At 48.5% G+C, this 68,835-nt stretch overlaps 7 long non-coding RNA genes across 23 annotated transcripts in view; 6 read left to right on the top strand and 1 right to left on the bottom strand.

Moving 5' to 3' along the window:
* Positions 1-6,701, bottom strand: part of LOC110354737 (uncharacterized) — a 9,710-nt gene extending 3,009 nt beyond the window's left edge. Inside the window, exons 1-2 of one of the 3 annotated variants that reach the window (XR_011807690.1) lie at positions 6,414-6,701; positions 1-5,605 (exon numbers count right to left, since the gene is read on the bottom strand). The exon at positions 1-5,605 is cut by the window's left edge and continues 2,254 nt beyond it. This is a non-coding gene — a long non-coding RNA (uncharacterized lncRNA). The other 2 variants (XR_011807689.1, XR_002406964.4) reach the window with 2 other exon arrangements.
* A 3,940-nt stretch (positions 6,702-10,641) lies between these two features.
* On the top strand, positions 10,642-15,801 carry LOC140001910 (uncharacterized). Of its 5 annotated transcripts, none has more exons than XR_011807687.1 (6): positions 10,642-11,815; positions 12,803-12,984; positions 13,777-14,052; positions 14,324-14,444; positions 15,175-15,379; positions 15,463-15,801. It is a non-coding gene; the product is annotated as an uncharacterized lncRNA (long non-coding RNA). The 5 variants fall into 5 exon arrangements; XR_011807686.1 differs by having other exon boundaries at positions 10,642-12,217; XR_011807684.1 differs by having other exon boundaries at positions 10,642-12,984.
* A 1,491-nt stretch (positions 15,802-17,292) lies between these two features.
* On the top strand, positions 17,293-24,350 carry LOC140001909 (uncharacterized). Of its 3 annotated transcripts, none has more exons than XR_011807683.1 (6): positions 17,293-19,766; positions 20,754-21,453; positions 21,880-22,155; positions 22,427-22,547; positions 23,278-23,482; positions 23,566-24,350. It is a non-coding gene; the product is annotated as an uncharacterized lncRNA (long non-coding RNA). The 3 variants fall into 3 exon arrangements; XR_011807682.1 differs by having other exon boundaries at positions 17,293-20,168; XR_011807681.1 differs by having other exon boundaries at positions 17,301-21,453; positions 23,566-24,341.
* A 3,330-nt stretch (positions 24,351-27,680) lies between these two features.
* On the top strand, positions 27,681-32,763 carry LOC113842571 (uncharacterized). 3 transcript variants are annotated; one of them, XR_011807679.1, is made up of 6 exons: positions 27,681-28,179; positions 29,167-29,866; positions 30,293-30,568; positions 30,840-30,960; positions 31,691-31,895; positions 31,979-32,763. It is a non-coding gene; the product is annotated as an uncharacterized lncRNA (long non-coding RNA). The 3 variants fall into 3 exon arrangements; XR_011807678.1 differs by having other exon boundaries at positions 27,681-28,581; XR_011807680.1 differs by having other exon boundaries at positions 27,681-28,581; positions 30,840-31,312.
* Positions 32,764-33,770: 1,007 nt separating this feature from the next.
* LOC119715992 (uncharacterized) lies at positions 33,771-40,833 on the top strand. 3 transcript variants are annotated; one of them, XR_011807677.1, is made up of 6 exons: positions 33,771-36,648; positions 37,235-37,934; positions 38,361-38,636; positions 38,908-39,380; positions 39,761-39,965; positions 40,049-40,833. It is a non-coding gene; the product is annotated as an uncharacterized lncRNA (long non-coding RNA). The 3 variants fall into 3 exon arrangements; XR_011807676.1 differs by having other exon boundaries at positions 35,333-36,246; positions 38,908-39,028; positions 40,049-40,832; XR_011807675.1 differs by having other exon boundaries at positions 35,333-36,648; positions 38,908-39,028; positions 40,049-40,832.
* Positions 40,834-45,890: 5,057 nt separating this feature from the next.
* Positions 45,891-48,844, top strand: LOC140001908 (uncharacterized). 2 transcript variants are annotated; one of them, XR_011807674.1, is made up of 5 exons: positions 45,891-45,950; positions 46,377-46,652; positions 46,924-47,396; positions 47,775-47,979; positions 48,063-48,844. It is a non-coding gene; the product is annotated as an uncharacterized lncRNA (long non-coding RNA). The 2 variants fall into 2 exon arrangements; XR_011807673.1 differs by having other exon boundaries at positions 46,924-47,044; positions 48,063-48,838.
* A 910-nt stretch (positions 48,845-49,754) lies between these two features.
* LOC113842792 (uncharacterized) lies at positions 49,755-56,368 on the top strand. 4 transcript variants are annotated; one of them, XR_003495534.2, is made up of 6 exons: positions 49,755-52,230; positions 53,218-53,387; positions 54,344-54,619; positions 54,891-55,011; positions 55,742-55,946; positions 56,030-56,368. It is a non-coding gene; the product is annotated as an uncharacterized lncRNA (long non-coding RNA). The 4 variants fall into 4 exon arrangements; XR_011807672.1 differs by having other exon boundaries at positions 49,755-53,387; positions 54,891-55,363; XR_011807671.1 differs by having other exon boundaries at positions 49,757-53,387.
* The last annotated feature ends 12,467 nt before the right edge of the window (positions 56,369-68,835 follow it).

Here is a 68,835-nt window from a genome sequence, read left to right as displayed (position 1 = left end):
CATGTTTCATTGCTGACCGTATGTATGCACAGCACATACACAAAGAATAGCAACTGCTACATATGGTGCCTACTGCTGTTAAGAGCCTGTCACACTGCACTTCTGAGTGTTTCAAACAGGGAAGGCTCATTTGAAAAGATTTTGCAAACCACTCAGACTCTCATTTTGGAGGGAATGGATAGGAGAGGGTTACGGAGCAGCCTTAATATTTTATGCACATGAAGATAAGTTCCTTTCCTTTCCCTGTCTCCCTTCCAGTTGACATCTCAGCAGCTACTTGAGAGCATAAATTGACCAGCAATCTGCATCTGCCAAATACTCTTCTTTTTAAACTGTACTCATCATCCATCCCTCCTCCTCTCCCTCTGCACTTCAGTAATTAATTCAGTATATCCCTTGGCATAAAACACACTTCTTTTCCTTAAGCTAAAGGTAAGCAAGCATCTTGAACCAGGAGAAGAAACTCCTCCTTCTACTACCAACAGCGTAGAACAAGTAGATCTAACACACAACATTTGATATGAACTCAGACATAGGTATTGTAATTACTGGAGCACTAGGTCAAAATTTTAAAGTGCAATCTCCATGTGCACATCTATCTCACTGCTCTATTCCAGCTCCTTAAAACCTAGCTTTTCAGTCTGTTTTGACCCTGTTTTTGCCACTGCCCAATTTTCCACCTGCTCTTTTCTGAGGCTGAACACAGCCCCAGAAAGTCTTCCACCAGTTCATGACCAGGCGGAGCGACTTGTGCTACAGCCAGTTCGACACATCACAAAACAGGCATCCCAACAGAGAGAGCTGGCAGCCCCCTAGCCCCTGCAAACCCCTCTGGACATAGCACCCACACTCTAGAGCAGGCATCAGGATTGGGCCCAAAGTGCTTCTCCTGCTCTTACTTCCACATTACACTCCAGCAGATTACCCACTCTCCATCTGTGCAGAAGGAAAATGACAAACAATTGAGGCAGAGGGTGAATAGAGCAAGTCTGCTTTATTTTTAAACAGGCGTAGCTATTGCCTTTTTGTTAAAATATATAAATATATGCAAGTGGTGTGAATTAGAAGCCTCTGCAGAGTCAGCACATATTATGCAGGGAAGCTAATCTCATCATAGCTAAGCAGAAAATATCCTGTCATTATAAGCCTGATCTTGTCTCCCTGTCACTGTTTAGCTTTGCAAAAGCCAAATCAGCCTCCTTGAATTTCCACTGGCCAGGTTTGATGGAAAATGTAATTTTCTTGGAAAGCTTGAAGGCAAATGGGACAAACCATCTGGAAGAGGTGAGCATTTGGCGGTGTGGGTTTTCTGGTCATCTTTAGATGCATTAGCATGCTATTCTCCCTTCTTGTTGGACACCTAGCACCTTTCCAAAGAACGGGCAAAGAATCTGGTGCTGTGTTCTGCACAGAGATTTTGACTTGGCCCAAACTTATCAGCTTCTGCCCAGGAAAGCACAGGCACAGCTTTGTTTCTGACTGTGTTGCAGACTTCACATGTGTAAAATGCACACCTGCTGTGTGTGTTATGGACACTTTGCCCCAGTACAAACTTTAGAAACATCCCACTGAAGCAGACAGGCATGTAGCAGGGAGCCAGTGACAAGGGATGTCACTGAAAGTCCACCTAGGAGGGTGAGTTTGATCAGATGGTCCATAACTGGTCAACACTTCCACCTGGTTAGCTATTGTGACCTACTCACACTGTGTATATGGGTGGTTTGGTTTAGGCTGAATTCAAGGTGATGATTTTGATGCAGAGACAGACATTTACAGAGATGTTGGTCATATCTGGGTCAGCAGCCTCTAAAACACTCTGCAACCCCAGTCCATGCAGAACTTCAGAGGATGAGGCTGATGTTGTTGGAACAGGAGAGGGAAAGCGACATGAAGGGACAAAGCAGACCCACGCAGTGATACAACTCAGTCTCCTTTCCTGAATGTACGAACCAGCACGATACCTTTATCTCCTTCGGATCTGGATACAGTTCAGGTTTCCTTTGCTGCAGTTCAGGCTCTCACTTTTTGCTTCTGCGTGCAATAAAACACAATGTTCTACTACTCTGTGAGCTTTTTAAATTACTTCACACATGGTTTTGAATGCCTGACATATTTTTATTAAATATAAATGTTTTATATGAAATAACTATATGTTGTTGTTTCTTTGTGAATCATTTGGCTATGAGCACAACTTAAACCCAAGGTTTGAATCATAGCTTCAATTTTGTGTAAGGATTCCTTCAAAGCCTCTGACAAAGTATTTCAGTTTACAGTCCACCAAAGGGTTAAGCTGAAGGACGAGAGAAGTAATATAATTTTAATTGTGCATATTTTTCCCAGTTATTCAAGGAGCTTCTGGCTCAAATTCTCATGACAATTGCATAATGCTGAATCCATCCACTGGGATTCCCAAAGGAAAGGCTTAACCCTTTTGCTTTCTTGAAGTTTAACAATTAATTCTATTTCTCCCAGTGAGAGGAGGCAGCTTACCCAAATGGCCAGTCCTGAAGCAAACACTGACGTAGGTACTGTACTGTACGTGCTCTGTGCTTTCAATTTCCTTGCCTGGGCCGCATAGGAATAGGCAAACTGGTTCAGGTAAAATTAGAATTGACCCAAACCTTGCCACTTAAATAGGTCTTTGAGACATTAGGGCCTCTTTGCCACTGCTTTGAAGGGCAAATTCAGGGGCTTGTATTTTAGTTACTCTCCCCATGAAGTTACTATGGGAAGGGTGGAATTAGACCCCAGGTTGTTTGTTTTCCCCAGCAGTGGCTGCCTGCTAATTGCAACTGTTGAATGCATGCATATTCATTACACCATGGAGCTTGGGAAGCTGCACAGTCTGCAGCTAATGTGCTGAATCAGATAGTAAATCAGACTGATTAAGATACAACGCTCAGGCTTAAAAGACACACTAATCACCCAGCCTTGTCTTTGGAGTTGACTTTCAAATCGCACCCACAGCAGGGATGCTGCAGAGGAGAGATGGGGCTGAAGGCTGCCTCCAGCAGCAGTGGGGCAGGCAGGGTTATCGATATTATGAGATTTGGGGAGCATTGGCACGCAAAGGTGTGCTGAGACCTGTTGCTGCTCCCCTCGCCCCTGTTCCGAGCAGCAGCAGAAGGCACGCATGAAGCCTCTCCGCTGTGTGCCAGCACGACACGGCTCCTTTTCATTTTAATAGGCTTTCCTGTGCCTGGCTCTCAGGTATGCCACGGGAATAAACAGTCTCAAGAGATGGCTGTGGAGCATACTCATTGTTTCATTGCAGAGCACCTCTGGAACAATACCTGCATTCGGGGTTAGCCATTTCATGCCTCTCCATCCTGTAGCAAAGGAGCCCTTCCTTACAAAAGTACTTCTGAATCTGCCTGGAAGCCAAGCGTGGGAGAAGAACGAGACCTCTGCAAATGTGTTCAGTGAGTTAAGTTGTTTGTTTTGTGATAAATAGCATGCTATGCTGATACCTTCAAGTGTTTGACATTCATGATTCACAATTTAAAGCCTAAAGCACGTAGTGGTGTTTATTTCATGATTTAACCTTCTGAAATGACTTTTGCTTGTGCTCCAGACTCGTTTAGTTTGACAGTTATGTGAATTCCAGCCATTGGGCTGAAATTGCCGTCCTGGTTTGCATGAGCAATACCTCCCCAACGCACAGCAACGACCTCTGAAAAAGGTGCACGCACATAGAAAATGCACACTCTTGTTTCAAAGGCTGCCAAACATTTGCAAATCCATTTCATTTCTGCCTGGGTCATTCTCAGTCTTCTCCATGCAGAAACGAGAGAGGTGGACTGAAATCTTCCAACCCTCTTCATCTCTCTGGCTTTATCACCATCACCGGTAACAAACACAATAGCAATGGACTCTGTAAAGTAGGATTAGAAGGAGTCAGAGGGACTTCCCCCTCCTGCCATAAGTTTCCTCCAACCTGACAGCTTTGCTTTACCTTCCTCTGGCTCCTCCCTCCACACAAATATCGAGCATGAGTGCACTTGCTGTGTTTGCACCAGGGACACACGCCAGCACAAATGCGGTGGCAGAGCCCAGTTCAAGGAGAGATCTTGAAAGCGCCATCACAAGCACTACCAATAATATTAATTAAACCCTAGATTAGAAGAATGTGCATTTTGAGAGGAACTCAGATCTCATTGTGTGTGTTAAGCTCTCTCTTCATCCTATTCCTGACACCAAACTGCAGTCTTAGCCATCCTAAAAACCCACAAGAATTCAGAGCTGTACCCTTGCATTTCAAGCCTGCGTCTAGAAAGTATGCTTCTGAAATACATCATCTTCCATCAAATAGTCACCACGTTCACTGCTCGTTTTCACTCAAATTACCCATAGTGTTGGGCTGGGAATACAGAGATGCATGTTTAAAAAAAAAATAAAAATAAAGCAAGTCAACTCAACACTCAGGCACATTTGCACTTATTTCACTCTGGTTCCTGAAGCAAAGGCAATGACAAATTTTTCGAACTTTTCAGACAGTGTCAGCTTAGCAATCATCTCCAAATGGAGGTTGGGCTGCACAGCAAGGAGTTCAGATACTACCCTCAAGAACGCACAGGAGGTCAAAACCTAAAGCAAGAGAAGCAGCAGACCAGGAGACTAAGGTTTCCGTCCTAGTCTTAACAACACAAATCAGAGGCAATTTTGCACCAAATCCATGATCTCTTTATCAGACACTTTTGAAGAAACTGTATTTAAAGCTGCTTTGTATGGCTTAATAGGACCATTGTGGACTGCTGTGGGTAAACACAAACACTGCTTCCACCAAAATTGGTAGCTGCATTGGCACATTGAAATAGACGAACAGATGCAATGTCAGCCATCCTAGCAGTAACATCCGAGGGGAGAAGAAATTAATTTGGTAACAGAAGTGGGGAAACATGTTTCAACTCAGATTTGTAAGCACCAGGCACAGGATGGTATGAGGCTGAGAGGAGCCAGACATCTCACCAGCAGCAGCCAAGCTGTTAGGCAGGTCAGCGAGATGCCCACAAGCAGAGTGAAACAGTGAAGCTAGCCTGGAGCAACCCGGAGAGAGCTTTGAAAAGGAGGAAACCAACTCAGAAGCAAAACACAGTATGAGTGGGCAGGCAGTGCTATTGTGGCGAATCCCAAATTAACAGCGAACTCCACATGGGGAAGGATGAGAATGCTATGAAATAATGCTGGTCCGACCATCAAAAAGGGCAAGCAGCAGCATTCAGCTTCAGAGCAGCCAGCAGGGATGGTCAGAGAGGGCAGCAAGTAATGCCCACACTATGGAGTGGCGGCGTTGACAACAGGAAGGCAATCTGCAGCTCTGGTTTTCTGTCACCTCCCTTGTGCTATCAAACAAGCAAAAACCGGTGACCAGGGGACAACAGTGTGTGAACACGAAGGCAATTTAGAGCTTCAGTTACCTCTTGACAGCTACGTTGCTACAAATACTCTGCAGCAGCAAGGACGTGCCACTGCTGATGCCCAAGCTGCTAGCTCCACCACCCACCCCAGAGGATCGCCCTCTCTATCCACCACAAGGCACCTTCCTGCTGCCACAGTTTCAGCAACCGTTTCTTCTTTAAAAGGCATTTCTGCTGATGTTGAAGTCCTGAAAAAAAAAAAAAAAAAAAAGAAAGAAATAATAATAATAAAAAAAACCACAACTCTCCTCCCCAGCACTGGAAGCTGGAACTGCAATCAGAGCAGCAAGGACAGAAAGCACCACGGGAGGAGCATTTGAGAGAGACATAGGCAGACTCCTTGACAAGAGCAGAGATTAACTAGCATGCAGATATACTTTACAAGGGCCCAAATGGACACTGAGCCACCAAGAGAGACTGCAGTTAAGTGGAAATAAGCTTTGCTGAATACATGAAATGCCAAAGGATCTGCAGAGGAACTCTTAGCAGAAAGGGCCATTAATCACCGTAGCCAGCTGCATCCCATATACAGTGCTCACCTTGTGAACCTGAAAAATATTACTGTAATAAGAAAAAAGACGCCCTTCAAAAGATTCTTCAGGTGCCCTACGCAGAGACTGCAGTAACTCTTTGGGACAGATTATTTTCTGGCTGTATTTCTCAGTAGGCGGATTCCTCAGCTCCAGTTCCAAGAGCAGCTGACATAACTAACACCACTTTCATCTGTCGCAGTCACCTTCCCCTATCTTTTCCCTACAGAAAGGCTCAGACAAGTGTGGGGATGGGAAGAGGGAGGCTGAGGGGGAGGGAAATGAATTGGCTGGTCTAGATGGAGACTTCATCACCTCCCCCTTGCCCGAGGTAGAGCTGAAATTCCCAAAGACCTTTTGTGAAGGGCAAAAAAATGTGCCTTCTTTTTTCTCCAGCGCCTTTGATGTAGCTGTGATCCTAATCAAACAATGAAAAATAAAACCCCATGCATGGAAACAAGATCACCTCTGGCTTCAATCTGGCTTACGTTTCCATCCCCTGGAGTTGAGTCAGCATCGGTCGCATCAGCTGCTTAAAGAAGAAAAAGGTGAGCTGCAAACATTAGTCACAGGCGGAGGCAGCAGCAGGCAGGGACGAGTGACTCAATTCCCAGTTGTCTCTGAGAGTTCCCGTCATCGTCTCTACATCAGCACATTTTTAAGCAGGCTCAACATGACCTTGTAAATTCCCCTTTACGTCACCATGGGGACTTTGAGGACCTCCTCCTTCTTTACAATTCTGCTTTCATCTCTCTCCTTTTCTCATGCATATTGCATTTTAAAAGATGCTTGCTCTATAAAAAGCAACAAAAAGTTGCCAGTGTATGTCAAGATGCCTATAAACAGGGGACTTTTCTAAGCAAGGCTTCTCTAGCTAGGACTATTCACATTACATAGGAGGCTAACTCCTGAGGATACCGGGATGGCTGCCTGGAACACGCACTTAATTTTCTCAAAATAAATTGTCATTATTGCAAGACTGACTGCCAGGTGAAACAAGCCTGGTTCACTGGCTCAGACAGACCACAAAGGAGAGGGCTCAGCTGCTTGTGTTATGGCCTTGGGACAGTCACGTCCACAGAGATGGTTCTTTAAAAATGCCAAGGGCATTAGAAAAAGCAAGAAGCTGGAATACCTCAGCTGCCTTGCATCCAGAAGAGCCAAAGCAGCTGTGGGTCAGGGTCGCCAGCATTCATTCCTTGCAGGAAGAGGTGGAAATTGCTGACAGGTTTTATTTTTCCCCTGTGAGGTGCCTCAGGTTACAGTGAGCTTGTCTTCTTTTCAAACGCAGATCCTCAGCTGTTGTAAATTGCTCGAGGTCCTCGAGCTTTCACAGAACAACTCCAGTTTACAGCAAGTGAAAACTGAGATCAGTTTCCATGTTTTTCACAAAAGGAAAAGGAAATTGAGATGAACAGCTTGCCAAGTGGCAGACGCTTAAAAAAATGATAAAGCTTAGGTTGTCTGACTGTAAACATATTTAGCTATCTTTTTTTTATGTCTTATGTCCTACCTCCCAAACAATACATCTAGTGCTGTCCACTGTCTAAGTCCTTGAAATGTCTTCTCCTTCCTGTCAAGTCTCTTAGAGAAATTTTGCTCTAAATGTGCTCTGCAGCTGTACCAGCTCTGTAATACAGAAGACCAGATGCCGTATTACTCACACAGGTATTGACAAAGTTGCTCATACTTTCAGAACTGTTATCATCTAGTGAATGTAGACATCTGGATCTTGTTTCCTTTACTGACAGGTTACCTGACAGTTCATTAATCAGTCACTAATTTACCTCCCTCCTAAATATTTATAGTGCCCATACTTAAGGACGTGTATTATATTGTGTTGTGAGGTTGTTGGCCCTCCCATGCACCTCTTTAAAGCAGGAGTAATGTATTGGAGAGATCTACCTGTGGCTGCTGAGCTTGTGGTGGTGACTTTGGTACTAGCACCTGAAGCAAGGTAACAAATGTTTTATACATGAGAATTATTTCACGCCCTACCAGTGATCAGTTGCAATCAGCTCTATGCCGTATGCTTCCCTGAGGTGAATTCTCCCCGGTGACTTAATAGCCAAGATGATTGCTTCAAGCAATTAAAATCTCCAGGATCCATTCCAAACTCATTTTGTTGCCAAGTTAACAATATGGTAGTGAAAGCAATTTAGAGGTAATGAATGTTCTCTTACCATTTTTCTGCAACTCTGGTTTTGTAGCAGTCTGAGGACACATCATCCCAGTCAGTAACCAAACTAGGCCCACTGACGAAAGTCATGGGTTCTGAAATGTTTTCCTACACCTTTGAAGTCAAGATGATGCACAAATAAAAAACACAGATTTCCTCACAGGAATTCAAAAGAAACTTTCAAAGTGGGGTGCAGTATGACTGTTTCAGTTGAAATCTGGAGATTTGAGAGGGGGCTCAACAAAAACTGGGGAAAGTTTCAGTCCTTCCATCTTGTTTTGAAATAAGACATTTTTGGGAAGAGTTTAAAAGCAAAATTTCAAGTAGGTCTACATTTAATCGCTTGAAAAAGTTGTTTTGTCAGGTATGGTAATACGGAGACCTTCAATCTGATTATGAAGGCAAGAATTAGAGGTATTCAGACTTGCAAATTTTCAGTTAAATTTCATATCACATGGACAAAAGGAGGACATTAATTCTCTACAAAAATATTATGCCACTTTCAACCAGCTGTGGAAGAGGCTGGATAATTCCCAAACTCTTACAAAAATGTTATAAAAATATCATATTTAATAAGGGAAAAGATTCACTATTCTGTAACTCTGAACTTCCAAAGCTTTGTTGAGAAAAACAGTGTGCCCTGAAAGGCCAAATACACAACTTTGTCAAATCAGTGAAATAAAAAATTCTCTGAAATAGGTCTGCCACATCTATAAGTTAATTACATCTTTAACACCACCATGGCCTCCAGCCCTCATCCTTTTCCATCCATCTCACCTTCATCAGGTTTTGAAGGTGGTAAACATCTAGCTGGTCTGATTTAAGCTCAGTACTGTGGCATAGTATTTCCAGAAAAATAATGACACAAGCAGGCAGCTATGCTCACTTTCGGAAAGCACAGTGCTATTTATTTCAGGGCAATAGTAATACAAAGCAGACATGGGACACATATAAATACAGACACAAGTTCACTTGCTTCTCCCTGTATTTAGCCTCCACTCTCAGTTCCATTTACTTTTTAAACTACTATGTTGCTTTGTTCTTCAGGCTGTTTGAACCAGAGAAAACAAGCACATATATCTTCCACCACTGGGACAAGATATTTGGACCATGTTACAGGAAGACAGGGAATATTGTATTAATTGCCCTCCTGGTCTCCCCTTATAGTCATTAAAAAAAAAAAACAAAAAAAACAAACAAAAAAAAAAAACACAAGCTATTACACTTGTATAATTGAGATGAGTCTTTACTGAATGTTTCATGCACTGATCTAGCACACCACAGTGTAATAGTCTTTGACATCATCTTGCTTCTGTGGCTTTATGAAGGCTAGATTCATACTAATTTGCAATTAAAGGAAGTCCAACTCGATGCCAAATGTACACTTTTGAATACCAGTCATGTCAGTTCTACAGCTGTTCCAATAAAGTTAAATATCCCTAATAATAGAAAAAGTGCTTTAAAAATATTCTAATGGCAAAATGTCTTCACTGTAGGTTTGGGACTAGTTAGACTATAAATGAGTTAATTAGTAAAAATCCTTGTAACAGAGAAGTGAAGCTGTGCAGTCAATCGCTTAGATAATGCATGTGAAACAAAACATAAAGAGTGTTGACACTGACAGGTCGTGTGCTCCTGGGTGGGAACCAGTGCTAAGGAAATACCTGCATTTTCACAAGCCCAGCCAGCCCTCCACTTTTCCAGAGAACAGGGAGAAAAACTTTGCAAAGGAGTGTCTATGACAGAGGAATAATTCACATCTGCTGAATGCATGAACAAATGCTGTGTCCAAAAGCAAATATAAATGCAAATGGATATTGTATTGAGTGGAAAAAGAGAGCCAAAGCCTTCTGCCAGTCAGCAACTATCCCTGCTTGTAGCAGGGTCTGGCAGCAGTCTAGTGCCACGCAACTTGCAGTATTGCACTCACAAAAACAAGCCCTGCAGCACTTCTGAAGCAGAGCCCAGCACGAGGCTAAAGGCATCGGGAGTCCTAAGCAGGCAGGGCACGCCTCTGGAGGAAGAGGTGGCATTGCTGTCACTGCTCTAACCTTCTAAAAATAAATCATTATTTTCTGCTATGCAATGTCCATCTGAGATACCCATATTTCATGGAGCCTGAAGCACTTAAAGATAGCTTTTCAGAGCAGAGATACTCAATAACTTTCTGCAGATGTCTGTGTTAATAATCATTACACAGTTTTGAATATCTCAGGCTAGACACGTATCTTTCAGACTAAAAAGTAAAGTGTTGAGAAATTTTTATGTATTATTATGATGCCATCCACCTTAAAGTCTTCAGCTGAAGGACCTGGATGAAGGGCACTGTTACCCTCAGTAAAACGGACAGAAACAAGCCTCTGAGTAATTCAGCCCCCTAGAGAGCTAAATGTCTTATGCCAGTGTTCCATAACGGTGTTACATAAACACCAGCCAAAATCTCACTTGGGACACCTTATATGTAAGAGGCCATGTTTATTGGGTTTACGTGGCAAGGGTTTGGTAGCAGGGGGGGCTGCAGGGGTGGACTCCGTGAGCAGAGCCCGGCAGCTGCCCCATGTCAGATCAGAGCCAGCTCCAGCCGGCTACAAAGGGATCTACTGCTGGCCAGAGCTGAGACAGGGAGCGACTATGTTGGGCCTCTGGGAGAGCAGATTGAAGAAAGGGAAAAAAACCCTGCTGCACTACAGCTGCTGGGGCAGCTGTGGAGGAGCCCCCGGTGGAGCAGCCCCCGGTGGAGCAGGCTGTCCCCCTGCAGCCCATGGGTCCCCCACGGAGCAGATCTCCACGCTGCAGCCCCCCCGTGGGTGGAGGAGCCCCCGGTGGAGCAGGTGGATGTGGCCTGGAGGAGGCTGCGGCCCACGGAGAGCCCCCGCAGGGCAGGAGCAGGCCCCGGGCCGCAGCTGCAGCCCCCCCGTGGAGAGGAGCCCCCCCAGGAGCAGGGGGTCTGGGGGGAGCTGCCGCCCAGCCGTGGGGGACCCGTGCTGGAGCAGTTTGCTCCTGGGGGATGGATGGATGGATGGATGGATGGATGGATGGAGCCCGTGGGACGGAGCCGTGTGGGAGCAGTGCTTGAGGAGCTGCTGCCTGTGGGCAGCCCGTGTGGGATCAGCTGGAGAAGGACGGCATCCCGTGGGAGGGACCCCACGGGGAGCAGGGGCAGGGAGGGAGCGAGCAGGAGCGGCGGGGACAAAGCATCAGGGACTGACCGCAGCCCTCAGTCCCCTGTTTCCCTGCGCTGCTCAGGAGGAGGAGGTGGAAGAGGGCAGATGGGGAGAAGACGCTTTGGGTTTCTTTCCTTTGTTTCTCACGTGTCTAGTTTGTTGGTAGTAGGCAATAACTCTTACTATCTCCCTATGCTGAGTCTGCTTTGCTCGTCACGACAATCATTGAGCGATCTCCCTGTCCTTATCTCAGCCCTTGAGCCCTTTGCATCGTATTTTCTCCCCCTTTCTTTTTCAGGAGGGGGAGTGAGAGAGCGGCCGTGGTGGAACTCGGCTGCCCACCCGATTCAGACCACCGCAGTTGCAAAGGACTGGAAAAGTTTTCCGAAGAAACAAGATGTTTAACAAGGAGATGCATAGTTTCCTTATTACGGCTTCCTGGATAATTGGGGTTCTTTCCTATTGCCAGCTCGGAGGAAGAGAATTGTTGATTTCCCCTTCTTTTTTCTTACATGGAAATCAAAGGTGAACTGCTCTCCAAGTACGGGCAACGTATCAGAATTAAGCTCTTTTTGTCTGTAATCCTTTCTCAAGGAACAGATTGATCACACACCTTCCACAGATGTAGGGGAGCAGAGAATAATTTGGGAACTACTCTAATTCAAGTCAGTTTGGGCATAGTGGTACTTCTCTAGCTGTTGCTGAGACAGACGCGTTAGCAACAGGGAGTGTTGTGCCGTCACTGGGAGGCGCCTGCGGTGATGACTTCAGAAACAGAAGGGAATTATGTCACCACAGCACTTTGGGAACAGCTGCCTCTGGGCACGTTTAGCTGGGAGGCACAGAGAAGGGTGCTGGGTGTGATGAAACCACGTGAGGATTTGTGCATGTCACCTTGAGGTGCACAGAGAGGGCCCATGCCCTTCTGTAAGTGTTTTGATGCTTGGCTGAAGAAACCAATGTGGTTTTGTTGTGAATGCTTCATTTTAGTATTCTGTAGTTTGTGTCAAGTCCTTACAGAAGCATCAAGTTTGGTACTTTGCTCAATGATGGAGCTGCACAGAGTGAGAACAGACCCAATGTACGGGTGAGGGCCTCTGCACGTTCTCTTCTTCCTACAGACGATCAACAAATAAGGGTAGACAGAGAAGAGTCTGCTGTGGTCCTCCCATAGACCGCAAGTACTAAAGCATAAACAAGAGGCTTAAGAGTCCCCCTGTCATGTTAAAATTCAGGACAGCAATGGACTTCATCACATGGGCTGGCCTGTCGTGTAGTGTCTCAGGCTGTGGTATATGAAGATGCACTCCATCTGCTTTCAGGGTAGCAATTGCAGTGGGCAAGCTGCCTGACCTTAACATTTTTCATTTCATTTTTCACCAGAGTTTTGCTGGTTTCCCATGATTCACTCTTGGTCTAGAAAAAAAAATAATAAAAAAAAAAAGGGGGGGGGGGATTCGGATCAAAATAAAAGGATTTCCTTTCTATTAATTACATGTTCTTACTTGACAGATTTGATTATCGACTTAGAAAGCAAATATCTGGCCAGACTTCAAGACTTATGCTCGCAGCGTGGGACAGCTCTCGTAAGGGTGATTCAGGGTAGCTTCTGGAGAACAAGACGTCAGATCTCCAAACCAGCTTTCTTTGTGCTAATGTAGGAAGGGCGAGTAAGAGTAAAGGAAAGAGTCCAGGTACCGTAAGAAGCGGAAAGTGTGAAGGAAACTTCTTTCTGGCTGACACAGCCAGAAAGACAGAAACTTTTTCAAACTAAAACCTAGGAGTTGGATGAACCAAGAAATGAATCCATTTTGATTATGCAGTTGTGTCCAGTGTTATCTTGGGAAACATGGTTTCCGCGTAAAATGTATGTGGGGCTTGAAGTTTTCCTAACGCCCTTCTCTGTGTATTCCCTACTGTTTGGTAAGCGCTGAGGTCACACTGCAGACAGTGTGACCTCTCCCCACCACTTCGCTGTCTGTTTGCACAACACGCCTAGCAACAGAATGGCTTGGACACAACTGCGCCTAGGAGCGAGTTCATTCAAGCTGGTGGACAAGGTAAAAGCTCTGGACAAGCGAAGGGCAGGGAGGGATGGATGGACATACAAGATGATCACTTTAATCTCATTTCTCTAAGAATCCTTCCTGAGAAAACAAAACAGCACAGAACAAATGAAACAAGCAGCTAGCTTGCTGGAGACATTGTCTGGGAGACAGTGAAAACACTTGCAGACAAAAACATACCGAAGGACTAACTCTTTGAGCTTAATTCTACTCAAACAGCATAACCTCAAAGTCCTGTTTCTGTTCATAACATGGCTGGTACAGTAACATGGCGCATTCGATGACTTTGCAGCATAGATGTCAGGAATGCAGCTTGGGATCACCTCCTTCTACTGAGAGTTCAGTTGGAAGGGATGAGCAAGTAATTTTTCCTGGGTTGGCGGAAATCTGTTTCAAGTCTGTTTTCTAACACTCTTACAGACACTTCTCTGTCCATCGGCCTGTCCTGCCGACTCTGGTGTGAGTGTGAAGCTGTGGCAAGAGGGGTTTCCCATTCCTATTTGACCTGGTGGACACCAGCTTTCCTAGGAAATTGCTGATGTTGCTGAGGAGGCGGCAGTATCAAAGGCCTTGTTGATGAAGGTACAACAAGCTGGGGAGGCTTTGGCATTTCTGCACAGTGCTGCTCCCTGACTGTCACTCCAGACTCAGATTCTGAAAGAAGCAAAGCAAGCTAGAGGAAAACTGGATGTCCAGGTAATTTTATTTCTTTTTATTTTTTCATTCTTCGCTTGTAAGAAAATCTAAGTCTTTAAAGCATTTGTTTGAAAACAGCTTTATGGAAATGCTTCTGGGTGTGCTCCTTCACCTTGTTTGGAACCTGCTTCACCTCGCTTCAGCTAGGGGACACCTATGCTCAAATTTATGCTTCCCATGATAAAGCGGCATTCTTTCGCTATTCTTTTCTGTGATGGTTGCAGGTGAGGTTGAAAAGAGTTGTCAGTACGATTCTTCGTTTCCTTTGCAGTATCCAAAACTCCGTGTTACAGCGGATCTTCTCCTCTGATCTGAAAAGCTTCACAGGCCAAAAGAGAATTGAGAGGAAGAAGGAAATAGAGAATGCTGACCAGTATTTCCAATTACCACCCGTAAGTTTTGCGAAAGAATCCGGTGCATTTCTGTAGTGGTAGAAAGTTAATAAAATCATGATCGTGCACTTGAAGGCAAGCAATGCTCTAAAAACAAAGAATGCAAGGCCCTGCTTAAGGACAGTCTTCAGGCTGCTTCTCGATCAACAGCTTATTTGGTTCTTCCACACCCTCATCTCCGCTTGCTCAGAAGTTGTGAAGGTCGGAAGCACACTCCGTGTTTTTCATCCCCTCTGTGTATCTTTTCCCTGACAGCAACTTCTGTCTTGGCTCTTCACATCCAGCCAGAGCAGTTTCTTTGCCTCCGCAACCTGCAGGCTGTCCTCTCATGTGTACCTGTGGTGGACTGAGGGTAATGCTTGTAACACACACAGATGCTGTATTCACTAGCACTTTGAGAAAAGAGAGCAAGAAGCTAACCTGCGCAGCAGTTTCTTAGGTTTCTGTATATCTATCTATCTATCTCTCTCTCTCTCTCTCTCTCTCTCTGCGCATATATTTCATTACTTATTTACTTATTTAAAGATCCTTTAAATATAGTAGATCCTTTAAGAAAGCTTACTTGTCCTTCTCCTTTACTTGTTTTTAACGTTTACTTTTCTAACCAAGCCTTAATGTTACAACATTGGATTGATGTAGTTCTCAGTTCTTAGAAGTTCTCAAAGCACATCAGTGATTTCTATATTTCTCAATCTTCCCATCTGCATTGAGACCTCTTATCTGAATTTAGGTATTAGGTGAAGAAGAACACCGCAACCAGCTGAAGCCGTATCAGCAGAGATGCTTCTATGCTAGGAAGTAATTCAGAGTGCTTCCATGGCGTACTTTAGACAGATTTCCTCTGGTCCTCTGGACTCAGCATCGCCAAGGGATATTTCAAAGCTCTCTGAAGGACCCGTCATTATCTCTGACACTGCAGTCTCCATTAGGAAGGGGTAAATATTCCTTGCCCTTGTGCAAAGGAACTACTCAGTTAGCTGTTTCTAACCCAAATCTCTTTGTTGTCTTCTATTGACAGACACCACCCGGCTAGCCAAGCTAACCCATTGAAAATGGAAGGAGTGGGACATCTTCCAAAGCCTGCTGCTGCTTCTAAGCAGAACTGCGCTGTAGGTGGGGACACAGCAAGAGGACACGTCCAGGCCACGCTGGAACTGCAAGGCACCTGTCTGAGCCACACAACAAAGTCAGCGATTCCCAGTTGGAGACTGTTCCTCGACCAGTGACACAGCAGCTGGAGCGCTTCTGGTTGCTGCTGATGGGTTCCCACGAATCAGCCAGGGATAGGAGCTATGAGAACGACTGAAGTGATCTGAAGATACCTGAAAGAAAGAAAAGAGGAGGGAAGAAGACAAGAGGGGAGGGAAGGGGAGGGAATAAAAGGAAGGGAGGGGAGGGAAGGGGAAGGAAGGGGAAGGAAGGGGAAGGAGAGGGCAGGGCAGGGCAGGGGAAGATAGTGTAGGGGAGGTTAGGGGAGGGTAGGATAGGGTAGTGTAGCATAGCATAGCATAGCATAGCGTAGGGTAGCATAGCGTAGTGTAGCGCAGTGTAGCGTGGTAGAGGGGAGGGGAGCATAGGAGAGTATAGGGTAGTGTAGGGTAGTGTAGGGTAGTGTAGCGAAGGGTAGTGTAGGGGAGTGGAGGGGAGGATAGGGGAGGGGAGCATAGGGTAATGTAGGGTAGTGTAGGGTAGTGTAGCGAAGGGGAGTGTAGGGTAGGATAGGGGAGGGGAGTGTAGGGGTGTGTAGGGGAGGGCAGGGGAGGGGAGTGTAGCAGAGTGTAGGGACAGGGAGCATAGGGGAGGGGAGGGAAAGCAAAAGAGGGGAGGGGAGGGGAGGGGAGGGCAGGGCAGGGCAGGGCAGGGCAGGGGAGCATAGGGTAATGTAGGGTAGTGTAGGGTAGTGTAGCGAAGGGGAGTGTAGGGTAGGATAGGGGAGGGGAGTGTAGGGGTGTGTAGGGGAGGGCAGGGGAGGGGAGTGTAGCAGAGTGTAGGGACAGGGAGCATAGGGGAGGGGACGGAAAGCAAAAGAGGGGAGGTTAGGGGAGGGTAGGATAGGGTAGTGTAGCATAGCATAGCATAGCGTAGGGTAGCATAGCGTAGTGTAGCGTGGTAGAGGGGAGGGGAGCATAGGAGAGTATAGGGTAGTGTAGGGGAGGGGAGGAGAAGCAAAAGAGGGGAGGGGAGGGGAGGGGAAGCAAAAGAGGGGAGGGGAGGGGAGGGTAGGATAGGGTAGTGTAGCATAGCATAGCATAGCGTAGGGTAGCATAGCGTAGTGTAGCGTGGTAGAGGGGAGGGGAGCATAGGAGAGTATAGGGTAGGGTAGGGTAGGGGAGGGGAGGGTAGGGTAGGGTAGGGTAGGGGAGGGGAGGGGAGGGGAGGGGAGGGGAGGGGAGGGGAGGGGAGGGGAGGGGAGGGGAGGGGAGGGGAGGGGAGGGGAGGGGAGGGGAGGGGAGGGGAGGGGAAGCAAAAGAGGGGAGGTTAGGGGAGGGTAGGATAGGGTAGTGTAGCATAGCATAGCATAGCGTAGGGTAGCATAGCGTAGTGTAGCGTGGTAGAGGGGAGGGGAGCATAGGAGAGTATAGGGTAGGGTAGGGGAGGGGAGGGGAGGGGAGGGGAGGGGAGGGGAGGGGAGGGGAGGGGAGGGGAGGGGAGGGGAGGGGAGGGGAAGCAAAAGAGGGGAGGGGAGGGGAGGGGAAGCAAAAGAGGGGAGGGGAGGGGAAGCAAAAGAGGGGAGGGGAGGGGAGGGGAAGCAAAAGAGGGGAGGGGAGGGGAAGCAAAAGAGGGGAGGGGAGGGGAGGGGAGGGGAGGAAAAGCAAAAGAGGGGAGGGGAAGGGAGGGGAGGGGAAGGGAAGGGAGGGGAGGGGAGGGGAGTGCTACCATAAATAAAATTGCCAAATACATGACATTTTGGATCTGGAGCCAAATCTTTGTGTTGCTGAAGGGATGCAAGACACAGACTCCTGATGGCTCTGGAACAGGAGGCGTTTATTGCCCTTTTTCACTCCTACATGTCCTCTCCTCGTAGCCCCACGTGCTGTCCACGCGCCCAAATCTATCATACAGTTGGTCAGAGACCCTCAGACACGCGCCTGGAGCCAGCCAGCAATTGCCCACTGCCCAAAGGTCCTCTTTAACACTTCAATTTTTGATCTCAGCCTGGCTCAAGTTTTTGTTTCTACTGCGTGTTTACTCGTTACCTCTAATTCAGGGACCTGCGAAACAGCGCGAAGCCACCTGCAAATTCCCTCCCCACACGTTGCCCTTCATTCCACAACCTGATTTATCGCTGCCATCCGCGCATTGCACAGTGCCATGAAAGGTTGGGCGTGCACAGAGGTGGCTGAGGATTTTCAGAAATAACTTTCCTTAAGAACTGCATCAAGACTTTTGCTGGAAGGCAAAAGATCGGCTGACTGATTAACGTAGGGATGGCAACTGAGCAAGGGAAGCATCTTCCAAACTTCCAAATATTTCCTGGATGCAGAACTACAACTCCTCTGCTCTCCGCTTAGGAGTTTCCGTCACCTGCTTGGGAAGCAGAAGCAGTAACATGGGATTTAGAGGATCCAGTGCCAGTTAGAGGAAACCATCAATTTACGGGGTTTGAAGAGAGTTGGACCAGTGTTCCAAGGAACATGTACTAGTGCTGCATATATATGTCTGTAAATATCTCTACAGCTGGCTTGTATCAGACATAGAGTGGCCCTCAGCACTAGGGAAGCGGTTGTCCCTCTGTGCTCGGCTCTGGTGAGGCCGCACCTCGAGCACTGTGTTCAGCGAAGACCTCGAGGTGCTGGAGCGTGTGCGGAGAAGGGCTCTGAAGCTTGTGAAGGGTTTAGAGAACAAGTCTGGTGAGGAGCGGCTGAGGGAGCTGGGCTTGTTCAGCCTGGAGAAAAGGAGGCTCAGGGGAGACCTTCCTGTGCTCTACAGGAAGCTGAAAGGAGGCTCCAGAGAGGTGGGGATCGTTCTCTTCTCCCAAGCCCCAGGTGACAAGACAAGAACAAAACCCCTTAGGTTGTACCAGGGGAGGTTTCGGTTGGTTCTTACAAAAAATTTCTTCACCGAAAGAGTTGCTCTGGTGGGTTTACGTGGCAAGGTTTTGGTAGCAGGGGGCCATAGGGGTGGCTTCCGTGAGAAGAATCTAGAAGCTGCCCCACGTTAGAGAAGGGCTCCACTGCTGGCCAGAGCCAAGCCAAGAAACGATGTCGCTTGTTCCTCTGTGAGAGCATATTGAAGAAAGGAGAACAAAAATAACAAAAAAAAAGCTGCTTCCCAGGGAGAAAGAGAGGAGAAGCAGCCCTGCAGCCCCCCAGGGGAGTGCAGCAGGAGGGCAGGAGGTGCTCCAGGCAGGCAGCAGCAGTTCCCCTGCGGGCTGTGCCCCCGGTGGAGCAGGCTGTCCCCCTGCAGCCCATGGGTCCCCCACGGAGCAGATCTCCACGCTGCAGCCCCCCCGTGGGTGGAGGAGCCCCCGGTGGAGCAGGTGGATGTGGCCTGGAGGAGGCTGCGGCCCATGGAGAGCCCCCGCAGGGCAGGAGCAGGCCCCGGGCCGCAGCTGCAGCCCCCCCGTGGAGAGGAGCCCCCGCAGGAGCAGGGGGTCTGGGGGGAGCTGCCGCCCAGCCGTGGGGGACCCGTGCTGGAGCAGTTTGCTCCTGGGGGATGGATGGATGGATGGAGCCCGTGGGACGGAGCCGTGTGGGAGCAGTGCTTGAGGAGCTGCTGCCTGTGGGCAGCCCGTGTGGGATCAGCTGGAGAAGGACGGCATCCCGTGGGAGGGACCCCACGGGGAGCAGGGGCAGGGAGGGAGCGAGCAGGAGCGGCGGGGACAAAGCATCAGGGACTGACCGCAGCCCTCAGTCCCCTGTTTCCCTGCGCTGCTCAGGAGGAGGAGGTGGAAGAGGGCAGATGGGGAGAAGACGCTTTGGGTTTCTTTCCTTTGTTTCTCACGTGTCTAGTTTGTTGGTAGTAGGCAATAACTCTTACTATCTCCCTATGCTGAGTCTGCTTTGCTCGTCACGACAATCATTGAGCGATCTCCCTGTCCTTATCTCAGCCCTTGAGCCCTTTGCATCGTATTTTCTCCCCCTTTCTTTTTCAGGAGGGGGAGTGAGAGAGCGGCCGTGGTGGAACTCGGCTGCCCACCCGATTCAGACCACCGCAGTTGCAAAGGACTGGAAAAGTTTTCCGAAGAAACAAGATGTTTAACAAGGAGATGCATAGTTTCCTTATTACGGCTTCCTGGATAATTGGGGTTCTTTCCTATTGCCAGCTCGGAGGAAGAGAATTGTTGATTTCCCCTTCTTTTTTCTTACATGGAAATCAAAGGTGAACTGCTCTCCAAGTACGGGCAACGTATCAGAATTAAGCTCTTTTTGTCTGTAATCCTTTCTCAAGGAACAGATTGATCACACACCTTCCACAGATGTAGGGGAGCAGAGAATAATTTGGGAACTACTCTAATTCAAGTCAGTTTGGGCATAGTGGTACTTCTCTAGCTGTTGCTGAGACAGACGCGTTAGCAACAGGGAGTGTTGTGCCGTCACTGGGAGGCGCCTGCGGTGATGACTTCAGAAACAGAAGGGAATTATGTCACCACAGCACTTTGGGAACAGCTGCCTCTGGGCACGTTTAGCTGGGAGGCACAGAGAAGGGTGCTGGGTGTGATGAAACCACGTGAGGATTTGTGCATGTCACCTTGAGGTGCACAGAGAGGGCCCATGCCCTTCTGTAAGTGTTTTGATGCTTGGCTGAAGAAACCAATGTGGTTTTGTTGTGAATGCTTCATTTTAGTATTCTGTAGTTTGTGTCAAGTCCTTACAGAAGCATCAAGTTTGGTACTTTGCTCAATGATGGAGCTGCACAGAGTGAGAACAGACCCAATGTACGGGTGAGGGCCTCTGCACGTTCTCTTCTTCCTACAGACGATCAACAAATAAGGGTAGACAGAGAAGAGTCTGCTGTGGTCCTCCCATAGACCGCAAGTACTAAAGCATAAACAAGAGGCTTAAGAGTCCCCCTGTCATGTTAAAATTCAGGACAGCAATGGACTTCATCACATGGGCTGGCCTGTCGTGTAGTGTCTCAGGCTGTGGTATATGAAGATGCACTCCATCTGCTTTCAGGGTAGCAATTGCAGTGGGCAAGCTGCCTGACCTTAACATTTTTCATTTCATTTTTCACCAGAGTTTTGCTGGTTTCCCATGATTCACTCTTGGTCTAGAAAAAAAAATAATAAAAAAAAAAAGGGGGGGGGGGATTCGGATCAAAATAAAAGGATTTCCTTTCTATTAATTACATGTTCTTACTTGACAGATTTGATTATCGACTTAGAAAGCAAATATCTGGCCAGACTTCAAGACTTATGCTCGCAGCGTGGGACAGCTCTCGTAAGGGTGATTCAGGGTAGCTTCTGGAGAACAAGACGTCAGATCTCCAAACCAGCTTTCTTTGTGCTAATGTAGGAAGGGCGAGTAAGAGTAAAGGAAAGAGTCCAGGTACCGTAAGAAGCGGAAAGTGTGAAGGAAACTTCTTTCTGGCTGACACAGCTCCATATCTAGTTGTCAAGTATGAAGAGAGCAGTTCTAAGTTTCTTGGGGAGAGGAAAACAAAGAGACTGGGAGATTGTACAAAGACAAAAATGGGATTAGCTATTTCAGGAAATCATAGTAACTGGAAACAGAGATTGGAAGAGTGCTTTAAGCCAAGACAGAAACTTTTTCAAACTAAAACCTAGGAGTTGGATGAACCAAGAAGTGAATCCATTTTGATTATGCAGTTGTGTCCAGTGTTATCTTGGGAAACATGGTTTCCGCGTAAAATGTATGTGGGGCTTGAAGTTTTCCTAACGCCCTTCTCTGTGTATTCCCTACTGTTTGGTAAGCGCTGAGGTCACACTGCAGACAGTGTGACCTCTCCCCACCACTTCGCTGTCTGTTTGCACAACACGCCTAGCAACAGAATGGCTTGGACACAACTGCGCCTAGGAGCGAGTTCATTCAAGCTGGTGGACAAGGTAAAAGCTCTGGACAAGCGAAGGGCAGGGAGGGAGGGATGGACATACAAGATGATCGCTTTAATCTCATTTCTCTAAGAATCCTTCCTGAGAAAACAAAACAGCACAGAACAAATGAAACAAGCAGCTAGCTTGCTGGAGACATTGTCTGGGAGACAGTGAAAACACTTGCAGACAAAAACATACCGAAGGACTAACTCTTTGAGCTTAATTCTACTCAAACAGCATAACCTCAAAGTCCTGTTTCTGTTCATAACATGGCTGGTACAGTAACATGGCGCATTCGATGACTTTGCAGCATAGATGTCAGGAATGCAGCTTGGGATCACCTCCTTCTACTGAGAGTTCAGTTGGAAGGGATGAGCAAGTAATTTTTCCTGGGTTGGCGGAAATCTGTTTCAAGTCTGTTTTCTAACACTCTTACAGACACTTCTCTGTCCATCGGCCTGTCCTGCCGACTCTGGTGTGAGTGTGAAGCTGTGGCAAGAGGGGTTTCCCATTCCTATTTGACCTGGTGGACACCAGCTTTCCTAGGAAATTGCTGATGTTGCTGAGGAGGCGGCAGTATCAAAGGCCTTGTTGATGAAGGTACAACAAGCTGGGGAGGCTTTGGCATTTCTGCACAGTGCTGCTCCCTGACTGTCACTCCAGACTCAGATTCTGAAAGAAGCAAAGCAAGCTAGAGGAAAACTGGATGTCCAGGTAATTTTATTTCTTTTTATTTTTTCATTCTTCGCTTGTAAGAAAATCTAAGTCTTTAAAGCATTTGTTTGAAAACAGCTTTATGGAAATGCTTCTGGGTGTGCTCCTTCACCTTGTTTGGAACCTGCTTCACCTCGCTTCAGCTAGGGGACACCTATGCTCAAATTTATGCTTCCCATGATAAAGCGGCATTCTTTCGCTATTCTTTTCTGTGATGGTTGCAGGTGAGGTTGAAAAGAGTTGTCAGTACGATTCTTCGTTTCCTTTGCAGTATCCAAAACTCCGTGTTACAGCGGATCTTCTCCTCTGATCTGAAAAGCTTCACAGGCCAAAAGAGAATTGAGAGGAAGAAGGAAATAGAGAATGCTGACCAGTATTTCCAATTACCACCCGTAAGTTTTGCGAAAGAATCCGGTGCATTTCTGTAGTGGTAGAAAGTTAATAAAATCATGATCATGCACTTGAAGGCAAGCAATGCTCTAAAAACAAAGAATGCAAGGCCCTGCTTAAGGACAGTCTTCAGGCTGCTTCTCGATCAACAGCTTATTTGGTTCTTCCACACCCTCATCTCCGCTTGCTCAGAAGTTGTGAAGGTCGGAAGCACACTCCGTGTTTTTCATCCCCTCTGTGTATCTTTTCCCTGACAGCAACTTCTGTCTTGGCTCTTCACATCCAGCCAGAGCAGTTTCTTTGCCTCCGCAACCTGCAGGCTGTCCTCTCATGTGTACCTGTGGTGGACTGAGGGTAATGCTTGTAACACACACAGATGCTGTATTCACTAGCACTTTGAGAAAAGAGAGCAAGAAGCTAACCTGCGCAGCAGTTTCTTAGGTTTCTGTATATCTATCTATCTATCTCTCTCTCTCTCTCTCTCTCTCTCTGCGCATATATTTCATTACTTATTTACTTATTTAAAGATCCTTTAAATATAGTAGATCCTTTAAGAAAGCTTACTTGTCCTTCTCCTTTACTTGTTTTTAACGTTTACTTTTCTAACCAAGCCTTAATGTTACAACATTGGATTGATGTAGTTCTCAGTTCTTAGAAGTTCTCAAAGCACATCAGTGATTTCTATATTTCTCAATCTTCCCATCTGCATTGAGACCTCTTATCTGAATTTAGGTATTAGGTGAAGAAGAACACCGCAACCAGCTGAAGCCGTATCAGCAGAGATGCTTCTATGCTAGGAAGTAATTCAGAGTGCTTCCATGGCGTACTTTAGACAGATTTCCTCTGGTCCTCTGGACTCAGCATCGCCAAGGGATATTTCAAAGCTCTCTGAAGGACCCGTCATTATCTCTGACACTGCAGTCTCCATTAGGAAGGGGTAAATATTCCTTGCCCTTGTGCAAAGGAACTACTCAGTTAGCTGTTTCTAACCCAAATCTCTTTGTTGTCTTCTATTGACAGACACCACCCGGCTAGCCAAGCTAACCCATTGAAAATGGAAGGAGTGGGACATCTTCCAAAGCCTGCTGCTGCTTCTAAGCAGAACTGCGCTGTAGGTGGGGACACAGCAAGAGGACACGTCCAGGCCACGCTGGAACTGCAAGGCACCTGTCTGAGCCACACAACAAAGTCAGCGATTCCCAGTTGGAGACTGTTCCTCGACCAGTGACACAGCAGCTGGAGCGCTTCTGGTTGCTGCTGATGGGTTCCCACGAATCAGCCAGGGATAGGAGCTATGAGAACGACTGAAGTGATCTGAAGATACCTGAAAGAAAGAAAAGAGGAGGGAAGAAGACAAGAGGGGAGGGAAGGGGAGGGAATAAAAGGAAGGGAGGGGAGGGAAGGGGAAGGAAGGGGAAGGAAGGGGAAGGGAGGGAAGGGGAGGGCAGGGCAGGGCAGGGGAAGATAGTGTAGGGGAGGTTAGGGGAGGGTAGGATAGGGTAGTGTAGCATAGCATAGCATAGCATAGCGTAGGGTAGCATAGCGTAGTGTAGCGCAGTGTAGCGTGGTAGAGGGGAGGGGAGCATAGGAGAGTATAGGGTAGTGTAGGGTAGTGTAGGGTAGTGTAGCGAAGGGTAGTGTAGGGGAGTGGAGGGGAGGATAGGGGAGGGGAGCATAGGGTAATGTAGGGTAGTGTAGGGTAGTGTAGCGAAGGGGAGTGTAGGGTAGGATAGGGGAGGGGAGTGTAGGGGTGTGTAGGGGAGGGCAGGGGAGGGGAGTGTAGCAGAGTGTAGGGACAGGGAGCATAGGGGAGGGGAGGGAAAGCAAAAGAGGGGAGGGGAGGGGAGGGGAGGGCAGGGCAGGGCAGGGCAGGGCAGGGGAGCATAGGGTAATGTAGGGTAGTGTAGGGTAGTGTAGCGAAGGGGAGTGTAGGGTAGGATAGGGGAGGGGAGTGTAGGGGTGTGTAGGGGAGGGCAGGGGAGGGGAGTGTAGCAGAGTGTAGGGACAGGGAGCATAGGGGAGGGGACGGAAAGCAAAAGAGGGGAGGTTAGGGGAGGGTAGGATAGGGTAGTGTAGCATAGCATAGCATAGCGTAGGGTAGCATAGCGTAGTGTAGCGTGGTAGAGGGGAGGGGAGCATAGGAGAGTATAGGGTAGTGTAGGGGAGGGGAGGAGAAGCAAAAGAGGGGAGGGGAGGGGAGGGGAAGCAAAAGAGGGGAGGGGAGGGGAGGGTAGGATAGGGTAGTGTAGCATAGCATAGCATAGCGTAGGGTAGCATAGCGTAGTGTAGCGTGGTAGAGGGGAGGGGAGCATAGGAGAGTATAGGGTAGGGTAGGGTAGGGGAGGGGAGGGTAGGGTAGGGTAGGGTAGGGGAGGGGAGGGGAGGGGAGGGGAGGGGAGGGGAGGGGAGGGGAGGGGAGGGGAGGGGAGGGGAGGGGAGGGGAAGCAAAAGAGGGGAGGTTAGGGGAGGGTAGGATAGGGTAGTGTAGCATAGCATAGCATAGCGTAGGGTAGCATAGCGTAGTGTAGCGTGGTAGAGGGGAGGGGAGCATAGGAGAGTATAGGGTAGTGTAGGGGAGGGGAGGAGAAGCAAAAGAGGGGAGGGGAGGGGAGGGGAAGCAAAAGAGGGGAGGGGAGGGGAGGGTAGGATAGGGTAGTGTAGCATAGCATAGCATAGCGTAGGGTAGCATAGCGTAGTGTAGCGTGGTAGAGGGGAGGGGAGCATAGGAGAGTATAGGGTAGTGTAGGGGAGGGGAGGAGAAGCAAAAGAGGGGAGGGGAGGGGAGGGGAAGCAAAAGAGGGGAGGGGAGGGGAGGGTAGGATAGGGTAGTGTAGCATAGCATAGCATAGCGTAGGGTAGCATAGCGTAGTGTAGCGTGGTAGAGGGGAGGGGAGCATAGGAGAGTATAGGGTAGGGTAGGGGAGGGGAGGGGAGGGGAGGGGAGGGGAGGGGAGGGGAGGGGAGGGGAGGGGAGGGGAAGCAAAAGAGGGGAGGGGAGGGGAGGGGAAGCAAAAGAGGGGAGGGGAGGGGAAGCAAAAGAGGGGAGGGGAGGGGAGGGGAAGCAAAAGAGGGGAGGGGAGGGGAAGCAAAAGAGGGGAGGGGAGGGGAGGGGAGGGGAGGAAAAGCAAAAGAGGGGAGGGGAAGGGAGGGGAGGGGAAGGGAAGGGAGGGGAGGGGAGGGGAGTGCTACCATAAATAAAATTGCCAAATACATGACATTTTGGATCTGGAGCCAAATCTTTGTGTTGCTGAAGGGATGCAAGACACAGACTCCTGATGGCTCTGGAACAGGAGGCGTTTATTGCCCTTTTTCACTCCTACATGTCCTCTCCTCGTAGCCCCACGTGCTGTCCACGCGCCCAAATCTATCATACAGTTGGTCAGAGACCCTCAGACACGCGCCTGGAGCCAGCCAGCAATTGCCCACTGCCCAAAGGTCCTCTTTAACACTTCAATTTTTGATCTCAGCCTGGCTCAAGTTTTTGTTTCTACTGCGTGTTTACTCGTTACCTCTAATTCAGGGACCTGCGAAACAGCGCGAAGCCACCTGCAAATTCCCTCCCCACACGTTGCCCTTCATTCCACAACCTGATTTATCGCTGCCATCCGCGCATTGCACAGTGCCATGAAAGGTTGGGCGTGCACAGAGGTGGCTGAGGATTTTCAGAAATAACTTTCCTTAAGAACTGCATCAAGACTTTTGCTGGAAGGCAAAAGATCGGCTGACTGATTAACGTAGGGATGGCAACTGAGCAAGGGAAGCATCTTCCAAACTTCCAAATATTTCCTGGATGCAGAACTACAACTCCTCTGCTCTCCGCTTAGGAGTTTCCGTCACCTGCTTGGGAAGCAGAAGCAGTAACATGGGATTTAGAGGATCCAGTGCCAGTTAGAGGAAACCATCAATTTACGGGGTTTGAAGAGAGTTGGACCAGTGTTCCAAGGAACATGTACTAGTGCTGCATATATATGTCTGTAAATATCTCTACAGCTGGCTTGTATCAGACATAGAGTGGCCCTCAGCACTAGGGAAGCGGTTGTCCCTCTGTGCTCGGCTCTGGTGAGGCCGCACCTCGAGCACTGTGTTCAGCGAAGACCTCGAGGTGCTGGAGCGTGTGCGGAGAAGGGCTCTGAAGCTTGTGAAGGGTTTAGAGAACAAGTCTGGTGAGGAGCGGCTGAGGGAGCTGGGCTTGTTCAGCCTGGAGAAAAGGAGGCTCAGGGGAGACCTTCCTGTGCTCTACAGGAAGCTGAAAGGAGGCTCCAGAGAGGTGGGGATCGTTCTCTTCTCCCAAGCCCCAGGTGACAAGACAAGAACAAAACCCCTTAGGTTGTACCAGGGGAGGTTTCGGTTGGTTCTTACAAAAAATTTCTTCACCGAAAGAGTTGCTCTGGTGGGTTTACGTGGCAAGGTTTTGGTAGCAGGGGGCCATAGGGGTGGCTTCCGTGAGAAGAATCTAGAAGCTGCCCCACGTTAGAGAAGGGCTCCACTGCTGGCCAGAGCCAAGCCAAGAAACGATGTCGCTTGTTCCTCTGTGAGAGCATATTGAAGAAAGGAGAACAAAAATAACAAAAAAAAAGCTGCTTCCCAGGGAGAAAGAGAGGAGAAGCAGCCCTGCAGCCCCCCAGGGGAGTGCAGCAGGAGGGCAGGAGGTGCTCCAGGCAGGCAGCAGCAGTTCCCCTGCGGGCTGTGCCCCCGGTGGAGCAGGCTGTCCCCCTGCAGCCCATGGGTCCCCCACGGAGCAGATCTCCACGCTGCAGCCCCCCCGTGGGTGGAGGAGCCCCCGGTGGAGCAGGTGGATGTGGCCTGGAGGAGGCTGCGGCCCATGGAGAGCCCCCGCAGGGCAGGAGCAGGCCCCGGGCCGCAGCTGCAGCCCCCCCGTGGAGAGGAGCCCCCGCAGGAGCAGGGGGTCTGGGGGGAGCTGCCGCCCAGCCGTGGGGGACCCGTGCTGGAGCAGTTTGCTCCTGGGGGATGGATGGATGGATGGAGCCCGTGGGACGGAGCCGTGTGGGAGCAGTGCTTGAGGAGCTGCTGCCTGTGGGCAGCCCGTGTGGGATCAGCTGGAGAAGGACGGCATCCCATGGGAGGGACCCCACGGGGAGCAGGGGCAGGGAGGGAGCGAAAAGGAGCGGCGGGGACAAAGCATCAGGGACTGACCGCAGCCCTCAGTCCCCTGTTTCCCTGCGCTGCTCAGGAGGAGGAGGTGGAAGAGGGCAGATGGGGAGAAGACGCTTTGGGTTTCTTTCCTTTGTTTCTCACGTGTCTAGTTTGTTGGTAGTAGGCAATAACTCTTACTATCTCCCTATGCTGAGTCTGCTTTGCTCGTCACGACAATCATTGAGCGATCTCCCTGTCCTTATCTCAGCCCTTGAGCCCTTTGCATCGTATTTTCTCCCCCTTTCTTTTTCAGGAGGGGGAGTGAGAGAGCGGCCGTGGTGGAACTCGGCTGCCCACCCGATTCAGACCACCGCAGTTGCAAAGGACTGGAAAAGTTTTCCGAAGAAACAAGATGTTTAACAAGGAGATGCATAGTTTCCTTATTACGGCTTCCTGGATAATTGGGGTTCTTTCCTATTGCCAGCTCGGAGGAAGAGAATTGTTGATTTCCCCTTCTTTTTTCTTACATGGAAATCAAAGGTGAACTGCTCTCCAAGTACGGGCAACGTATCAGAATTAAGCTCTTTTTGTCTGTAATCCTTTCTCAAGGAACAGATTGATCACACACCTTCCACAGATGTAGGGGAGCAGAGAATAATTTGGGAACTACTCTAATTCAAGTCAGTTTGGGCATAGTGGTACTTCTCTAGCTGTTGCTGAGACAGACGCGTTAGCAACAGGGAGTGTTGTGCCGTCACTGGGAGGCGCCTGCGGTGATGACTTCAGAAACAGAAGGGAATTATGTCACCACAGCACTTTGGGAACAGCTGCCTCTGGGCACGTTTAGCTGGGAGGCACAGAGAAGGGTGCTGGGTGTGATGAAACCACGTGAGGATTTGTGCATGTCACCTTGAGGTGCACAGAGAGGGCCCATGCCCTTCTGTAAGTGTTTTGATGCTTGGCTGAAGAAACCAATGTGGTTTTGTTGTGAATGCTTCATTTTAGTATTCTGTAGTTTGTGTCAAGTCCTTACAGAAGCATCAAGTTTGGTACTTTGCTCAATGATGGAGCTGCACAGAGTGAGAACAGACCCAATGTACGGGTGAGGGCCTCTGCACGTTCTCTTCTTCCTACAGACGATCAACAAATAAGGGTAGACAGAGAAGAGTCTGCTGTGGTCCTCCCATAGACCGCAAGTACTAAAGCATAAACAAGAGGCTTAAGAGTCCCCCTGTCATGTTAAAATTCAGGACAGCAATGGACTTCATCACATGGGCTGGCCTGTCGTGTAGTGTCTCAGGCTGTGGTATATGAAGATGCACTCCATCTGCTTTCAGGGTAGCAATTGCAGTGGGCAAGCTGCCTGACCTTAACATTTTTCATTTCATTTTTCACCAGAGTTTTGCTGGTTTCCCATGATTCACTCTTGGTCTAGAAAAAAAAATAATAATAAAAAAAAGGGGGGGGGGGATTCGGATCAAAATAAAAGGATTTCCTTTCTATTAATTACATGTTCTTACTTGACAGATTTGATTATCGACTTAGAAAGCAAATATCTGGCCAGACTTCAAGACTTATGCTCGCAGCGTGGGACAGCTCTCGTAAGGGTGATTCAGGGTAGCTTCTGGAGAACAAGACGTCAGATCTCCAAACCAGCTTTCTTTGTGCTAATGTAGGAAGGGCGAGTAAGAGTAAAGGAAAGAGTCCAGGTACCGTAAGAAGCGTAAAGTGTGAAGGAAACTTCTTTCTGGCTGACACAGCTCCATATCTAGTTGTCAAGTATGAAGAGAGCAGTTCTAAGTTTCTTGGGGAGAGGAAAACAAAGAGACTGGGAGATTGTACAAAGACAAAAATGGGATTAGCTATTTCAGGAAATCATAGTAACTGGAAACAGAGATTGGAAGAGTGCTTTAAGCCAAGACAGAAACTTTTTCAAACTAAAACCTAGGAGTTGGATGAACCAAGAAGTGAATCCATTTTGATTATGCAGTTGTGTCCAGTGTTATCTTGGGAAACATGGTTTCCGCGTAAAATGTATGTGGGGCTTGAAGTTTTCCTAACGCCCTTCTCTGTGTATTCCCTACTGTTTGGTAAGCGCTGAGGTCACACTGCAGACAGTGTGACCTCTCCCCACCACTTCGCTGTCTGTTTGCACAACACGCCTAGCAACAGAATGGCTTGGACACAACTGCGCCTAGGAGCGAGTTCATTCAAGCTGGTGGACAAGGTAAAAGCTCTGGACAAGCGAAGGGCAGGGAGGGAGGGATGGACATACAAGATGATCGCTTTAATCTCATTTCTCTAAGAATCCTTCCTGAGAAAACAAAACAGCACAGAACAAATGAAACAAGCAGCTAGCTTGCTGGAGACATTGTCTGGGAGACAGTGAAAACACTTGCAGACAAAAACATACCGAAGGACTAACTCTTTGAGCTTAATTCTACTCAAACAGCATAACCTCAAAGTCCTGTTTCTGTTCATAACATGGCTGGTACAGTAACATGGCGCATTCGATGACTTTGCAGCATAGATGTCAGGAATGCAGCTTGGGATCACCTCCTTCTACTGAGAGTTCAGTTGGAAGGGATGAGCAAGTAATTTTTCCTGGGTTGGCGGAAATCTGTTTCAAGTCTGTTTTCTAACACTCTTACAGACACTTCTCTGTCCATCGGCCTGTCCTGCCGACTCTGGTGTGAGTGTGAAGCTGTGGCAAGAGGGGTTTCCCATTCCTATTTGACCTGGTGGACACCAGCTTTCCTAGGAAATTGCTGATGTTGCTGAGGAGGCGGCAGTATCAAAGGCCTTGTTGATGAAGGTACAACAAGCTGGGGAGGCTTTGGCATTTCTGCACAGTGCTGCTCCCTGACTGTCACTCCAGACTCAGATTCTGAAAGAAGCAAAGCAAGCTAGAGGAAAACTGGATGTCCAGGTAATTTTATTTCTTTTTATTTTTTCATTCTTCGCTTGTAAGAAAATCTAAGTCTTTAAAGCATTTGTTTGAAAACAGCTTTATGGAAATGCTTCTGGGTGTGCTCCTTCACCTTGTTTGGAACCTGCTTCACCTCGCTTCAGCTAGGGGACACCTATGCTCAAATTTATGCTTCCCATGATAAAGCGGCATTCTTTCGCTATTCTTTTCTGTGATGGTTGCAGGTGAGGTTGAAAAGAGTTGTCAGTACGATTCTTCGTTTCCTTTGCAGTATCCAAAACTCCGTGTTACAGCGGATCTTCTCCTCTGATCTGAAAAGCTTCACAGGCCAAAAGAGAATTGAGAGGAAGAAGGAAATAGAGAATGCTGACCAGTATTTCCAATTACCACCCGTAAGTTTTGCGAAAGAATCCGGTGCATTTCTGTAGTGGTAGAAAGTTAATAAAATCATGATCGTGCACTTGAAGGCAAGCAATGCTCTAAAAACAAAGAATGCAAGGCCCTGCTTAAGGACAGTCTTCAGGCTGCTTCTCGATCAACAGCTTATTTGGTTCTTCCACACCCTCATCTCCGCTTGCTCAGAAGTTGTGAAGGTCGGAAGCACACTCCGTGTTTTTCATCCCCTCTGTGTATCTTTTCCCTGACAGCAACTTCTGTCTTGGCTCTTCACATCCAGCCAGAGCAGTTTCTTTGCCTCCGCAACCTGCAGGCTGTCCTCTCATGTGTACCTGTGGTGGACTGAGGGTAATGCTTGTAACACACACAGATGCTGTATTCACTAGCACTTTGAGAAAAGAGAGCAAGAAGCTAACCTGCGCAGCAGTTTCTTAGGTTTCTGTATATCTATCTATCTATCTCTCTCTCTCTCTCTCTCTCTCTCTGCGCATATATTTCATTACTTATTTACTTATTTAAAGATCCTTTAAATATAGTAGATCCTTTAAGAAAGCTTACTTGTCCTTCTCCTTTACTTGTTTTTAACGTTTACTTTTCTAACCAAGCCTTAATGTTACAACATTGGATTGATGTAGTTCTCAGTTCTTAGAAGTTCTCAAAGCACATCAGTGATTTCTATATTTCTCAATCTTCCCATCTGCATTGAGACCTCTTATCTGAATTTAGGTATTAGGTGAAGAAGAACACCGCAACCAGCTGAAGCCGTATCAGCAGAGATGCTTCTATGCTAGGAAGTAATTCAGAGTGCTTCCATGGCGTACTTTAGACAGATTTCCTCTGGTCCTCTGGACTCAGCATCGCCAAGGGATATTTCAAAGCTCTCTGAAGGACCCGTCATTATCTCTGACACTGCAGTCTCCATTAGGAAGGGGTAAATATTCCTTGCCCTTGTGCAAAGGAACTACTCAGTTAGCTGTTTCTAACCCAAATCTCTTTGTTGTCTTCTATTGACAGACACCACCCGGCTAGCCAAGCTAACCCATTGAAAATGGAAGGAGTGGGACATCTTCCAAAGCCTGCTGCTGCTTCTAAGCAGAACTGCGCTGTAGGTGGGGACACAGCAAGAGGACACGTCCAGGCCACGCTGGAACTGCAAGGCACCTGTCTGAGCCACACAACAAAGTCAGCGATTCCCAGTTGGAGACTGTTCCTCGACCAGTGACACAGCAGCTGGAGCGCTTCTGGTTGCTGCTGATGGGTTCCCACGAATCAGCCAGGGATAGGAGCTATGAGAACGACTGAAGTGATCTGAAGATACCTGAAAGAAAGAAAAGAGGAGGGAAGAAGACAAGAGGGGAGGGAAGGGGAGGGAATAAAAGGAAGGGAGGGGAGGGAAGGGGAAGGAAGGGGAAGGAAGGGGAAGGGAGGGAAGGGGAGGGCAGGGCAGGGCAGGGGAAGATAGTGTAGGGGAGGTTAGGGGAGGGTAGGATAGGGTAGTGTAGCATAGCATAGCATAGCATAGCGTAGGGTAGCATAGCGTAGTGTAGCGCAGTGTAGCGTGGTAGAGGGGAGGGGAGCATAGGAGAGTATAGGGTAGTGTAGGGTAGTGTAGGGTAGTGTAGCGAAGGGTAGTGTAGGGGAGTGGAGGGGAGGATAGGGGAGGGGAGCATAGGGTAATGTAGGGTAGTGTAGGGTAGTGTAGCGAAGGGGAGTGTAGGGTAGGATAGGGGAGGGGAGTGTAGGGGTGTGTAGGGGAGGGCAGGGGAGGGGAGTGTAGCAGAGTGTAGGGACAGGGAGCATAGGGGAGGGGAGGGAAAGCAAAAGAGGGGAGGGGAGGGGAGGGGAGGGCAGGGCAGGGCAGGGCAGGGCAGGGGAGCATAGGGTAATGTAGGGTAGTGTAGGGTAGTGTAGCGAAGGGGAGTGTAGGGTAGGATAGGGGAGGGGAGTGTAGGGGTGTGTAGGGGAGGGCAGGGGAGGGGAGTGTAGCAGAGTGTAGGGACAGGGAGCATAGGGGAGGGGACGGAAAGCAAAAGAGGGGAGGTTAGGGGAGGGTAGGATAGGGTAGTGTAGCATAGCATAGCATAGCGTAGGGTAGCATAGCGTAGTGTAGCGTGGTAGAGGGGAGGGGAGCATAGGAGAGTATAGGGTAGTGTAGGGGAGGGGAGGAGAAGCAAAAGAGGGGAGGGGAGGGGAGGGGAAGCAAAAGAGGGGAGGGGAGGGGAGGGTAGGATAGGGTAGTGTAGCATAGCATAGCATAGCGTAGGGTAGCATAGCGTAGTGTAGCGTGGTAGAGGGGAGGGGAGCATAGGAGAGTATAGGGTAGGGTAGGGTAGGGGAGGGGAGGGTAGGGTAGGGTAGGGGAGGGGAGGGGAGGGGAGAAGAGGGGAGGGGAGGGGAGGGGAGGGGAGGGGAGGGGAGGGGAGGGGAGGGGAGGGGAGGGGAAGCAAAAGAGGGGAGGTTAGGGGAGGGTAGGATAGGGTAGTGTAGCATAGCATAGCATAGCGTAGGGTAGCATAGCGTAGTGTAGCGTGGTAGAGGGGAGGGGAGCATAGGAGAGTATAGGGTAGGGTAGGGGAGGGGAGGGGAGGGGAGGGGAGGGGAGGGGAGGGGAGGGGAGGGGAGGGGAAGCAAAAGAGGGGAGGGGAGGGGAGGGGAAGCAAAAGAGGGGAGGGGAGGGGAAGCAAAAGAGGGGAGGGGAGGGGAGGGGAAGCAAAAGAGGGGAGGGGAGGGGAAGCAAAAGAGGGGAGGGGAGGGGAGGGGAGGGGAGGAAAAGCAAAAGAGGGGAGGGGAAGGGAGGGGAGGGGAAGGGAAGGGAGGGGAGGGGAGGGGAGTGCTACCATAAATAAAATTGCCAAATACATGACATTTTGGATCTGGAGCCAAATCTTTGTGTTGCTGAAGGGATGCAAGACACAGACTCCTGATGGCTCTGGAACAGGAGGCGTTTATTGCCCTTTTTCACTCCTACATGTCCTCTCCTCGTAGCCCCACGTGCTGTCCACGCGCCCAAATCTATCATACAGTTGGTCAGAGACCCTCAGACACGCGCCTGGAGCCAGCCAGCAATTGCCCACTGCCCAAAGGTCCTCTTTAACACTTCAATTCTTGATCTCAGCCTGGCTCAAGTTTTTGTTTCTACCGCGTGTTTACTCGTTACCTCTAATTCAGGGACCTGCGAAACAGCGCGAAGCCACCTGCAAATTCCCTCCCCACACGTTGCCCTTCATTCCACAACCTGATTTATCGCTGCCATCCGCGCATTGCACAGTGCCATGAAAGGTTGGGCGTGCACAGAGGTGGCTGAGGATTTTCAGAAATAACTTTCCTTAAGAACTGCATCAAGACTTTTGCTGGAAGGCAAAAGATCGGCTGACTGATTAACGTAGGGATGGCAACTGAGCAAGGGAAGCATCTTCCAAACTTCCAAATATTTCCTGGATGCAGAACTACAACTCCTCTGCTCTCCGCTTAGGAGTTTCCGTCACCTGCTTGGGAAGCAGAAGCAGTAACATGGGATTTAGAGGATCCAGTGCCAGTTAGAGGAAACCATCAATTTACGGGGTTTGAAGAGAGTTGGACCAGTGTTCCAAGGAACATGTACTAGTGCTGCATATATATGTCTGTAAATATCTCTACAGCTGGCTTGTATCAGACATAGAGTGGCCCTCAGCACTAGGGAAGCGGTTGTCCCTCTGTGCTCGGCTCTGGTGAGGCCGCACCTCGAGCACTGTGTTCAGCGAAGACCTCGAGGTGCTGGAGCGTGTGCGGAGAAGGGCTCTGAAGCTTGTGAAGGGTTTAGAGAACAAGTCTGGTGAGGAGCGGCTGAGGGAGCTGGGCTTGTTCAGCCTGGAGAAAAGGAGGCTCAGGGGAGACCTTCCTGTGCTCTACAGGAAGCTGAAAGGAGGCTCCAGAGAGGTGGGGATCGTTCTCTTCTCCCAAGCCCCAGGTGACAAGACAAGAACAAAACCCCTTAGGTTGTACCAGGGGAGGTTTCGGTTGGTTCTTACAAAAAATTTCTTCACCGAAAGAGTTGCTCTGGTGGGTTTACGTGGCAAGGTTTTGGTAGCAGGGGGCCATAGGGGTGGCTTCCGTGAGAAGAATCTAGAAGCTGCCCCACGTTAGAGAAGGGCTCCACTGCTGGCCAGAGCCAAGCCAAGAAACGATGTCGCTTGTTCCTCTGTGAGAGCATATTGAAGAAAGGAGAACAAAAATAACAAAAAAAAAGCTGCTTCCCAGGGAGAAAGAGAGGAGAAGCAGCCCTGCAGCCCCCCAGGGGAGTGCAGCAGGAGGGCAGGAGGTGCTCCAGGCAGGCAGCAGCAGTTCCCCTGTGGGCTGTGCCCCCGGTGGAGCAGGCTGTCCCCCTGCAGCCCATGGGTCCCCCACGGAGCAGATCTCCACGCTGCAGCCCCCCCGTGGGTGGAGGAGCCCCCGGTGGAGCAGGTGGATGTGGCCTGGAGGAGGCTGCGGCCCATGGAGAGCCCCCGCAGGGCAGGAGCAGGCCCCGGGCCGCAGCTGCAGCCCCCCCGTGGAGAGGAGCCCCCGCAGGAGCAGGGGGTCTGGGGGGAGCTGCCGCCCAGCCGTGGGGGACCCGTGCTGGAGCAGTTTGCTCCTGGGGGATGGATGGATGGATGGAGCCCGTGGGACGGAGCCGTGTGGGAGCAGTGCTTGAGGAGCTGCTGCCTGTGGGCAGCCCGTGTGGGATCAGCTGGAGAAGGACGGCATCCCGTGGGAGGGACCCCACGGGGAGCAGGGGCAGGGAGGGAGCGAGCAGGAGCGGCGGGGACAAAGCATCAGGGACTGACCGCAGCCCTCAGTCCCCTGTTTCCCTGCGCTGCTCAGGAGGAGGAGGTGGAAGAGGGCAGATGGGGAGAAGACGCTTTGGGTTTCTTTCCTTTGTTTCTCACGTGTCTAGTTTGTTGGTAGTAGGCAATAACTCTTACTATCTCCCTATGCTGAGTCTGCTTTGCTCGTCACGACAATCATTGAGCGATCTCCCTGTCCTTATCTCAGCCCTTGAGCCCTTTGCATCGTATTTTCTCCCCCTTTCTTTTTCAGGAGGGGGAGTGAGAGAGCGGCCGTGGTGGAACTCGGCTGCCCACCCGATTCAGACCACCGCAGTTGCAAAGGACTGGAAAAGTTTTCCGAAGAAACAAGATGTTTAACAAGGAGATGCATAGTTTCCTTATTACGGCTTCCTGGATAATTGGGGTTCTTTCCTATTGCCAGCTCGGAGGAAGAGAATTGTTGATTTCCCCTTCTTTTTTCTTACATGGAAATCAAAGGTGAACTGCTCTCCAAGTACGGGCAACGTATCAGAATTAAGCTCTTTTTGTCTGTAATCCTTTCTCAAGGAACAGATTGATCACACACCTTCCACAGATGTAGGGGAGCAGAGAATAATTTGGGAACTACTCTAATTCAAGTCAGTTTGGGCATAGTGGTACTTCTCTAGCTGTTGCTGAGACAGACGCGTTAGCAACAGGGAGTGTTGTGCCGTCACTGGGAGGCGCCTGCGGTGATGACTTCAGAAACAGAAGGGAATTATGTCACCACAGCACTTTGGGAACAGCTGCCTCTGGGCACGTTTAGCTGGGAGGCACAGAGAAGGGTGCTGGGTGTGATGAAACCACGTGAGGATTTGTGCATGTCACCTTGAGGTGCACAGAGAGGGCCCATGCCCTTCTGTAAGTGTTTTGATGCTTGGCTGAAGAAACCAATGTGGTTTTGTTGTGAATGCTTCATTTTAGTATTCTGTAGTTTGTGTCAAGTCCTTACAGAAGCATCAAGTTTGGTACTTTGCTCAATGATGGAGCTGCACAGAGTGAGAACAGACCCAATGTACGGGTGAGGGCCTCTGCACGTTCTCTTCTTCCTACAGACGATCAACAAATAAGGGTAGACAGAGAAGAGTCTGCTGTGGTCCTCCCATAGACCGCAAGTACTAAAGCATAAACAAGAGGCTTAAGAGTCCCCCTGTCATGTTAAAATTCAGGACAGCAATGGACTTCATCACATGGGCTGGCCTGTCGTGTAGTGTCTCAGGCTGTGGTATATGAAGATGCACTCCATCTGCTTTCAGGGTAGCAATTGCAGTGGGCAAGCTGCCTGACCTTAACATTTTTCATTTCATTTTTCACCAGAGTTTTGCTGGTTTCCCATGATTCACTCTTGGTCTAGAAAAAAAAAATAATAAAAAAAAAAAGGGGGGGGGGGATTCGGATCAAAATAAAAGGATTTCCTTTCTATTAATTACATGTTCTTACTTGACAGATTTGATTATCGACTTAGAAAGCAAATATCTGGCCAGACTTCAAGACTTATGCTCGCAGCGTGGGACAGCTCTCGTAAGGGTGATTCAGGGTAGCTTCTGGAGAACAAGACGTCAGATCTCCAAACCAGCTTTCTTTGTGCTAATGTAGGAAGGGCGAGTAAGAGTAAAGGAAAGAGTCCAGGTACCGTAAGAAGCGGAAAGTGTGAAGGAAACTTCTTTCTGGCTGACACAGCTCCATATCTAGTTGTCAAGTATGAAGAGAGCAGTTCTAAGTTTCTTGGGGAGAGGAAAACAAAGAGACTGGGAGATTGTACAAAGACAAAAATGGGATTAGCTATTTCAGGAAATCATAGTAACTGGAAACAGAGATTGGAAGAGTGCTTTAAGCCAAGACAGAAACTTTTTCAAACTAAAACCTAGGAGTTGGATGAACCAAGAAGTGAATCCATTTTGATTATGCAGTTGTGTCCAGTGTTATCTTGGGAAACATGGTTTCCGCGTAAAATGTATGTGGGGCTTGAAGTTTTCCTAACGCCCTTCTCTGTGTATTCCCTACTGTTTGGTAAGCGCTGAGGTCACACTGCAGACAGTGTGACCTCTCCCCACCACTTCGCTGTCTGTTTGCACAACACGCCTAGCAACAGAATGGCTTGGACACAACTGCGCCTAGGAGCGAGTTCATTCAAGCTGGTGGACAAGGTAAAAGCTCTGGACAAGCGAAGGGCAGGGAGGGAGGGATGGACATACAAGATGATCGCTTTAATCTCATTTCTCTAAGAATCCTTCCTGAGAAAACAAAACAGCACAGAACAAATGAAACAAGCAGCTAGCTTGCTGGAGACATTGTCTGGGAGACAGTGAAAACACTTGCAGACAAAAACATACCGAAGGACTAACTCTTTGAGCTTAATTCTACTCAAACAGCATAACCTCAAAGTCCTGTTTCTGTTCATAACATGGCTGGTACAGTAACATGGCGCATTCGATGACTTTGCAGCATAGATGTCAGGAATGCAGCTTGGGATCACCTCCTTCTACTGAGAGTTCAGTTGGAAGGGATGAGCAAGTAATTTTTCCTGGGTTGGCGGAAATCTGTTTCAAGTCTGTTTTCTAACACTCTTACAGACACTTCTCTGTCCATCGGCCTGTCCTGCCGACTCTGGTGTGAGTGTGAAGCTGTGGCAAGAGGGGTTTCCCATTCCTATTTGACCTGGTGGACACCAGCTTTCCTAGGAAATTGCTGATGTTGCTGAGGAGGCGGCAGTATCAAAGGCCTTGTTGATGAAGGTACAACAAGCTGGGGAGGCTTTGGCATTTCTGCACAGTGCTGCTCCCTGACTGTCACTCCAGACTCAGATTCTGAAAGAAGCAAAGCAAGCTAGAGGAAAACTGGATGTCCAGGTAATTTTATTTCTTTTTATTTTTTCATTCTTCGCTTGTAAGAAAATCTAAGTCTTTAAAGCATTTGTTTGAAAACAGCTTTATGGAAATGCTTCTGGGTGTGCTCCTTCACCTTGTTTGGAACCTGCTTCACCTCGCTTCAGCTAGGGGACACCTATGCTCAAATTTATGCTTCCCATGATAAAGCGGCATTCTTTCGCTATTCTTTTCTGTGATGGTTGCAGGTGAGGTTGAAAAGAGTTGTCAGTACGATTCTTCGTTTCCTTTGCAGTATCCAAAACTCCGTGTTACAGCGGATCTTCTCCTCTGATCTGAAAAGCTTCACAGGCCAAAAGAGAATTGAGAGGAAGAAGGAAATAGAGAATGCTGACCAGTATTTCCAATTACCACCCGTAAGTTTTGCGAAAGAATCCGGTGCATTTCTGTAGTGGTAGAAAGTTAATAAAATCATGATCGTGCACTTGAAGGCAAGCAATGCTCTAAAAACAAAGAATGCAAGGCCCTGCTTAAGGACAGTCTTCAGGCTGCTTCTCGATCAACAGCTTATTTGGTTCTTCCACACCCTCATCTCCGCTTGCTCAGAAGTTGTGAAGGTCGGAAGCACACTCCGTGTTTTTCATCCCCTCTGTGTATCTTTTCCCTGACAGCAACTTCTGTCTTGGCTCTTCACATCCAGCCAGAGCAGTTTCTTTGCCTCCGCAACCTGCAGGCTGTCCTCTCATGTGTACCTGTGGTGGACTGAGGGTAATGCTTGTAACACACACAGATGCTGTATTCACTAGCACTTTGAGAAAAGAGAGCAAGAAGCTAACCTGCGCAGCAGTTTCTTAGGTTTCTGTATATCTATCTATCTATCTCTCTCTCTCTCTCTCTCTCTCTCTCTGCGCATATATTTCATTACTTATTTACTTATTTAAAGATCCTTTAAATATAGTAGATCCTTTAAGAAAGCTTACTTGTCCTTCTCCTTTACTTGTTTTTAACGTTTACTTTTCTAACCAAGCCTTAATGTTACAACATTGGATTGATGTAGTTCTCAGTTCTTAGAAGTTCTCAAAGCACATCAGTGATTTCTATATTTCTCAATCTTCCCATCTGCATTGAGACCTCTTATCTGAATTTAGGTATTAGGTGAAGAAGAACACCGCAACCAGCTGAAGCCGTATCAGCAGAGATGCTTCTATGCTAGGAAGTAATTCAGAGTGCTTCCATGGCGTACTTTAGACAGATTTCCTCTGGTCCTCTGGACTCAGCATCGCCAAGGGATATTTCAAAGCTCTCTGAAGGACCCGTCATTATCTCTGACACTGCAGTCTCCATTAGGAAGGGGTAAATATTCCTTGCCCTTGTGCAAAGGAACTACTCAGTTAGCTGTTTCTAACCCAAATCTCTTTGTTGTCTTCTATTGACAGACACCACCCGGCTAGCCAAGCTAACCCATTGAAAATGGAAGGAGTGGGACATCTTCCAAAGCCTGCTGCTGCTTCTAAGCAGAACTGCGCTGTAGGTGGGGACACAGCAAGAGGACACGTCCAGGCCACGCTGGAACTGCAAGGCACCTGTCTGAGCCACACAACAAAGTCAGCGATTCCCAGTTGGAGACTGTTCCTCGACCAGTGACACAGCAGCTGGAGCGCTTCTGGTTGCTGCTGATGGGTTCCCACGAATCAGCCAGGGATAGGAGCTATGAGAACGACTGAAGTGATCTGAAGATACCTGAAAGAAAGAAAAGAGGAGGGAAGAAGACAAGAGGGGAGGGAAGGGGAGGGAATAAAAGGAAGGGAGGGGAGGGAAGGGGAAGGAAGGGGAAGGAAGGGGAAGGGAGGGAAGGGGAGGGCAGGGCAGGGCAGGGGAAGATAGTGTAGGGGAGGTTAGGGGAGGGTAGGATAGGGTAGTGTAGCATAGCATAGCATAGCATAGCGTAGGGTAGCATAGCGTAGTGTAGCGCAGTGTAGCGTGGTAGAGGGGAGGGGAGCATAGGAGAGTATAGGGTAGTGTAGGGTAGTGTAGGGTAGTGTAGCGAAGGGTAGTGTAGGGGAGTGGAGGGGAGGATAGGGGAGGGGAGCATAGGGTAATGTAGGGTAGTGTAGGGTAGTGTAGCGAAGGGGAGTGTAGGGTAGGATAGGGGAGGGGAGTGTAGGGGTGTGTAGGGGAGGGCAGGGGAGGGGAGTGTAGCAGAGTGTAGGGACAGGGAGCATAGGGGAGGGGAGGGAAAGCAAAAGAGGGGAGGGGAGGGGAGGGGAGGGCAGGGCAGGGCAGGGCAGGGCAGGGGAGCATAGGGTAATGTAGGGTAGTGTAGGGTAGTGTAGCGAAGGGGAGTGTAGGGTAGGATAGGGGAGGGGAGTGTAGGGGTGTGTAGGGGAGGGCAGGGGAGGGGAGTGTAGCAGAGTGTAGGGACAGGGAGCATAGGGGAGGGGACGGAAAGCAAAAGAGGGGAGGTTAGGGGAGGGTAGGATAGGGTAGTGTAGCATAGCATAGCATAGCGTAGGGTAGCATAGCGTAGTGTAGCGTGGTAGAGGGGAGGGGAGCATAGGAGAGTATAGGGTAGTGTAGGGGAGGGGAGGAGAAGCAAAAGAGGGGAGGGGAGGGGAGGGGAAGCAAAAGAGGGGAGGGGAGGGGAGGGTAGGATAGGGTAGTGTAGCATAGCATAGCATAGCGTAGGGTAGCATAGCGTAGTGTAGCGTGGTAGAGGGGAGGGGAGCATAGGAGAGTATAGGGTAGTGTAGGGGAGGGGAGGAGAAGCAAAAGAGGGGAGGGGAGGGGAAGCAAAAGAGGGGAGGGGAGGGGAGGGTAGGATAGGGTAGTGTAGCATAGCATAGCATAGCGTAGGGTAGCATAGCGTAGTGTAGCGTGGTAGAGGGGAGGGGAGCATAGGAGAGTATAGGGTAGGGTAGGGTAGGGTAGGGGAGGGGAGGGGAGGGGAGGGGAGGGGAGGGGAGGGGAGGGGAAGCAAAAGAGGGGAGGGGAGGGGAGGGGAAGCAAAAGAGGGGAGGGGAGGGGAGGGGAAGCAAAAGAGGGGAGGGGAGGGGAAGCAAAAGAGGGGAGGGGAGGGGAGGGGAAGCAAAAGAGGGGAGGGGAGGGGAAGCAAAAGAGGGGAGGGGAGGGGAGGGGAGGGGAGGAAAAGCAAAAGAGGGGAGGGGAAGGGAGGGGAGGGGAAGGGAAGGGAGGGGAGGGGAGGGGAGTGCTACCATAAATAAAATTGCCAAATACATGACATTTTGGATCTGGAGCCAAATCTTTGTGTTGCTGAAGGGATGCAAGACACAGACTCCTGATGGCTCTGGAACAGGAGGCGTTTATTGCCCTTTTTCACTCCTACATGTCCTCTCTCCGTAGCCCCACGTGCTGTCCACGCGCCCAAATCTATCATACAGTTGGTCAGAGACCCTCAGACACGCGCCTGGAGCCAGCCAGCAATTGCCCACTGCCCAAAGGTCCTCTTTAACACTTCAATTCTTGATCTCAGCCTGGCTCAAGTTTTTGTTTCTACCGCGTGTTTACTCGTTACCTCTAATTCAGGGACCTGCAAAACAGCGCGAAGCCACCTGCAAATTCCCTCCCCACACGTTGCCCTTCATTCCACAACCTGATTTATCGCTGCCATCCGCGCATTGCACAGTGCCATGAAAGGTTGGGCGTGCACAGAGGTGGCTGAGGATTTTCAGAAATAACTTTCCTTAAGAACTGCATCAAGACTTTTGCTGGAAGGCAAAAGATCGGCTGACTGATTAACGTAGGGATGGCAACTGAGCAAGGGAAGCATCTTCCAAACTTCCAAATATTTCCTGGATGCAGAACTACAACTCCTCTGCTCTCCGCTTAGGAGTTTCCGTCACCTGCTTGGGAAGCAGAAGCAGTAACATGGGATTTAGAGGATCCAGTGCCAGTTAGAGGAAACCATCAATTTACGGGGTTTGAAGAGAGTTGGACCAGTGTTCCAAGGAACATGTACTAGTGCTGCATATATATGTCTGTAAATATCTCTACAGCTGGCTTGTATCAGACATAGAGTGGCCCTCAGCACTAGGGAAGCGGTTGTCCCTCTGTGCTCGGCTCTGGTGAGGCCGCACCTCGAGCACTGTGTTCAGCGAAGACCTCGAGGTGCTGGAGCGTGTGCGGAGAAGGGCTCTGAAGCTTGTGAAGGGTTTAGAGAACAAGTCTGGTGAGGAGCGGCTGAGGGAGCTGGGCTTGTTCAGCCTGGAGAAAAGGAGGCTCAGGGGAGACCTTCCTGTGCTCTACAGGAAGCTGAAAGGAGGCTCCAGAGAGGTGGGGATCGTTCTCTTCTCCCAAGCCCCAGGTGACAAGACAAGAACAAAACCCCTTAGGTTGTACCAGGGGAGGTTTCGGTTGGTTCTTACAAAAAATTTCTTCACCGAAAGAGTTGCTCTGGTGGGTTTACGTGGCAAGGTTTTGGTAGCAGGGGGCCATAGGGGTGGCTTCCGTGAGAAGAATCTAGAAGCTGCCCCACGTTAGAGAAGGGCTCCACTGCTGGCCAGAGCCAAGCCAAGAAACGATGTCGCTTGTTCCTCTGTGAGAGCATATTGAAGAAAGGAGAACAAAAATAACAAAAAAAAGCTGCTTCCCAGGGAGAAAGAGAGGAGAAGCAGCCCTGCAGCCCCCCAGGGGAGTGCAGCAGGAGGGCAGGAGGTGCAGCAAGCAGGCAGCAGCAGTTCCCCTGCGGGCTGTGCCCCCGGTGGAGCAGGCTGTCCCCCTGCAGCCCATGGGTCCCCAACGGAGCAGATCTCCACGCTGCAGCCCCCCCGTGGGTGGAGGAGCCCCCGGTGGAGCAGGTGGATGTGGCCTGGAGGAGGCTGCGGCCCACGGAGAGCCCCCGCATGAGCAGGCCCCGGGCCGCAGCTGCAGCCCCCCCGTGGAGAGGAGCCCCCGCAGGAGCAGGGGGTCTGGGGGGAGCTGCCGCCCAGCCGTGGGGGACCCGTGCTGGAGCAGTTTGCTCCTGGGGGATGGATGGATGGATGGAGCCCGTGGGACGGAGCCGTGTGGGAGCAGTGCTTGAGGAGCTGCTGCCTGTGGGCAGCCCGTGTGGGATCAGCTGGGGAAGGACGGCATCCCGTGGGAGGGACCCCACGGGGAGCAGGGGCAGGGAGGGAGCGAGCAGGAGCGGCGGGGACAAAGCATCAGGGACTGACCGCAGCCCTCAGTCCCCTGTTTCCCTGCGCTGCTCAGGAGGAGGAGGTGGAAGAGGGCAGATGGGGAGAAGACGCTTTGGGTTTCTTTCCTTTGTTTCTCACGTGTCTAGTTTGTTGGTAGTAGGCAATAACTCTTACTATCTCCCTATGCTGAGTCTGCTTTGCTCGTCACGACAATCATTGAGCGATCTCCCTGTCCTTATCTCAGCCCTTGAGCCCTTTGCATCGTATTTTCTCCCCCTTTCTTTTTCAGGAGGGGGAGTGAGAGAGCGGCCGTGGTGGAACTCGGCTGCCCACCCGATTCAGACCACCGCAGTTGCAAAGGACTGGAAAAGTTTTCCGAAGAAACAAGATGTTTAACAAGGAGATGCATAGTTTCCTTATTACGGCTTCCTGGATAATTGGGGTTCTTTCCTATTGCCAGCTCGGAGGAAGAGAATTGTTGATTTCCCCTTCTTTTTTCTTACATGGAAATCAAAGGTGAACTGCTCTCCAAGTACGGGCAACGTATCAGAATTAAGCTCTTTTTGTCTGTAATCCTTTCTCAAGGAACAGATTGATCACACACCTTCCACAGATGTAGGGGAGCAGAGAATAATTTGGGAACTACTCTAATTCAAGTCAGTTTGGGCATAGTGGTACTTCTCTAGCTGTTGCTGAGACAGACGCGTTAGCAACAGGGAGTGTTGTGCCGTCACTGGGAGGCGCCTGCGGTGATGACTTCAGAAACAGAAGGGAATTATGTCACCACAGCACTTTGGGAACAGCTGCCTCTGGGCACGTTTAGCTGGGAGGCACAGAGAAGGGTGCTGGGTGTGATGAAACCACGTGAGGATTTGTGCATGTCACCTTGAGGTGCACAGAGAGGGCCCATGCCCTTCTGTAAGTGTTTTGATGCTTGGCTGAAGAAACCAATGTGGTTTTGTTGTGAATGCTTCATTTTAGTATTCTGTAGTTTGTGTCAAGTCCTTACAGAAGCATCAAGTTTGGTACTTTGCTCAATGATGGAGCTGCACAGAGTGAGAACAGACCCAATGTACGGGTGAGGGCCTCTGCACGTTCTCTTCTTCCTACAGACGATCAACAAATAAGGGTAGACAGAGAAGAGTCTGCTGTGGTCCTCCCATAGACCGCAAGTACTAAAGCATAAACAAGAGGCTTAAGAGTCCCCCTGTCATGTTAAAATTCAGGACAGCAATGGACTTCATCACATGGGCTGGCCTGTCGTGTAGTGTCTCAGGCTGTGGTATATGAAGATGCACTCCATCTGCTTTCAGGGTAGCAATTGCAGTGGGCAAGCTGCCTGACCTTAACATTTTTCATTTCATTTTTCACCAGAGTTTTGCTGGTTTCCCATGATTCACTCTTGGTCTAGAAAAAAAAATAATAAAAAAAAAAAGGGGGGGGGGGATTCGGATCAAAATAAAAGGATTTCCTTTCTATTAATTACATGTTCTTACTTGACAGATTTGATTATCGACTTAGAAAGCAAATATCTGGCCAGACTTCAAGACTTATGCTCGCAGCGTGGGACAGCTCTCGTAAGGGTGATTCAGGGTAGCTTCTGGAGAACAAGACGTCAGATCTCCAAACCAGCTTTCTTTGTGCTAATGTAGGAAGGGCGAGTAAGAGTAAAGGAAAGAGTCCAGGTACCGTAAGAAGCGGAAAGTGTGAAGGAAACTTCTTTCTGGCTGACACAGCTCCATATCTAGTTGTCAAGTATGAAGAGAGCAGTTCTAAGTTTCTTGGGGAGAGGAAAACAAAGAGACTGGGAGATTGTACAAAGACAAAAATGGGATTAGCTATTTCAGGAAATCATAGTAACTGGAAACAGAGATTGGAAGAGTGCTTTAAGCCAAGACAGAAACTTTTTCAAACTAAAACCTAGGAGTTGGATGAACCAAGAAGTGAATCCATTTTGATTATGCAGTTGTGTCCAGTGTTATCTTGGGAAACATGGTTTCCGCGTAAAATGTATGTGGGGCTTGAAGTTTTCCTAACGCCCTTCTCTGTGTATTCCCTACTGTTTGGTAAGCGCTGAGGTTACACTGCAGACAGTGTGACCTCTCCCCACCACTTCGCTGTCTGTTTGCACAACACGCCTAGCAACAGAATGGCTTGGACACAACTGCGCCTAGGAGCGAGTTCATTCAAGCTGGTGGACAAGGTAAAAGCTCTGGACAAGCGAAGGGCAGGGAGGGAGGGATGGACATACAAGATGATCGCTTTAATCTCATTTCTCTAAGAATCCTTCCTGAGAAAACAAAACAGCACAGAACAAATGAAACAAGCAGCTAGCTTGCTGGAGACATTGTCTGGGAGACAGTGAAAACACTTGCAGACAAAAACATACCGAAGGACTAACTCTTTGAGCTTAATTCTACTCAAACAGCATAACCTCAAAGTCCTGTTTCTGTTCATAACATGGCTGGTACAGTAACATGGCGCATTCGATGACTTTGCAGCATAGATGTCAGGAATGCAGCTTGGGATCACCTCCTTCTACTGAGAGTTCAGTTGGAAGGGATGAGCAAGTAATTTTTCCTGGGTTGGCGGAAATCTGTTTCAAGTCTGTTTTCTAACACTCTTACAGACACTTCTCTGTCCATCGGCCTGTCCTGCCGACTCTGGTGTGAGTGTGAAGCTGTGGCAAGAGGGGTTTCCCATTCCTATTTGACCTGGTGGACACCAGCTTTCCTAGGAAATTGCTGATGTTGCTGAGGAGGCGGCAGTATCAAAGGCCTTGTTGATGAAGGTACAACAAGCTGGGGAGGCTTTGGCATTTCTGCACAGTGCTGCTCCCTGACTGTCACTCCAGACTCAGATTCTGAAAGAAGCAAAGCAAGCTAGAGGAAAACTGGATGTCCAGGTAATTTTATTTCTTTTTATTTTTTCATTCTTCGCTTGTAAGAAAATCTAAGTCTTTAAAGCATTTGTTTGAAAACAGCTTTATGGAAATGCTTCTGGGTGTGCTCCTTCACCTTGTTTGGAACCTGCTTCACCTCGCTTCAGCTAGGGGACACCTATGCTCAAATTTATGCTTCCCATGATAAAGCGGCATTCTTTCGCTATTCTTTTCTGTGATGGTTGCAGGTGAGGTTGAAAAGAGTTGTCAGTACGATTCTTCGTTTCCTTTGCAGTATCCAAAACTCCGTGTTACAGCGGATCTTCTCCTCTGATCTGAAAAGCTTCACAGGCCAAAAGAGAATTGAGAGGAAGAAGGAAATAGAGAATGCTGACCAGTATTTCCAATTACCACCCGTAAGTTTTGCGAAAGAATCCGGTGCATTTCTGTAGTGGTAGAAAGTTAATAAAATCATGATCGTGCACTTGAAGGCAAGCAATGCTCTAAAAACAAAGAATGCAAGGCCCTGCTTAAGGACAGTCTTCAGGCTGCTTCTCGATCAACAGCTTATTTGGTTCTTCCACACCCTCATCTCCGCTTGCTCAGAAGTTGTGAAGGTCGGAAGCACACTCCGTGTTTTTCATCCCCTCTGTGTATCTTTTCCCTGACAGCAACTTCTGTCTTGGCTCTTCACATCCAGCCAGAGCAGTTTCTTTGCCTCCGCAACCTGCAGGCTGTCCTCTCATGTGTACCTGTGGTGGACTGAGGGTAATGCTTGTAACACACACAGATGCTGTATTCACTAGCACTTTGAGAAAAGAGAGCAAGAAGCTAACCTGCGCAGCAGTTTCTTAGGTTTCTGTATATCTATCTATCTATCTCTCTCTCTCTCTCTCTCTCTCTCTGCGCATATATTTCATTACTTATTTACTTATTTAAAGATCCTTTAAATATAGTAGATCCTTTAAGAAAGCTTACTTGTCCTTCTCCTTTACTTGTTTTTAACGTTTACTTTTCTAACCAAGCCTTAATGTTACAACATTGGATTGATGTAGTTCTCAGTTCTTAGAAGTTCTCAAAGCACATCAGTGATTTCTATATTTCTCAATCTTCCCATCTGCATTGAGACCTCTTATCTGAATTTAGGTATTAGGTGAAGAAGAACACCGCAACCAGCTGAAGCCGTATCAGCAGAGATGCTTCTATGCTAGGAAGTAATTCAGAGTGCTTCCATGGCGTACTTTAGACAGATTTCCTCTGGTCCTCTGGACTCAGCATCGCCAAGGGATATTTCAAAGCTCTCTGAAGGACCCGTCATTATCTCTGACACTGCAGTCTCCATTAGGAAGGGGTAAATATTCCTTGCCCTTGTGCAAAGGAACTACTCAGTTAGCTGTTTCTAACCCAAATCTCTTTGTTGTCTTCTATTGACAGACACCACCCGGCTAGCCAAGCTAACCCATTGAAAATGGAAGGAGTGGGACATCTTCCAAAGCCTGCTGCTGCTTCTAAGCAGAACTGCGCTGTAGGTGGGGACACAGCAAGAGGACACGTCCAGGCCACGCTGGAACTGCAAGGCACCTGTCTGAGCCACACAACAAAGTCAGCGATTCCCAGTTGGAGACTGTTCCTCGACCAGTGACACAGCAGCTGGAGCGCTTCTGGTTGCTGCTGATGGGTTCCCACGAATCAGCCAGGGATAGGAGCTATGAGAACGACTGAAGTGATCTGAAGATACCTGAAAGAAAGAAAAGAGGAGGGAAGAAGACAAGAGGGGAGGGAAGGGGAGGGAATAAAAGGAAGGGAGGGGAGGGAAGGGGAAGGAAGGGGAAGGAAGGGGAAGGGAGGGAAGGGGAGGGCAGGGCAGGGCAGGGGAAGATAGTGTAGGGGAGGTTAGGGGAGGGTAGGATAGGGTAGTGTAGCATAGCATAGCATAGCATAGCGTAGGGTAGCATAGCGTAGTGTAGCGCAGTGTAGCGTGGTAGAGGGGAGGGGAGCATAGGAGAGTATAGGGTAGTGTAGGGTAGTGTAGGGTAGTGTAGCGAAGGGTAGTGTAGGGGAGTGGAGGGGAGGATAGGGGAGGGGAGCATAGGGTAATGTAGGGTAGTGTAGGGTAGTGTAGCGAAGGGGAGTGTAGGGTAGGATAGGGGAGGGGAGTGTAGGGGTGTGTAGGGGAGGGCAGGGGAGGGGAGTGTAGCAGAGTGTAGGGACAGGGAGCATAGGGGAGGGGAGGGAAAGCAAAAGAGGGGAGGGGAGGGGAGGGGAGGGCAGGGCAGGGCAGGGCAGGGCAGGGGAGCATAGGGTAATGTAGGGTAGTGTAGGGTAGTGTAGCGAAGGGGAGTGTAGGGTAGGATAGGGGAGGGGAGTGTAGGGGTGTGTAGGGGAGGGCAGGGGAGGGGAGTGTAGCAGAGTGTAGGGACAGGGAGCATAGGGGAGGGGACGGAAAGCAAAAGAGGGGAGGTTAGGGGAGGGTAGGATAGGGTAGTGTAGCATAGCATAGCATAGCGTAGGGTAGCATAGCGTAGTGTAGCGTGGTAGAGGGGAGGGGAGCATAGGAGAGTATAGGGTAGTGTAGGGGAGGGGAGGAGAAGCAAAAGAGGGGAGGGGAGGGGAGGGGAAGCAAAAGAGGGGAGGGGAGGGGAGGGTAGGATAGGGTAGTGTAGCATAGCATAGCATAGCGTAGGGTAGCATAGCGTAGTGTAGCGTGGTAGAGGGGAGGGGAGCATAGGAGAGTATAGGGTAGTGTAGGGGAGGGGAGGAGAAGCAAAAGAGGGGAGGGGAGGGGAGGGGAAGCAAAAGAGGGGAGGGGAGGGGAGGGTAGGATAGGGTAGTGTAGCATAGCATAGCATAGCGTAGGGTAGCATAGCGTAGTGTAGCGTGGTAGAGGGGAGGGGAGCATAGGAGAGTATAGGGTAGGGTAGGGTAGGGTAGGGGAGGGGAGGGGAGGGGAGGGGAGGGGAGGGGAGGGGAAGCAAAAGAGGGGAGGGGAGGGGAGGGGAAGCAAAAGAGGGGAGGGGAGGGGAGGGGAAGCAAAAGAGGGGAGGGGAGGGGAAGCAAAAGAGGGGAGGGGAGGGGAGGGGAGGGGAGGAAAAGCAAAAGAGGGGAGGGGAAGGGAGGGGAGGGGAAGGGAAGGGAGGGGAGGGGAGGGGAGTGCTACCATAAATAAAATTGCCAAATACATGACATTTTGGATCTGGAGCCAAATCTTTGTGTTGCTGAAGGGATGCAAGACACAGACTCCTGATGGCTCTGGAACAGGAGGCGTTTATTGCCCTTTTTCACTCCTACATGTCCTCTCTCCGTAGCCCCACGTGCTGTCCACGCGCCCAAATCTATCATACAGTTGGTCAGAGACCCTCAGACACGCGCCTGGAGCCAGCCAGCAATTGCCCACTGCCCAAAGGTCCTCTTTAACACTTCAATTCTTGATCTCAGCCTGGCTCAAGTTTTTGTTTCTACCGCGTGTTTACTCGTTACCTCTAATTCAGGGACCTGCGAAACAGCGCGAAGCCACCTGCAAATTCCCTCCCCACACGTTGCCCTTCATTCCACAACCTGATTTATCGCTGCCATCCGCGCATTGCACAGTGCCATGAAAGGTTGGGCGTGCACAGAGGTGGCTGAGGATTTTCAGAAATAACTTTCCTTAAGAACTGCATCAAGACTTTTGCTGGAAGGCAAAAGATCGGCTGACTGATTAACGTAGGGATGGCAACTGAGCAAGGGAAGCATCTTCCAAACTTCCAAATATTTCCTGGATGCAGAACTACAACTCCTCTGCTCTCCGCTTAGGAGTTTCCGTCACCTGCTTGGGAAGCAGAAGCAGTAACATGGGATTTAGAGGATCCAGTGCCAGTTAGAGGAAACCATCAATTTACGGGGTTTGAAGAGAGTTGGACCAGTGTTCCAAGGAACATGTACTAGTGCTGCATATATATGTCTGTAAATATCTCTACAGCTGGCTTGTATCAGACATAGAGTGGCCCTCAGCACTAGGGAAGCGGTTGTCCCTCTGTGCTCGGCTCTGGTGAGGCCGCACCTCGAGCACTGTGTTCAGCGAAGACCTCGAGGTGCTGGAGCGTGTGCGGAGAAGGGCTCTGAAGCTTGTGAAGGGTTTAGAGAACAAGTCTGGTGAGGAGCGGCTGAGGGAGCTGGGCTTGTTCAGCCTGGAGAAAAGGAGGCTCAGGGGAGACCTTCCTGTGCTCTACAGGAAGCTGAAAGGAGGCTCCAGAGAGGTGGGGATCGTTCTCTTCTCCCAAGCCCCAGGTGACAAGACAAGAACAAAACCCCTTAGGTTGTACCAGGGGAGGTTTCGGTTGGTTCTTACAAAAAATTTCTTCACCGAAAGAGTTGCTCTGGTGGGTTTACGTGGCAAGGTTTTGGTAGCAGGGGGCCATAGGGGTGGCTTCCGTGAGAAGAATCTAGAAGCTGCCCCACGTTAGAGAAGGGCTCCACTGCTGGCCAGAGCCAAGCCAAGAAACGATGTCGCTTGTTCCTCTGTGAGAGCATATTGAAGAAAGGAGAACAAAAATAACAAAAAAAAAGCTGCTTCCCAGGGAGAAAGAGAGGAGAAGCAGCCCTGCAGCCCCCCAGGGGAGTGCAGCAGGAGGGCAGGAGGTGCTCCAGGCAGGCAGCAGCAGTTCCCCTGCGGGCTGTGCCCCCGGTGGAGCAGGCTGTCCCCCTGCAGCCCATGGGTCCCCCACGGAGCAGATCTCCACGCTGCAGCCCCCCCGTGGGTGGAGGAGCCCCCGGTGGAGCAGGTGGATGTGGCCTGGAGGAGGCTGCGGCCCATGGAGAGCCCCCGCAGGGCAGGAGCAGGCCCCGGGCCGCAGCTGCAGCCCCCCCGTGGAGAGGAGCCCCCGCAGGAGCAGGGGGTCTGGGGGGAGCTGCCGCCCAGCCGTGGGGGACCCGTGCTGGAGCAGTTTGCTCCTGGGGGATGGATGGATGGATGGAGCCCGTGGGACGGAGCCGTGTGGGAGCAGTGCTTGAGGAGCTGCTGCCTGTGGGCAGCCCGTGTGGGATCAGCTGGGGAAGGACGGCATCCCGTGGGAGGGACCCCACGGGGAGCAGGGGCAGGGAGGGAGCGAGCAGGAGCGGCGGGGACAAAGCATCAGGGACTGACCGCAGCCCTCAGTCCCCTGTTTCCCTGCGCTGCTCAGGAGGAGGAGGTGGAAGAGGGCAGATGGGGAGAAGACGCTTTGGGTTTCTTTCCTTTGTTTCTCACGTGTCTAGTTTGTTGGTAGTAGGCAATAACTCTTACTATCTCCCTATGCTGAGTCTGCTTTGCTCGTCACGACAATCATTGAGCGATCTCCCTGTCCTTATCTCAGCCCTTGAGCCCTTTGCATCGTATTTTCTCCCCCTTTCTTTTTCAGGAGGGGGAGTGAGAGAGCGGCCGTGGTGGAACTCGGCTGCCCACCCGATTCAGACCACCGCAGTTGCAAAGGACTGGAAAAGTTTTCCGAAGAAACAAGATGTTTAACAAGGAGATGCATAGTTTCCTTATTACGGCTTCCTGGATAATTGGGGTTCTTTCCTATTGCCAGCTCGGAGGAAGAGAATTGTTGATTTCCCCTTCTTTTTTCTTACATGGAAATCAAAGGTGAACTGCTCTCCAAGTACGGGCAACGTATCAGAATTAAGCTCTTTTTGTCTGTAATCCTTTCTCAAGGAACAGATTGATCACACACCTTCCACAGATGTAGGGGAGCAGAGAATAATTTGGGAACTACTCTAATTCAAGTCAGTTTGGGCATAGTGGTACTTCTCTAGCTGTTTCTGAGACAGACGCGTTAGCAACAGGGAGTGTTGTGCCGTCACTGGGAGGCGCCTGCGGTGATGACTTCAGAAACAGACCTGAATGATGTCACCACAGCACTTTGGGAACAGCTGCCTCTGGGCACGTTTAGCTGGGAGGCACAGAGAAGGGTGCTGGGTGTGATGAAACCACGTGAGGATTTGTGCATGTCACCTTGAGGTGCACAGAGAGGGCCCATGCCCTTCTGTAAGTGTTTTGATGCTTGGCTGAAGAAACCAATGTGGTTTTGTTGTGAATGCTTCATTTTAGTATTCTGTAGTTTGTGTCAAGTCCTTACAGAAGCATCAAGTTTGGTACTTTGCTCAATGATGGAGCTGCACAGAGTGAGAACAGACCCAATGTACGGGTGAGGGCCTCTGCACGTTCTCTTCTTCCTACAGACGATCAACAAATAAGGGTAGACAGAGAAGAGTCTGCTGTGGTCCTCCCATAGACCGCAAGTACTAAAGCATAAACAAGAGGCTTAAGAGTCCCCCTGTCATGTTAAAATTCAGGACAGCAATGGACTTCATCACATGGGCTGGCCTGTCGTGTAGTGTCTCAGGCTGTGGTATATGAAGATGCACTCCATCTGCTTTCAGGGTAGCAATTGCAGTGGGCAAGCTGCCTGACCTTAACATTTTTCATTTCATTTTTCACCAGAGTTTTGCTGGTTTCCCATGATTCACTCTTGGTCTAGAAAAAAAAATAATAAAAAAAAAAAGGGGGGGGGGGATTCGGATCAAAATAAAAGGATTTCCTTTCTATTAATTACATGTTCTTACTTGACAGATTTGATTATCGACTTAGAAAGCAAATATCTGGCCAGACTTCAAGACTTATGCTCGCAGCGTGGGACAGCTCTCGTAAGGGTGATTCAGGGTAGCTTCTGGAGAACAAGACGTCAGATCTCCAAACCAGCTTTCTTTGTGCTAATGTAGGAAGGGCGAGTAAGAGTAAAGGTAAGAGTCCAGATACCGTAAGAAGTGGAAAGTGTGAAGGAAACTTCTTTCTGGCTGATCCAGATCCATATCTAGTTGTCAAGTATGAAGAGAGCAGTTCTAAGTTTCTTGGGGAGAGGAAAACAAAGAGACTGGGAGATTGTACAAAGACAAAAATGGGATTAGCTATTTCAGGAAATCATAGTAACTGGAAACAGAGATTGGAAGAGTGCTTTAAGCCAAGACAGAAACTTTTTCAAACTAAAACCTAGGAGTTGGATGAACCAAGAAATGAATCCATTTTGATTATGCAGTTGTGTCCAGTGTTATCTTGGGAAACATGGTTTCCGCGTAAAATGTATGTGGGGCTTGAAGTTTTCCTAACGCCCTTCTCTGTGTATTCCCTACTGTTTGGTAAGCGCTGAGGTCACACTGCAGACAGTGTGACCTCTCCCCACCACTTCGCTGTCTGTTTGCACAACACGCCTAGCAACAGAATGGCTTGGACACAACTGCGCCTAGGAGCGAGTTCATTCAAGCTGGTGGACAAGGTAAAAGCTCTGGACAAGCGAAGGGCAGGGAGGGAGGGATGGACATACAAGATGATCGCTTTAATCTCATTTCTCTAAGAATCCTTCCTGAGAAAACAAAACAGCACAGAACAAATGAAACAAGCAGCTAGCTTGCTGGAGACATTGTCTGGGAGACAGTGAAAACACTTGCAGACAAAAACATACCGAAGGACTAACTCTTTGAGCTTAATTCTACTCAAACAGCATAACCTCAAAGTCCTGTTTCTGTTCATAACATGGCTGGTACAGTAACATGGCGCATTCGATGACTTTGCAGCATAGATGTCAGGAATGCAGCTTGGGATCACCTCCTTCTACTGAGAGTTCAGTTGGAAGGGATGAGCAAGTAATTTTTCCTGGGTTGGCGGAAATCTGTTTCAAGTCTGTTTTCTAACACTCTTACAGACACTTCTCTGTCCATCGGCCTGTCCTGCCGACTCTGGTGTGAGTGTGAAGCTGTGGCAAGAGGGGTTTCCCATTCCTATTTGACCTGGTGGACACCAGCTTTCCTAGGAAATTGCTGATGTTGCTGAGGAGGCGGCAGTATCAAAGGCCTTGTTGATGAAGGTACAACAAGCTGGGGAGGCTTTGGCATTTCTGCACAGTGCTGCTCCCTGACTGTCACTCCAGACTCAGATTCTGAAAGAAGCAAAGCAAGCTAGAGGAAAACTGGATGTCCAGGTAATTTTATTTCTTTTTATTTTTTCATTCTTCGCTTGTAAGAAAATCTAAGTCTTTAAAGCATTTGTTTGAAAACAGCTTTATGGAAATGCTTCTGGGTGTGCTCCTTCACCTTGTTTGGAACCTGCTTCACCTCGCTTCAGCTAGGGGACACCTATGCTCAAATTTATGCTTCCCATGATAAAGCGGCATTCTTTCGCTATTCTTTTCTGTGATGGTTGCAGGTGAGGTTGAAAAGAGTTGTCAGTACGATTCTTCGTTTCCTTTGCAGTATCCAAAACTCCGTGTTACAGCGGATCTTCTCCTCTGATCTGAAAAGCTTCACAGGCCAAAAGAGAATTGAGAGGAAGAAGGAAATAGAGAATGCTGACCAGTATTTCCAATTACCACCCGTAAGTTTTGCGAAAGAATCCGGTGCATTTCTGTAGTGGTAGAAAGTTAATAAAATCATGATCGTGCACTTGAAGGCAAGCAATGCTCTAAAAACAAAGAATGCAAGGCCCTGCTTAAGGACAGTCTTCAGGCTGCTTCTCGATCAACAGCTTATTTGGTTCTTCCACACCCTCATCTCCGCTTGCTCAGAAGTTGTGAAGGTCGGAAGCACACTCCGTGTTTTTCATCCCCTCTGTGTATCTTTTCCCTGACAGCAACTTCTGTCTTGGCTCTTCACATCCAGCCAGAGCAGTTTCTTTGCCTCCGCAACCTGCAGGCTGTCCTCTCATGTGTACCTGTGGTGGACTGAGGGTAATGCTTGTAACACACACAGATGCTGTATTCACTAGCACTTTGAGAAAAGAGAGCAAGAAGCTAACCTGCGCAGCAGTTTCTTAGGTTTCTGTATATCTATCTATCTATCTCTCTCTCTCTCTCTCTCTCTCTCTGCGCATATATTTCATTACTTATTTACTTATTTAAAGATCCTTTAAATATAGTAGATCCTTTAAGAAAGCTTACTTGTCCTTCTCCTTTACTTGTTTTTAACGTTTACTTTTCTAACCAAGCCTTAATGTTACAACATTGGATTGATGTAGTTCTCAGTTCTTAGAAGTTCTCAAAGCACATCAGTGATTTCTATATTTCTCAATCTTCCCATCTGCATTGAGACCTCTTATCTGAATTTAGGTATTAGGTGAAGAAGAACACCGCAACCAGCTGAAGCCGTATCAGCAGAGATGCTTCTATGCTAGGAAGTAATTCAGAGTGCTTCCATGGCGTACTTTAGACAGATTTCCTCTGGTCCTCTGGACTCAGCATCGCCAAGGGATATTTCAAAGCTCTCTGAAGGACCCGTCATTATCTCTGACACTGCAGTCTCCATTAGGAAGGGGTAAATATTCCTTGCCCTTGTGCAAAGGAACTACTCAGTTAGCTGTTTCTAACCCAAATCTCTTTGTTGTCTTCTATTGACAGACACCACCCGGCTAGCCAAGCTAACCCATTGAAAATGGAAGGAGTGGGACATCTTCCAAAGCCTGCTGCTGCTTCTAAGCAGAACTGCGCTGTAGGTGGGGACACAGCAAGAGGACACGTCCAGGCCACGCTGGAACTGCAAGGCACCTGTCTGAGCCACACAACAAAGTCAGCGATTCCCAGTTGGAGACTGTTCCTCGACCAGTGACACAGCAGCTGGAGCGCTTCTGGTTGCTGCTGATGGGTTCCCACGAATCAGCCAGGGATAGGAGCTATGAGAACGACTGAAGTGATCTGAAGATACCTGAAAGAAAGAAAAGAGGAGGGAAGAAGACAAGAGGGGAGGGAAGGGGAGGGAATAAAAGGAAGGGAGGGGAGGGAAGGGGAAGGAAGGGGAAGGAAGGGGAAGGGGAGGGCAGGGCAGGGCAGGGGAAGATAGTGTAGGGGAGGTTAGGGGAGGGTAGGTTAGGGTAGTGTAGCATAGCATAGCATAGCATAGCGTAGGGTAGCATAGCGTAGTGTAGCGCAGTGTAGCGTGGTAGAGGGGAGGGGAGCATAGGAGAGTATAGGGTAGTGTAGGGTAGTGTAGGGTAGTGTAGCGAAGGGTAGTGTAGGGGAGTGGAGGGGAGGATAGGGGAGGGGAGCATAGGGTAATGTAGGGTAGTGTAGGGTAGTGTAGCGAAGGGGAGTGTAGGGTAGGATAGGGGAGGGGAGTGTAGGGGTGTGTAGGGGAGGGCAGGGGAGGGGAGTGTAGCAGAGTGTAGGGACAGGGAGCATAGGGGAGGGGAGGGAAAGCAAAAGAGGGGAGGGGAGGGGAGGGGAGGGCAGGGCAGGGCAGGGCAGGGCAGGGGAGCATAGGGTAATGTAGGGTAGTGTAGGGTAGTGTAGCGAAGGGGAGTGTAGGGTAGGATAGGGGAGGGGAGTGTAGGGGTGTGTAGGGGAGGGCAGGGGAGGGGAGTGTAGCAGAGTGTAGGGACAGGGAGCATAGGGGAGGGGACGGAAAGCAAAAGAGGGGAGGTTAGGGGAGGGTAGGATAGGGTAGTGTAGCATAGCATAGCATAGCGTAGGGTAGCATAGCGTAGTGTAGCGTGGTAGAGGGGAGGGGAGCATAGGAGAGTATAGGGTAGTGTAGGGGAGGGGAGGAGAAGCAAAAGAGGGGAGGGGAGGGGAGGGGAAGCAAAAGAGGGGAGGGGAGGGGAGGGTAGGATAGGGTAGTGTAGCATAGCATAGCATAGCGTAGGGTAGCATAGCGTAGTGTAGCGTGGTAGAGGGGAGGGGAGCATAGGAGAGTATAGGGTAGTGTAGGGTAGGGGAGGGTAGGGGAGGGGAGGGGAGGGGAGGGGAGGGGAGGGGAGGGGAGGGGAGGGGAAGCAAAAGAGGGGAGGTTAGGGGAGGGTAGGATAGGGTAGTGTAGCATAGCATAGCATAGCGTAGGGTAGCATAGCGTAGTGTAGCGTGGTAGAGGGGAGGGGAGCATAGGAGAGTATAGGGTAGGGTAGGGGAGGGGAGGGGAGGGGAGGGGAGGGGAGGGGAGGGGAGGGGAGGGGAGGGGAGGGGAAGCAAAAGAGGGGAGGGGAGGGGAGGGGAAGCAAAAGAGGGGAGGGGAGGGGAAGCAAAAGAGGGGAGGGGAGGGGAGGGGAAGCAAAAGAGGGGAGGGGAGGGGAAGCAAAAGAGGGGAGGGGAGGGGAGGGGAGGGGAGGGGAGGAAAAGCAAAAGAGGGGAGGGGAAGGGAGGGGAGGGGAAGGGAAGGGAGGGGAGGGGAGGGGAGTGCTACCATAAATAAAATTGCCAAATACATGACATTTTGGATCTGGAGCCAAATCTTTGTGTTGCTGAAGGGATGCAAGACACAGACTCCTGATGGCTCTGGAACAGGAGGCGTTTATTGCCCTTTTTCACTCCTACATGTCCTCTCTCCGTAGCCCCACGTGCTGTCCACGCGCCCAAATCTATCATACAGTTGGTCAGAGACCCTCAGACACGCGCCTGGAGCCAGCCAGCAATTGCCCACTGCCCAAAGGTCCTCTTTAACACTTCAATTCTTGATCTCAGCCTGGCTCAAGTTTTTGTTTCTACCGCGTGTTTACTCGTTACCTCTAATTCAGGGACCTGCAAAACAGCGCGAAGCCACCTGCAAATTCCCTCCCCACACGTTGCCCTTCATTCCACAACCTGATTTATCGCTGCCATCCGCGCATTGCACAGTGCCATGAAAGGTTGGGCGTGCACAGAGGTGGCTGAGGATTTTCAGAAATAACTTTCCTTAAGAACTGCATCAAGACTTTTGCTGGAAGGCAAAAGATCGGCTGACTGATTAACGTAGGGATGGCAACTGAGCAAGGGAAGCATCTTCCAAACTTCCAAATATTTCCTGGATGCAGAACTACAACTCCTCTGCTCTCCGCTTAGGAGTTTCCGTCACCTGCTTGGGAAGCAGAAGCAGTAACATGGGATTTAGAGGATCCAGTGCCAGTTAGAGGAAACCATCAATTTACGGGGTTTGAAGAGAGTTGGACCAGTGTTCCAAGGAACATGTACTAGTGCTGCATATATATGTCTGTAAATATCTCTACAGCTGGCTTGTATCAGACATAGAGTGGCCCTCAGCACTAGGGAAGCGGTTGTCCCTCTGTGCTCGGCTCTGGTGAGGCCGCACCTCGAGCACTGTGTTCAGCGAAGACCTCGAGGTGCTGGAGCGTGTGCGGAGAAGGGCTCTGAAGCTTGTGAAGGGTTTAGAGAACAAGTCTGGTGAGGAGCGGCTGAGGGAGCTGGGCTTGTTCAGCCTGGAGAAAAGGAGGCTCAGGGGAGACCTTCCTGTGCTCTACAGGAAGCTGAAAGGAGGCTCCAGAGAGGTGGGGATCGTTCTCTTCTCCCAAGCCCCAGGTGACAAGACAAGAACAAAACCCCTTAGGTTGTACCAGGGGAGGTTTCGGTTGGTTCTTACAAAAAATTTCTTCACCGAAAGAGTTGCTCTGGTGGGTTTACGTGGCAAGGTTTTGGTAGCAGGGGGCCATAGGGGTGGCTTCCGTGAGAAGAATCTAGAAGCTGCCCCACGTTAGAGAAGGGCTCCACTGCTGGCCAGAGCCAAGCCAAGAAACGATGTCGCTTGTTCCTCTGTGAGAGCATATTGAAGAAAGGAGAACAAAAATAACAAAAAAAAGCTGCTTCCCAGGGAGAAAGAGAGGAGAAGCAGCCCTGCAGCCCCCCAGGGGAGTGCAGCAGGAGGGCAGGAGGTGCAGCAAGCAGGCAGCAGCAGTTCCCCTGCGGGCTGTGCCCCCGGTGGAGCAGGCTGTCCCTCTGCAGCCCATGGGTCCCCAACGGAGCAGATCTCCACGCTGCAGCCCCCCCGTGGGTGGAGGAGCCCCCGGTGGAGCAGGTGGATGTGGCCTGGAGGAGGCTGCGGCCCACGGAGAGCCCCCGCAGGAGCAGGCCCCGGGCCGCAGCTGCAGCCCCCCCGTGGAGAGGAGCCCCCGCAGGAGCAGGGGGTCTGGGGGGAGCTGCCGCCCAGCCGTGGGGGACCCGTGCTGGAGCAGTTTGCTCCTGGGGGATGGATGGATGGATGGAGCCCGTGGGACGGAGCCGTGTGGGAGCAGTGCTTGAGGAGCTGCTGCCTGTAGGATCAGCTGGGGAAGGACGGCATCCCATGGGAGGGACCCCATGGGGAGCAGGGACAGAGAGAGCATGAAGGAGCAGCAGAGATGAAACATTTGGGGCTGACCACAGCCCCCATTCCCCATTCCCCTGCACAATTCAGGGTGTGTGTGTGGAGTTGTGGGTTGGATGAGGATGGAGAATAGGGCAGATGGGAGGAGAAGGTGCTTTTAATTTGCTTTTAGTTTCTCACTGCTCTGGTCTTCTACTCTGTTAGCAATGGGTAATAAATTATATTTATCTCTCTGCACTAAGTCTGTTTTTCCCCTGATGGTAATTGGTGAGTGATTACCCTGTCCTTATCTCAACCCTTGAGTCCTTTCCATCGTATTTTCTCCCCATTTTTCTCTGAAGAGGGAGAGTGAGAGAGTGGTTGTGGTAGAGTTCAGCTTCCCAACAGGTTAAAACAACCACACCATGGCACAAGCATGCTGTAAGGAGAAAAAAAAATCAGCCCCACCCCAAACAAACAAACAAAAATGTACCACCACCACCAAAAACAAAAAAAAAATCCTGAGGCAATCTACTCAATGCTTTTTTCCAGATGGTTGTTTGTCCAACAGCTGCTCCTTGTGAGAGCTCATCTTTCTGCCAAATGTTTTTGAAAACCAAAAGACTGCAGGTCATGAATGTGCCTGATCTGTCTGTAAGAAAGGCATGAAAACACAGCTGGCAGCAGGGAGAGCTAGGCAAGGATTAAAAGAAAAAGTCAGTGTACAGGCTTCCCAATCAATCTCTCATACTTCATCAATCATCCGATGAGAAGGCACTGGAGAAAGAAGGAGTCTTTACATACCCTTTGCCCCCTAATCCACTACTCACATCAAGTATTGACATGAGCTGCTCCCAGGGTAAGTGTGTGCAACAGCTTATTTAAGAAGAAATCCACCTGTATGGCTTCCTCCTGACACCAGCCCCCTGAGTAGGAAGAGCTACAAGGCACCTTCTGTGAGCTAGAAGGATGCAAAGGGCAGATAATAATCCTGGCTTCAGACAAATACTAAGGGGAAACTACAGTGTGAGTATTGTGACCAGCTCCACACCACCCAGGACACTGTCCCTTCCTGCCAGAGCAAGAGCAATACACAGCCACAGCTGGTATATTTGCTCATATATGTGCTCCACCTACTCAACACCCATCTGAAGTAAGCTCTTGCTTCATCACTTATGGAAAGAAATACAAATTGACAAATTCATTTCCAGCACAATTCTGCTGATGCCAGTCAAGTTGCACCAAGATATGCCACTCTGTGTATTAGCTCTTGACACAAAAGATATCTTAGCAACTCCAGTGGTACCACATACATAAATAAAAAGAGATGTGGGGGAACACAAAGAAAATGTCATTTCCAATATTGGTCTGTTTGTCCTGAAGCAGCAAAAAAGGCACAACTTTGTCTACCCTCTCAGAAGGCAAGAAACAGCTTTGACAGCAAGTCTGAGAAGGAGTTCAAAATAATATATACAGTGTCTCAAACAATTTGACATTTTCTCTAATGCCCCAAGTGTGTCCACAGTTTACGAATAAGGTACCTTTAAGCTTAAAAAATAAAAAGGTAAATTCATGAAGCCTTTTGAAACAGAGTCTGAAAGTCAAGGAAAAAAAAGGTACTGCTGCAACTTCTGAAAGGAAACAAGGTCCCTACCTAACATATAAATTAAATGGGAATATTTAAGCAGATTAATTTAACATTTCTAAGACAAATGTGTTACCATGACAGAATTTAGTGAAGTTCTCATTTTGTTCTGTTGATGGCTTTCAAATCTGTACCACAGAAGTGTGACTAAAAAAAAGAAATAATGTTTTTGACACCACCAGGAAGGCTTCCATCAGCGGCCATCCAAGGAAACCCCCTAACAAGGTGCATGCTGCAGGGTGGGGCATGTTTTATGTGCTAGTACATTTCCGAGAGGTTAAATCTTCTCAAGCTATAATGTGCACAGATGAGCACTGTCTGTTGAGGTAATTTACATCATAACACAACCTCAGGTAGATTGCTCACCCACAGAAATGTACACAGGTTCAAAAGCCTTCAAAGATCAAGACCCAATTCAGACATTTGATTACTCACTGAAATGCTAATGCTTGTAGGGTGAGTTTAACTTCACTGTAACTATTCACTCTTATTCTCCTGCTGCTCTGTCCCTCATTCCTAGCACCTTTCCCCAGTACACAGTAATTCTGATAACAGCAAGAGCTAATTTTTTCACTAGTAATTAGCCTTTGCAGAACAAACAGACAAAGCTGACCCTGAAATAATAATCACACCTCCTAGCTTTTCTCAATGCATGCTGTGTTTGGTGTGTAACCATAAGTTTCCCCCTTGCTCATTTCTTTATGGCTTTAGCCTCACAATGCTGTTTAAACATTGATGTGTGTGAGGAATCTTCATCACAGAACTCTTTATTGTTGTTCAATTCCAATGAAGCATTCATTTAACTACTCCCATGCAGTAAAATGGTTCATGCTGCCATTCAGCACCCCAACAGCTGGAATATTTTAACTGTGTCTGTAAAAAGGCACATGAAATCCATGCCCTAGCACCACTTGAATGAACCAGAGACACAGGTTATTTGTGATACTTCTTCAAGAAATGAAGCCTATGGTGATGGAAACAGTAATAAAGATGTCAAAGATATTTTTTGTAAGACCCAAGGAGTGTTTCTGTGGCCCTGAACTTAATTAGTAAAATCTACCTTCAGAAAAGTTTCAGGTAACCATATTTTGGGTATTTTGCCATTTTTTTTTAAGAATTCAAGGTTCTGAAATCCACAGCACTAAAAAAAAAAAAAAAAAAAAAAAGAGAGAGAGAGAGAGGGAGAGAGATTTTGTGCAATTTAGTGAATTTAGTGGGAGTTTTTCAGGTTTTTGAGCTTATACCCCTTTACCAATAAGAGGGGAAGGAAACTGGGGACAAGATTTTCAGGAGCAGATCACCATTGAGTCTTGCAGCACCACCCTGAAGTTCAGACAGTCCTCCCTCTTCTTTAGATGATCCATAAATCATCTAAAGAAGATTTAGATGATTTCTAAATGGTATATTTGCTCCACCGACTCAACAGTAGCCCCAAAGGGAGGCATATAAGTAGTGTTTGTAGCAGGCTGGTTGCCACAGAGGGCTAAATATCATCTTATCAACATTGGAACATCTCAACATCTAATACATAGAAGTGTATTTTGTTGTGCAAACACATCTGACCTAGAGGAAGCAAAGACTTTGGTACTCACCCTCCCTCCATAATCCCCTTCTGTACTCAGAGCAGGACTGCATCAACCCCAATGAAGCGACCTATCTCCTGCTCAGTGAGACCCAGTTAAACTATTAATTTCTTAAGCAGCTTCAGTGGGACAACTCAAAAGTCCATTTAGCCTAGTACCCAATCTCCAACACTGGCCAAAGGCAGTCACCTAGAGAGGGCTATATGTAAGGTCCCAAGACTTCGCCTGGCTATTCTCCCACCCACCATACATAGTTCAGGAATTTTTTGAGCCAGACACATTTATAGGCACTTAGATCTACCTTGTGTCTTACTGAAGTTGGTGGGCCTTGTTAGTATTCCTCCTTCCTCTCTGTGAAAGAAGAGGTCTCTCCTGAGGCAGAGTAGCAGACCTGTGCTAACCAACCTCACTGGTTCTTTAGAGGCTGAAAAGAGAAAGCAGAACAAGCATCCCATTTATCAATACTTCTGTGCTTTTGCTTCCACTCAAAAAAGGAGGCTCAAGGGGTCTCTGAAATGAGGAAGAAGATCCTCTGTTTCAAAAGAAGAACTTGATTGAAGGGTAAGGAATTCCCAAATGAAATGGCTTGTCCTGAAAGGTAGAAGTGGTGCCAAGTAGCATCAAGATAACACTTGTAGAGAAGGGGCTGTAAGAAGGGAAGCACTGGCGTGGGTGGGAATGGCTACTAACTGTGAGAAACTCTTTAGGGAAGAAAGAGGCTTGAAGTTTAGCTTTTCCTTGCTTACCACATAAAGTATTGAAAGGCTGTGCTGCTGTGAGCCAGAGGAGAATACATGATACATGGAGTAGAGCTTTTCAGCTTGGAAATTATGTAACCCTGAGTCTTAATGAGCAGTTTGGACAAGGTATTCATTTTCATAATACATCACAATGCAAGAAGACAGAGGTACTCTAGGGCAATTATCAGGTGGCAGGTTTAAAAAACACAAGGAATGTGTCACAAGCACATGAACAAGCTGTGAAATTCACACATCTGAGACACTGTTGATGCCAGAAATACAACTGGGGAAAAAAATAAAACAGTTGGATAAAAAATAGGTCCAACAAGGGCTCTTAAACACATGATGAAAATACATGAGGTCCATGAACCAAGGGTTGCTAGAAGGTAGGACCAAATCAGGAAAAATAGCACTCTGTAGTCCCTTGCTTTTCATATGTTTTCCCTAAAGCTCTACCTGTAGCCATTATGAAGAGAAGATACTAGATGAGCTAGATGAACTTTCAGACTGACCCTGAATTGCTGTTCTTATTCTCCAAATTCAATAGAGTTTTTTAGCAACCACTTGCAACAGCATTTGCTTCTGCTGTCACTGTTCTAATGGAGTGTGCCAAGATGTATGGAAATTAATTATCCTTTTTTTATTTCTGGAATGTAGGCTGTGGGGATCTGACATTTAATGCATCAAATGCTCTGCATACATTCTATATCTGGTAAGTGCACTTCTCACAACTTCATCAACAAGTTATGGTTCACAGTCCTGATATGATTATAACATTAATTCCTACTGTCAGAGTGTGTTTACTGCACCAGCGTCATGAAGATGGCTCAGAGCCACTGAGTGCAGAGAAGTTCTGGTTCCTCTAATCAGTGACAAACTGCAATCTAAACTCAGAGGAAAAAGTCCTACTTTTTCACTATCTCACATGTCAAGGGAAAAAATAACACATTCCTCTGAAACGACTGCGTTTAAGAAATCCTCCATCAGGATTTAATAATGGAAGATGATAATATCTTTATCTTTCTGTTGTGCTCTGGTCCCAAATCATTTGACAAATGTTATCTGGCAGGCTGACAGGATGGGGGAAGGTTGTATTTTTCTGTAGGCCAAGCTCTTTGCAAGCCAAATTGCATTTGTTCTTCTTACTGTGAATTCTTGTTTTGCCCCCATCTCTAGCACTTCAGGGCTTCTCCTCTGCTCCTCACTTCTCCCTGCTGTGTGCCCCAGGTGGTGTCATGCATGTCCCTTCCTGCCCTTGCCCTCACCCCCTCTCTTGCTGTCTGCCCAATAACATGGTCCTACCTCTTCCCACGCCGCTCCTGGTTGGGTTTCCTTTCCCTCTGCCCCATGCAAGCATGCTCAGGCCACCCCTTCCACACAAGACCTTCAGGAAAACAGGACAGAGCAGAGGATAGGATGCTCAGGACATCGTCCAGCAATGGCCACTACCTGCAGTGTTTTGTATGGGTTTGGGAACCAGAGAGGAGCAGGCACCCTACAAGGCATCTCCCCTAATGTGTCCCCTACGTGTGCCCTAAGCTTAGGGTAGGTATTTATCTTCTCCCTCCTCCCTGTCTATTGCATGAGATTTGCATACCATGGTATGCAAGCCCAACCTCCTCTTGCTTTTGGCAGCATCATCCTATTCTCTTCCTTCTCTGCTGATGACTCTGTAGGCCCCATTTTCCCCTCACAAAATTATGTTCCTTTTCCCAGCTGAGAGGGCATATGGTGATATACTATTTAAGAGACCTCAGATAAAAAGGGAGTAGCTGTCAGAGCATGTTAATTGGGATCATTCCCCACCTCCCCCTTTCCAGAAAACTCTGGAAAAAAAAAATAAACAGAAGCAGTATGTGTGCTAAGAGGATTAATCTCTTTCCCTTTTTTCGCTTAGTGGTTTATCCCGCCACCCCAATTTCTAATTCTGCCCTTGAGCACCCAGATTGTCCCTGGAAACTCTGGAGTTAATCAGGCGCAACATTTAAAGCAAATCCCCAGCACCATGCCTCACAGGCAGGGCCACTTCACCCAAACAAACATGCGCCCTGGTGCTCCTAGAAGCAGTGTGCAAAGAATGTAGGTCCAATGAAAATAAGTCGGTGCTCTATGGGAGCCCTCACAGAAGATGGGAACACAACCTAAAATGCCTTTTCTTCCAGGCCTGTGTTCAGTTAATGCCACCTGCTCCAGCTATTTTCAAAAGCTAGGCCATTTGCTGTTGAAATAGCTACAGACATTTTGTGCACATTTCATATTTATCAGCAGGTTGCTAACAATGCAGAAATGAAGCAGAACAGCAATTTGTAGCTGTACTCTGGTACTGCAGCCCTCCTCCTCCTTTTGATTTATGATCTTTTTTCTGTATGGATCTGTCTTAATGACACTCATTTATTGACAAAATCTGCCTTTTATAGACTTGGAATTATTTAGAGGTCAAAAGAATAATTCTTTTAATAATACAGTTTCTGCTCCCTCAGCAATAGTATTTCTGAAACCATCTTTCTTTTGCTAGGTTATTTCCCTATCTTTAGAATAGCCCATTTCCCTTTCGCTCTGTTAGACATATTTTAGCAAGAAGCGAATGGATTGTTCCCTCGTCACACCTGATCATTCCTCTTGACCTGATCTCTGAAAGAAACAAAGTGATGAGCAAGAAGGCACTTAGAGTTTAACTGATAATCCTTGCTGGAATGTCATTTTTACCTGCTCAGGAGCTGCAATGACTCAGGTGGTTCAGGTAAACTCTCCACAAACCCTTGAAGATGCATGGAGTGTGTCCATACTGCAGCAGAGTGTTCACCATCTCAGGAGGAGTCTGGATGCAGCAGCACAGAGACCTGGGCTTGCTGTCCCCAGGGCGTCATGTTAACAAGGCTGGTTGCACCCACACTTGAACAAAGTTTATTTCAAGCTAACTCACACCACTGTCTGCCAGCGTACAATGCAGATATGACCCAGAATGATACAGGTGAATGTTATCCCATACATGAGAAGTAGCAGAACTTATGTTAAACTTGTGTTAAAATATATATTTTATATTCCATAGGGAAAAATACATTTTTTTTCCCACCTGTATAGATGTTTCTGTAGATATGGAGCCAATTCTGGGTGCCAGTGTGACCAGGGGAACGTCTTGACTTAGAGTGTGCAGTGTAACCCACATCATTTGCTGGTAATGATTACCTCTTATTTTGTCCTCCACCCAGTGAAAGCCAAGTAGGTTCACACAAAAGAAATGATAGATTATATCCAACCTCTAAAGGCTGATGCTGGCTGGAGGGGACCACCTTCAATCTCATCTTACAAGCCACTGCACTAAGGAGCTGTGAGAACAGGAACCTCCTCCACCGATTTTGAGGTGGTATCAGCTTGTGCACCTCCTTCCAACCTGCATGGCCTCTCCTTCATTTCCATCAGGTCAGGTTTCATCTGGTCACTGCACACTCCTGGCCTTTCTGTGAGGAAAGCCTCATGGGATGAGGCATGCTGGGCTGAAACATCATGGCTCCATGGTAGACTCAGCTGCTGTCCTTTTTCCCTCTCCTGTCTGTCTGGATTTCGGACTCTTTGCACAACCACCTACCTTTGCACCTACTTTGTAGTCACACTTTTAAGAGCTTGAGCAAGGAGACCTCAGATGAAAATTTTACAGCAGTCATTGCCATACGAATAATAGTGTCACATAAATAATAACATGGCTGTCTAATAACAAGCACTGCATCACACTAAAGAGAATACTTATATTTCTTGCGGAACAAAAGAAGGAGACATTCTGAGGAAAATGAAAACTGAAAAATAAAAGAGACTGCATAAAGTCTAATAACCCAAAAAGAACTAGCCATAATGCTTGCAGTAAACAAGTCACCCTTGAAAACATCATTTCTATTCCCAGATTTGGACCAACAAATATTCTCTCAAGCTACAAGCTAGACTACCTAATTTCTTAATATTTTCTAAGACCCCAGTTTCTTCTACACTGAGATCGTTTCTCCATCTGGAAGATTTTAATTTATCAAATGGTAATACATCTTTCTATTCCTATTTCAAGCCTATCATACTTTAAGACATGCTTATACCAGCAGACTCCATCTTTCAACAAATGAGCTGTTAAAATTAAAGCTTTCGAAAAATGCATATTTAAAAAAAAAAAAATCTGGATTTTGTCTTCCATTCTGGGCAGATGTAGGAGGTAGTGTTTTTCATTTAGAAAAGATATAGCAAAACAATAGTATTAGTTATGCTCTCCCACTCTCTTCCCAACACAAAACACATTTCTTTTTCATCATAATATCCTCTTTCCTTATATTTTCTTTTTCCCAAGGAAAATTAAACAAGGGAGAATGAACAAATCAGGAAAAATTTGTGCTTGATGTTTCCACTTAAAAACTTGCAAAATATACACTTGTGAAACAGCAATGTAATCATTTTTTTTCTTTCTTTTTGAACTTTAAAAATTAATGACTTCCATAGAAATACTTACAATTTTTTGTTTCATTTTTTTTTTCTCATTTCTAGCAACAGATTTTACAATAATTTTAAACTACACAATAGCCCAAACAAAGTCTGATGCAAGGTCAAAAATGGACCGTAATCTCCTCATTAGCCACACAGTTTATGTTCACAGCAATATCCATACCTTTGGTGATCAGGCCCAGTCAGCATGGGTTTATCCAAGGCAGGTCCTGTTTGACCAACCTCATCTCCTTCTATGATGACGTGTCCAGAGAAAGGCAATGGTGCTGGTAAAGGGTCTAGAGAACAAGTCTTATGAAGTGTGGCTGAGGGAACTGGGGCTATTTAGCATAGAGAAAAGGAGGATGAAGGGACATCTTATTGCTCTCTATAACAACCTCAAAGAAGTTTGTGGCAAGGTGAGGATCAGTCTCTTCTCCCAAGCAAAGAGTGATAGGACAAGAGGAAGTGGCCTCAAGTTGAGCCAGGAAGGTTTAGGTTGGACACTAGGAGAAATTTCTTCACTGAAAGGGCTGTGAGGCATTGGAAGTGGTTGAGTTGCCATCCCTGGAGTTACTCAAAAGACACGTAGATATGGTCTAGTGGTGTACTTGGCAGTGCTAGGTTAATGGTTGGACTTGAATATCTTGGAGATATTTTCCAACCTAAAAGATGCTATGATTCTATACTTGCTTGATTTTACTTCTTTGCCAGGGCTCAGTGCCAGCTGTGTTGCTCTG

Source organism: Anas platyrhynchos, chromosome 2, assembly GCF_047663525.1.
Source record: "Anas platyrhynchos isolate ZD024472 breed Pekin duck chromosome 2, IASCAAS_PekinDuck_T2T, whole genome shotgun sequence".
In the NCBI taxonomy this organism is placed as follows: domain Eukaryota; kingdom Metazoa; phylum Chordata; class Aves; order Anseriformes; family Anatidae; genus Anas; species Anas platyrhynchos.
Note: the sequence above shows the minus strand (reverse complement) of the source record. Positions and strands in the feature narration are given on the sequence as shown.